This window comes from Ascaphus truei, chromosome 20 (assembly GCF_040206685.1).
Source record: "Ascaphus truei isolate aAscTru1 chromosome 20, aAscTru1.hap1, whole genome shotgun sequence".
Taxonomy (NCBI): domain Eukaryota; kingdom Metazoa; phylum Chordata; class Amphibia; order Anura; family Ascaphidae; genus Ascaphus; species Ascaphus truei.
In genome coordinates this window covers 7,534,376-7,599,739 of record NC_134502.1, presented here as the reverse complement: position 1 = coordinate 7,599,739, position 65,364 = coordinate 7,534,376, and the positions used below count along the sequence as shown (strand labels likewise).

Below are 65,364 nucleotides of genomic sequence, written 5' to 3'. Positions count from 1 at the left end.
ATCATGCATGTGGTTCCATGGTGTAATGGTTAGCACTCTGGACTTTGAATCCAGCGATCCGTGTTCAAATCTCGGTGGAACCTCTCTATATAAATGGATGCATTTTTGGTCAACTTTTTTTGTATTTTTAAAAGCAAAAAAATGTCTGAAAGAAGATGTGTAGAAGGAAAGCTGGAGTGCACAATGTGGGGTGTGTAGTCACAACCCTGATATGAATAGTCTCACTCTGGATTGACTTAGCTAGCCAGACTGATAAATTCCTCAGCTAATTCTTATATTTCTCTCTCTCTCTCTCTCTCTCTCTCTCTCTCTCTCTCTCTCTCTCTCTCTCTCTCTCTCTCTCTCTCTCTCTCTCTCTCTCTCTCTCTCTCTCTCTCTCTCTCTCTCTCTCTCTCTCTCTCTCTCTCTCTCTCTCTCTCTCTCTCTCTCTCTCTCTCTCTCTCTCTCTCTCTCTCTCTCTCTCTCTCTCTCTCTCGTAGATGTCATTAGCTTCTTAGCACCAACTTTACCATTCTGAGCAGTTATATTCAAGAACAGTGTATGGCAAGTGATCAGCGCAGTGTGCGGGAGAGGGAGAGGGAGAGGGAAATAGGACTTTCCAAGTTTTTTCTTCGGAATTTCGGAAATTCTCAACACACAGTTTGGATACATCACCACTTGAATATGAAAACATAGCTGCATACGGTATAAGGTTTTCTATAAAGCTCACATTATTCTATCCTAATCAATAAAAATTGCACTGTCACTGTAAATGTTTTGCCTACTTGGATTTTTAAATCAGATTCACAATGCGCAAGCAACGTTTTAAAAAAGCGATATTAGAGGTCCCTCGAAAACCCTCCTTTTCCCTTTTTCACTTGATGTCAAAGTTTCTTTTATGGGGAAAAATAATGATGCTATTATTTCCATTATTGCGCATGCGTCAAGTCGCGTAATGAGAATTAAAGCAGCAGTTCAAGCAATATCTACAGTACATGTGCGTCTGTACGATGAGAACAAACATCTGATAGGCTCTCGCTCTTGAGCCCCGCCCTCTTCCTAGCTGTCCACCAATTTAATCTACTGTAGTAACTGCTCAGTCAATCATATTGCAGGACTAAGTTTTCAATAATTGTGCAAGAATTGAATTAAATATAATAGCCCCGAGCAAAGCGATTGATTACAGGAGAACTGACCGATCTGCAGCTTACTGTAGCTAATCACTTGTTTGTGTGCATATGGTATTGATGCACATAATGTATTGTTTTAAAAAAAAAACAATATATCTTTTTTAAACGGCAGCATGAACTGCATCTTTAAACTTAATTCTGTATTCTACATTATATTTACCTTCATTATAAACATTGCCAAATGTGTGGAGATGAGCCACTGCCACTCCTTTAGTCTGCATTATAGTTGACAGGTGATAGCTGATCTGCTACACCTGTAGTTGACAGCTGATGAAGCTGGAAATCTTTTTGGTACACGCAAGCTTTCTGGTACCTGTACTGGAAATTTTGCAGGTATTCCGGCGGGACAGGTAGCAAGGATTGCCGTTCACAAGGTTTTCACTGATTGTCGAACCTTTATTGTAAGGTGCTGGTGCCAGTGCTGGTGCTTTTACCGGCGCTGGCACATTGCTGGATTAGGAATGACGAATCATATATGGATTAAACCCGACCTTTCTCATTTTCAAGTTGCCATGATCAAACATGCTGTACAAATCTGGGACCACACCCCAATACTCTCTTGTATCTCCGGCAGGAGGGGCAATGCAAAAAAAAGACTGATCGTTACTTAAGGTTTTTCTTATCGAATGCTTCCACCAACGAATGTCAGGTGACAATTTGTAAAAATCGTAGTTCGAAATTAAATATTCATATATTTCTGCTACAGTCGCCATGTTATCTGCTGCAGCATTAATTGCAGAAAATATTAAAAATGCATAACGACAGTCATTTTTTTTTTGATACATGTACGGTGTACACATGGTGTCCAGTTCAGTCCAGTCCAGTCAGAAATTGTGCACGGATACTGTAGGAATGTAGAAAAAAGCACACAGCTTTGGATTTTATTAGGAAGTGCCTAAATTTGATAACGTCTTCAAGGTCGAATCACAATTTACCACTGTTGTAGACTTTGGTTTTTATCTGGTTTTGAAACACCTGCAAATTGACACAGTAGCACAGAACTGTACACATTAAAATTAATTAAATTCTGCCACCTGGGGGATACGCGAAGTATTGCACCCAAAGAAATCCGAAACCATTCAATTAAAACAGATCAAGCGCGATAAACAACGGGTGCTTGGCGGCGTTGATTTAAAGTTTTATTTTTTTTCATACAGGATTGATACCACAGGGCAGCGGGGACCCATGAAGACCACCTAAGGACCCCCAGAGGCCATCGGGTACCACCCGAAGACCCACAGATGCCCACGGGTACAAACTGAGGACCACGGGTGACAACTCGGGGACTACCTGTATACCCACGGCGCCTAGCGGGTGTGACGGTGAGGGGGTACCCAGGCCAATAATAAACGTATTATGCCCGGCTGGGTGCCCCTGAGCCATATTGGGTAGTTTGAATTGTCAGCTCTGCAAGCCAGTTATGGCATGTGCACTGTATTTTAATAAAGATATATGTGTGTTTTACTGTTTCAGGAGTGAAAACCACACAGGAAGATTCACAGGGGGATTAACAAGGAGATTCACAGGGCATGAGTTTTCAGGGATGATTTTATGGTAAAATTTTGTCATGGTGTGTTTGGGTAGAAGGTGGCCATAATTACTGGTTACCCCGAAACATGTACCAAGGAATCCTACCAGATTCCTGGAGACATGAAGACACAGACCACCGGACAAAATTCTCCCTAGGAAGCAATTAGCAGCTCACCGCCAGATCTCCCTGCTTCAGCACAGACCAGAACAGTAAGGCAGGGGGAAATCACATTCCAGGGTCCCCCGGTATATGCCCAAACCCCCAGAACCCAGTGTAGGGGGTCAGAGTCTCTCCCACCAGGTATAAGGTGGCGAGAGTAAAAATGTTATTAAGTTTATCGCTTAAATAATAAAAGTTTGCTAACTTAACTGTTAACTGTTTGCTGTTTGCGGTTAACTGTTTGCTAACTTTTGTTATCAAGCTCCAAGCGCTCTGAAACTTGCTGTGCACATATTTCAGGGAGAAACTTTTAAAACATAGCATTTTATAAAAATTGATGAATGAAAGTCCCCATCAAATAGTGTATTAAACCTGATAGGAATATCTGGAGACAGGGAAACAGGGGACAGGGAAACACTCATATATTGTAGCACCCAACTTAGTATGCATATAGTGACTCACTGTAAATGAGCTGAGAATGTGCAGCTCCGGAATTCTAAGGCATCCCATTGGCTTGATACCACAGTGTCTGTAGAAGTCCGGAGTTGAAAGGGCTCATTGTCCCTAAGGTGTTAGGTGGGGAGGGGTTCCTCAAGTACCCCCATCCTAGTGTAAAGTCAGGGAAGTTTGGCAAATAGTGGCCAGCCCAGATTTACTGTCGCCAGGTAGAGGGGCCAGGTCTCATATGCTAAGAAGCAAAGATGCTACATTTGCGCATGCTCTTAGCAGAATGAGAAGCCCCCTCTGCTAGTTTTGTGAAGTATAGGCAACTCCGGGATAGGTGGGAAAAGTTATTCCCATGGAGAGATTGGCTACACTTGTTTGGTATAGGGTTCTGATCCCTATAAGAATTCCTGCAGCCCATAGGGAATCATATTCACCTTAAGATTCATCAAAGACTTCGTAAGATACCAAGATTCCAAGTGCCATTACCATGGTGGCAGAATGAAGGAGGCAGCTCCATCCGAGTACACAGCGGTTGTGACTTGCACTGCTGACCGAGGACAGTTCCAAGCCGTTTCGTGAGTAACTCCCGCTCCTGGGAAATTACTCCTAAAGACTTTATTTTTCAACATTTTCGTTCTGGAAACAAATTATTTTGTTTGCCCCCATCCCAGTAAGTGTATTTTGACTGTAATTGTGGAATATTGTGTGTATATCTTTTCATGGAAAAAATTACAATTTATTTTACCACTTATCTTTTCTCAATCATATGATCCCGGTTTAAATGTGTTAAGATAATAAATAATAAATAATGGTTTTGGGGGGGGGGGGGGGGAGGGGTCGGGTATTGGTGCTTACTAAATATTTTTTCATTTAAATTGTATTGCTAATGTAGGTGAGCAAGGGGTCTCCAGAGCAGAACCGCATTGGTTTCATGTCCGGGGACCACCTTGTTCCCGAGATACAGGCCCCAGTACGGTGTGCCGGTATCCCTCTGATTTGTTTACATCCCACATGGATTTTAACATGGCAGGGATACTAGCACCCCATATCGAGGCCTGTAACTTGGGAAGTAGGGGGTCCCCAAGGCTGAAATCAACTTTGTTAAACTCAGGAGACCCCCTGCTCACGCACATGAATAAAAATTAAATGTATGCTGCTTCATTACCTTAGCAGCTACCGCTAAGGTTAGGATTTTTTATTGAGGGGTGTTTGATACTAGTGTGAGGGAGCAGGGGGTCTCCTGAGTTGAACAAAGTTGATATGAGCCTCGGGGACCCACTACTTCCCGAGATAAAGACCCTGTTATGGGGTGCAGGTATCCCCTCTGCTTTGTTTACATTTAATGGTCACGTGACCCACAGTATTTTAACATGGGGATACCGGCATCCCATAATGGGGCCGGTATCTCAGGAAGTAAGGGGGTCCCCGGACCTGAAATCAATGCGGTTCAGCTCCGGAAACCCCCCCGCTACATTACTGTAATGTTCGAATTTAATAAAATCCCCGCAATCGCCTGTGAGAGGCGCGCAGTTAGAGTGACTGATTCAGCCTATCTCTTACTGCATGTCTATTACAGACAGGCAGACCCCGGTAGGACTCACACAGCAGGGACCCCTGCTGTGTTAATCTGATGGGCCATTAGTCTGCCCCGGCAAATCTAGTGAGGATCACAGGCATATCTCGAAATTCCATTTCAAGATTTGATCGAATAACGGCCGCTGCATCTGTATATATATGTATATATATATATATACAGTGTTCGACAAACCTATACATTTGCACGCCCCGGGCGAGTGGATTTAACATCGTGGCGAGCTCCTATTGGCCCAAGCAGCACACGTGTTTGTTTTTTTTTATTTTCCCTACTCGCGCTGAAAAAAAAAAACCTCCCCCTACCTGACTGCTGATTGGTGCGCGCTCCCAGGCTTTGTGGGCGCATGGCCAGGCTCTATACGAGCCCGCGCATCACGCTCGACCATGGCGATCTTGCTGGAAGTAAGTACTCCTTTTGCAGCCTCCCACGCTCCCTCTGCTGCCTCTTGCATGACTATTGCACTCCCTCTGCTGAATCCCGCACGCCTATCGCACTCCCTCTGCTGCCTGCCATGATGTTCCTGTCCCCCCCTCTGCCCGCACGGGACGGGAGGTGATAGCGGGGGTGTTTCTTCTCCGGTCCCCGTGGCTGGCTGCAGTTTTTCCCCGTCCCCCCACCTCGCTGCCCCCGCTGGATGGGAGGTGGTAGCGGGGGTGTTCCTTCCCCCCCGGTCCCTGTGTCGAGACGGCGGGGAGATGAGAGTGGGGATGTCCCCTCAGGTCCCTGCTTCCCCCTGTGTCAGCCCGCGGGAGATGGGAGCGGGGATGTCCCCCCAGGTCCCTGATTTCCCCCGGTCCCCGTGTCAACCCGTGGGGCGGGAGATGGGAGCGGGGATGCCCCCTCAGGTCCCCGCTTCCCCCCCGATCCCGTGTCAGACCGTGGGGCGGGAGATGGGAGCGGGGATGTCCCCTCAGGTCCTCTCTTCCTCCCGGTTCCCGTGTCAGCCCGCGGGGCAGGAGATGGGTGCGGGGATGTCCCCCCAGGTCCCCGCTTCCCCCCGGTACCGCGGAGCGGGAGATGGGCGCGGGTTGTGGGGAGCATGGTGGTGGTGGTGCTGGTCGCTGCCTTTCCTCTCTCATCTCCCCCCCCTGTGTGTGTAGAGAGAGAGAGAGTGTGTGTGTGTATATGGGAGAAAGTGTGTGTGTATATGGGAGAATGTGTGTGTGTGCGTGTGTGTATATGGGAGAATGTGTGTGTGTGTGTGTGTGTGTGTGTGTGTGTGTGTGTATATGGGAGAATGTGTGTGTGTATATATATGGGAGAATGTGTGTGTATATATGGGAGAATGTGTGTGTATACAGCAGCGGCAGCTCTTATTCGAGCAAATGCCGCTGGCTGAATGAGGCTGGGAAGCGGGTAGCCGCGGCGCGTGGCGGCGCACTGTGACGTCACGGTCACAAGCGCGCCCGGCTTCCCCGGCTTCCCCAGGCTTCCCCGACACCCCTGGAGTTCAAATCTAGGTAAGCGGGGGTGCGGGGAAGCAGAGGGGCAGAGTAGAAGCCGGGTTCGGGGTGTCTTTGGGGGGGTAATTGCGCGCGATGTGGAGGGGGGGTGCGTGGGGGAAACGCGGCGGCGCGCGTTTCTGACTGGCGGCAGCTGGGGTAGATCCCGGCATGCCGCCGGCATTTACTTTAATAAAGTATGTCGCTACTGTATATGGGAGAATGTGTGTGTGTGTATATATGGGAGAATGTGTGTGTGTGTGTGTGTATATATGGGAGAATGTGTGTTTGTATATGGGAGAATGTGTGTGTGTGTGTGTGTGTGTGTATGGGAGAATGTGTGTGTGTGGGAGAATATGTATGTGTGTATATATGGGAGAGTGTGTGTGTGTGTGTATGGGAGAATGTGTGTGTGTGTGTGTATATGGGAGAATGTGTATGTGTGTATGGGAGTATATGTGTGACACCAGAGGTACCCCCCCAATCAGTCACCCCCTCCCCAACCAGTAGCCCAGTCAGTCACCCCCCAATCAGTCAGTCACCCCTGCCCCAGTCAGTCACCCAGTCAGTCACCCCCCCCAGTCAGTCAGTCACCCCCTCCAGTCAGTCACCCCCCCCCCCAGTCAGACACGCCATCTCCCCTCTCTCTTGTCTCTCCCACCTCCCCTCTATCTGGTCTCCTCTGTCTCCCCTCTCTGGTCTCCCCCATCTCCCCTGTATCTGGTCTCCCCATCTCCCTTCTCTCTGGTCTCCCCGTCTCCCCTCTCTCTGGTCTCCCTGGTCTCCGGTCTCTCTCTCCCCTCTCTCTTTCTCTCCCGTCTCCCCATCTCTCTTTTTCTCTCCCCTCTCTCTGTCTCTTTATCTCTCCCCCTCTCTGTCTCTGTCTCTCTCCCCTCTCCCCTCTCTCTCTGTCCCCCCCCCTCTCTCTCTCCCCCCTCTTTCTCTCCCCCTCTCTCTCCCCCCCCCCTCTCTCTCTCTCTCCCCTCTCCCCTCTCTGTCTCTTCCCTCTCTGTCTCTCCCCTCTCTGTATCTGGATATCTTATTTACCCTATATATCTTAACTATCCTATACTGCACCAAAATAACCTATACTGCTTTCTTCCAGATCTGACTCTCAAGCTTCAGATGGGAGACATCGGAATCCCCCCTAGCCCAGAAGACAGGTAGAGAACACCTTCCCTCCAACATATAACATTGCGGGAATGAGGTACCTGGACATTGAGGGACTGCGGATCAGGTAAGATCCCAGGTGGGATTGCTGCTTTAGATATTGTGAAGTGGGGGCTGTAACGCCTGTATGCCCACAGACCTGGCCAGTCCCCAGTACTGAGGTGGGTAGGGTTAAAACACACACCCACAGCAGTGAGGGAGTGCCTGGAGTGTGGTAGTGCTTTGCCGGGCCTGTAGAAAGATGGTTAAAGTATACTTGCAACACCTTGGGATATACAGTAGAGTTTGGATAGTGATGTCCGTGTGCCAGAGTCTAGGGCAATAGAGAGCAGGATAGTGATGTCCGTAAGCCAGAGTCCAGGGATAACAGAAGTCAGCAAGGTCGTGTCCGTAAGCAGGGTTCAAGGGCAGGAGAGAGCAGGGTAATCCGGTACAAAGCAGAGGTAAAGCCAGGGAAATCCAAGGGTAAGCAGGAGCAGGAACAAATGCTGAAAGACACAGGAGAGCCAAGCAAAGGACTGCACACACAGAGGTTACAAGAAGCTATGCAGAGCAATGAGCTAGAGGACAGACAGGGGTTATAAAGGAGGGAACACCAATGGGAGAGAGAGGAGGAGCAGAGGGTGAAGTGAAAGGCAGCAGGGATAGGTGAGAAGGAGAGAGGGAGGAGACAGGTGAACCAGAGAGGGAGATAGCTTGTACAGCATGGGAGGCGGAGCCAGAGGTCTGGGAAGGCTTACAAGGGGAGCGTGTGCGCGCGCCCTCTGTAAGGTTAGAGTGCGAGCGCACAGGCTGTGTCAGGAGGCGTGTGGAGCGCCGCACCGCGGGGGCACTCACCGAGGGCGGGGAGAGAACCGGAGGTGAGTTTGCAGGAGGTAAGGGGACCAAAGCGGGAGCAGAGGGAGGCCGTGAGCGGGGAGTACTGCTGAGGGAGTCGGGAGTTTGAGAAGACGCGCGCCCTGCGAGGAACGCGCGCAGACGGTGGGAGAGCATCAGGGGATGCCGCAGAGGGACGGATGCTGCAGGAAGAAGGGAGAACAGAATGGGGAAGCAAGGAAGGGATATCAGAGGCAGGGGGAAGCGCAGCGCCAGAGACACATGGAGGGGAAGGAATCCCCTGAACAGTCACAGTATCCCCCCCTTGAGGATCGATCTCTGGGTGATCCAGCCATGGTTTCTGGGGAAATTTCTGATGGAATTGCCGGAGGAGTTTGGGGGCATGGATGTGACGTGACAGAACCCATGACCGCTCTTCTGGACCATACCACTTCAATGGATGAGAAATTGAAGGTTATTTCTGGACCAACGGGAGTCGATTAAGTAGTGAATTTCATACTCTTGCTGTCCAAGAGTGGTCACCGGGTTGTTTTTTTGGGAAGGGTCCGGGAAGTGAGAGCTCTGGATGAAAGGTTTGATTAAGGATACCAGTAATGAAAAGTTCAGTCCGCGCTCTGTTGTGACTGGCGGTTTTATTACCCACCATCAGTACACACTCAAGTGTACCGTTCCTGCTTTTTTCCGATCGTTTTTATGCTATCAAAAACGGACAGGCATCCTAAGGACACCTATTGAAGGCCCCGGTTCCTGCACATGTGTGCTACACTCTGCACCACGCTACCACACGTGGAGGACAGGAGAGGAAACAGAGACAGCCCCAGCGCGCAGGTCTGATCTCTCAGAACTGAGATTACCCTTCATATTTCCTATGTGATGCCCTACTCCTGTGATAGACACCAGATCGGGGATTATTAAAGAAATTTTATATGTAAGTTACTAATTTTATTATTTGTTGCTAATACAATATCTATCTCTCATCTTGGTGCGCTTTTGTGTTTTTTCTTGTTTTGTTGATTAAGGATACATGGAATACAGAAGGAATCCTCATGGTGGAAGGCAGTGCTAACCGGTAGGCGACCGTATTGATCCTTTCTACTATTTTGAAAGGGCCCAAAAATCTCAGGGACAACTTTGGAGACGGAGTCTTGAGCCTAATATTCTTTGAGGACAACCACACTCGGTCTCTGGGTTTGAACAAAGGACCTGGTTGGCGGCGTCGATCTGCCTTAGTTTTTTGTCTTGAGACGGCAGTTTGTAGAGTCTTAAGGATCCTCCTCCAAGAATTCTGAAGGGTAGTAACATGAGAGTCCGCTGCGGGAATGCCAGAAGGGGGGGAGGAGAGGGGAAGACTGCTAGGTTGAAAACCGAAATTGATGAAAAAAGGAGACTCTTGTGTAGACTCGTTCTTAAGAGAGTTGATAGCAAATTTGGCCCACGGTAACAGGTCCACCCAGTTGTCTTGAGACTCGGAGATGAAACATCTGAGATACTGCTCTAAGGTCTGATACATCCTTTCAGTCTGACCATTGGTCTGAGGGTGATATCCAGAAGAAAAAAGAAGGGAGATCCCAAGTCTCTGGGAAAATGCACGCCAGAACTTAGAGATGACTTGAGAACCTCTGTCAGAAACAATAGAAATGGGAACGCAGAGTAATCTGAAAATTTTCTTGGAAAAAATATTGGACAAGGTAGCAGAATTAGGAAGACCCTTGAGGGGAATAAAGTGTGAGTTTAGAAAATCTGTCTACTAAAACCAGAATGGTATTCATTCCCTTAGAATTGGGAAGTTCGACAATGAAGTCCATAGAGATGTGTTTCCAAGGTTGCTCCGGGATAGGAAGAGGCATGAGAAAGCCCGAAGGTTTGTGATGGGCAGATTTACTCTGGGCACATACTGGACAAGCACTAGTGAAATAAAAAATGTCTGTGTTCATTTTAGGCCACCAAAATGTCCGTTTAATAAGATCCGCTGTCCTCTTGAAGCCTGGATGACTGGCCGATCTAGAAGAATGTCCCCAAAGTAAGATCTTGTGGCGAAATCGCAAAATCGTGGAGCTGCGTTTAAGCGTCCCTCTGGTACCCTGAACCTGCTGGGAATGTGAACCTGGGCATTGTTGATTTAATCTAACAAATCAAAATTATTGGCAGAGATTATGCACTTGGCAGGAAGAATAGGTTCTGTGGACTCATTGGATTCGTTCTCCGTGGCGAACTGGCGAGAGAGAGCGTCCGCTTTGATATTTTTGGTACCTGGCATATACGAAATGATATAGTTGAAACGGGGGAAAAAAAGAGACCAACGGGCCTGACGGGATCCTAATCGTCGGGCCCCCTTGATATACAGCAAATTTTTGTGGTCGGTGAGGATGGCAATAGGTTCCTTGGTGCCTTCTAAAAGATGCCTCCACTCCTGAAGAGCCATTTTAATGGCCAACAGCTCACGATTCCCAACATCATAATTACTCTCGGCAGACAAGAATTTCCGAGAAAAAAAACCACAGGGGTGGAGTTTTTCTTGGGGGGAGGACTTCTGAGAAAGAACTGCACTGGCTCCCACATCCGAGGTGTCTACTTCCAATGTGAAGGGAAAAGAGGTATCAGGATGACGTAGGATGGGTGCGGATACGAAGGCTTTTTTGAGAAATTCAAATGCGTCAACAGCTTCAGAGGACCAAGACGTGGGGTCGGCACCTTTTTTGGTCAAAGCAGTGATGGGAAGAGCAATAGAAGAAACATTTCAGATGAATTTCCTGTAATAATGGGCAAAACCAAGAAAACGCTGAACGGCTTTGAGGGAATTTGGCAGCGGCCAGTCGAGAATAGACTACAACTTCTCTGGATCCATAGAAAAACCTTGGTTAGAGATAATATAGCCTAAAAAGGCAGTAGACATCTGGTGGAACAAACATTTCTCCATCTTGGCAAATAGGCGGTTAGCACGGAGCCTAAAAAGCACCAGTTTGGTATGGTGAATGTGTTCATCTAAAAAATGAGAATGTCATCCAAGTATACGATAACAAATGTTCCCGGAAGATGTCGTTCATGAACTCTTGGAAGACGACAGGAGCATTGCATAAACCAAAGGGCATTATTAGATACTCATAATGTCCAGATCGCGTATTAAACGCGGTTTTCCACTCGTCCCCCTCCCTTATGGAAATGAGGTTATAGGCCCCTCTTAAATCGAGCTTGGAGAAGATAGAGGCTCCTTGGAGACGATCGAAAAGTTCAGAGATTAAGGGGAGGGGGTACCGATTCTTTACCGTGATTTTGTTGAGTCCGCGAAAGTCAATACAGGGTCTTAGCGATCCATCCTTCTTCTTCACGAAGAAGAAGCCTGCCCCAGCGGGGGAGGTAGAATTGCGGATGAATCCTTTCTCCATATTTTCTTGGATGTAAGACGTCATAGCCTCAGTTTCTGGAACGGACAAAGGGTAAGATTTCGACTTTGAGAGGATGGTTCCTGGAATTAAATCGATAGGACAATCGTATGGACGATGGGGAGGCAGAACTTCAGCCTGTACTTTGTTGAACACATCCAGGAACTCATGATACACGGTCGGAAGCATCAAGAGATTGGAAGGAACGGAATCCAAACTGGCGTGCACCGCAACAGGAGGAGACGTAGAGACTGACTCAACGGAGGAAGGCCACTGGATAGGTAAGGTGCCAGTCTAATCAATGCGCGGATTGTGGAGTTGCAGCCAAGGCAATCCTAAAATAAGGTGAACGGTGGGAGAATGGAAGATATAATAAACAATTACCTCCTTATGACCGTCAGCCAAGGTCAAAGTGAGAGGAATGGACTCCCATATGATTAATGCTGGCTGGAGTGGGTGACCATCAATAGCCTCGAGACCAATGGGTGCTTTCCTCTTGGGAATTTGGTTCTCAGAGGTGAAGGTATGATCCAGGAAGTTACCGCCAGATCCAGAGTCAATGAAAGCTTTTAGTTCCAGAAGGAGGTCAGGGCCCTCCAGCAAAGCAGGAAACATGAACTTCTTTGGGAGATCCTCAGGGAGAGAGGGGCAAGAAGAGACAGTACCCAGTAGAAGCCCCTCTCCCTTTACTGGGTGTTCCCGTTTCCCGGCTTCAGGGAAAAGTTCTGGATGCGATGTTCCGAAGAACCACAGTAGAAACAGAGTCCCTTTTGACAGCGTCGCATTCTCTCCACGGACCGAAGTTGTTGGCTACTGATCTGCATCGGCTCTGGGACGTTCAATGCCAGGGGAGGCGAAGAGGGCGACCTGTGAGAGACAACAGGGGAAGAAAGAGAACGGGAACAATGTCTCTCATGCCATCGTTCCTGGGTGCGTTGGTCCATTTGTATACTGAGCGTAATCAGTTCCTCCAGGGAGGAAGGCCGGGCATGAGTACCAAGATTATCCTTCAAGATGTCAGAGAGAGCGCCTCATCATTCCATTGAGTCTCCGTGGTGAGGGTACGGAACTCGATCGTGTACTTGGCAGCAGATCTTCAAGCCTGTGATATATGAAAGAGAGAGAAGGCGGCCGTCTCCCGTCATGCGGTAGTTTCACACACTTGCTGGAATTAATGCCTAAATTTAGGGTAGTCTTGGGTTAATTCAGTCTTATGTTCCCAGAGGGGAGAAGCCCAAGCGAGGGCGTCGCCGGTGAGCAAGGCATAAATGTAAGCCACCTTAGAGCGGCCGGTAGGAAACTGAGAGGGGGGCATTTCGAATTGCACCTCACATTGGTTTAGAAATTCGCGGCAAGTGAGGGGGTCCCCATCATACCGGTTGGGAGGTGGAACACGGGGTCCAGCATTACCATAAGTCATAGCAACAGAGGGTGACGGAGCCACTGGAGTTTCCCTGGATAGAGAGGTTAGCAAGTTGCTGGGAAACAGTGATCAGCTGGTTGCTCAAAAATTGTAAATGTTCCAAAGAAACACCTTGACCCACCTCAGGGGGTCTGCATTTGTTGGGCTCTGCATAATGTAATGCCTGTTTGCCCGCAGACCTGGCCAGTCCCCAGTACTGAGGTGGGTAGGGTTAAAACACCGACCTACAGCAGTTAGGGCGTGCCCGGAGTGTGGTAGTGCTTTGCCGGGCCTGTAGAAAGATGGTTAAAGTATACTTGCAATGCCTTGGGATATAGAGTTCGGATAGTGATGTCCGTGTGCCAGAGTCTAGGGCAATAGAGAGCAGGATAGTGATGTCCGTAAGCCAGAGTCCAGGGATAACAGAAGTCAGCAAGGTCGTGTCCGTAAGCAGGATTCAAGGGCAGGAGAGAGCAGGGTAATCCGGTACAAAGCAGAGGTCAAGCCAGGGAAATCCAAGGATAAGCAGGAGCAGGAACAAACGCTGAAAGACACAGGAGAGCCAAGCATAGGACTGCACACACAGAGGTTACAAGAAGCTATGCAGAGCAATGAGCTAGAGGACAGACAGGGGTTATAAAGGAGGGAACACCAATGGGAGAGAGAGGAGGAGCAGAGGGTGAAGTCAGAGGCAGCAGGGATAGGTGAGAAGGAGAGAGGGAGGAGACAGGTGAACCAGAGAGGGAGATAGCTTGTACAGCATGGGAGGCGGAGCCAGAGGTCTGGGAAGGCTTACAAGAGGAGCGTGTGCGCGCGCCCTCTGAAAGGTTAGAGTGCGCATGCACAGGCTGTGTCAAGAGGTGCGCGGAGCACAGCGCCACGGGGGCACCCGCCGAGGGCGGGTAGAGAACCGGAGATGAGTTTGCAGGAGGTAAGGGGACCGGAGCAGGAGCAGAGGGAGACCGTGCACGGGGAGTACTGCGGAGGGAGTTTGAGAAGACGCGCGCACCCTGCGGGGAACGCGCGCAGACGCTGGGAGAGCGTCAGGGGATGCCGCAGAGGGACGGATGCGGGAGGAAGAAGGGAGAACAGAACGGGGAAGCAAGGAAGGGATATCAGAGGCAGAGGGAAGCGCAGCGCCAGAGACACATGGAGGGGAATGAATCCCCTGAACCGTCACAGGGGCATCCAGACACTGGATAAAGGGTGCAGGAAATTAGTCATTCACATCTGGCTTTTTTTTGGAAATCCGACATTTACACACACACACGCGTAACCAGGACGAATTGTAGTATAAATTGTAGTATAATGTAATACAATAAATAAACTTACGTCAAAAACGAGTGTTGTTCTTACTAGGAATTTATTCAATTTATTTTTTAAATTATTTTTAAAGCGGGCCTGGGGGCGGGACTAGGGCGGTACAAGGGTGGGGTTGGGGTTGGGGTTGGGGGTGGGGTTGGGGGCAGGACTAGTTGGCGAGTATATTTTTTTGTTCAGCGAGTAGATTTTTGTGTGATTTGTCGACCACTGTGTGTGTGTGTATATATATATATATATATATATATATATATATATATATATATATAAATATATATATATATATATTTTAACACACACATATTCCCAGGTAGCTCAAACTCCTACATCCACCACATCATGAATATATATTTATGCCAAAATGAGTGCTACTGAGCGTGGCAAATGTATACAACAAAAGACAGGGGTGCCCAATGCTACATAAATTATATATATATATATTCTTTATATGCTATATGCTAACGGTGGATGTTTTTTGTCACCTTCTATATATATATATATAACAAAAAAAGAGACAGAGACAGTGCAACCCCATAGCACAATATGCGATTTATTAAGATAGGGAAGGTGTGAACAAGGAAATAAAGCGCACTTACAAAGTACTGTATAAGATAAAAATCAACGGTTGTGCATAATTATCACTGCCAGAATGAAGAACTGCATCCACAGATCTTTAGTTGGAAAGCGCACGTCCCGGAATGAAGCGTGTCCTGGAGCAGATGAATTGCTTCACTGCTCCCAGCCCAAACAGTACACGCGGCACGATCCGGCCACGACCGTGTCACAAATCAGTGACGTAGTGTCTGGTGCCTAGTACTTCCTTATGCGTTTCGTTGCAGTCTGCGACTTCTTCAGAGGATTTCTTTACCTGTGTCAGAGCTCAGCGACTCAAATATCCTCACGTTGCCAAGCGGGACCTAATTACCCAATCAAAATGCCTGACAACCATACACCAATGGCCACTAGCAACTTGCATGGCCAACGGGAGTACTACCCAGTACTTAGTCTGACATCAGGTGTACTGTATATACTAATAGATAATCATTAACTCATGCCTGTAACAGCTTATTAGTCACAATATATCCTACTGCACAATGCAAATATAATACTATATAATACATATCAAAATTCCTAAACTAAAACATGATCTGGGGAAAAAGAGGGGAGGGAATTGGGGAAATGGAAACACGAATACACTGGTGAGCAGGAGATGCCTGGCAACATGTAGTTAACTGAGCTTTAGAAGGAGCTTTAGAAGGAGTACAGGCTTACCCCGCATTAACGTACGCAATGGGACCGGAGCATGTATGTAAAGCGAAAATGTACTTAAAGTGAAGCACTACCTTTTTTGCACTTATCGATGCATGTACTGTACTGCAATCATCATATACGCGCATAATTGATGTAAATAACGCACAGCTTCTGTACAGTTAGGGAGTCGGTATTGCTGTTCAGAATGTGCTGACAGGCGCATGCGCGAGCTGCCGTTTGCCTATTGGGCGATATGTCCTTACTCGCGAGTGTACTTAAAGTGAGTGTCCTTAAACCAGGGTATGCCTGTACATTGTTTTAGACACAATACACAATGTAAAAGGATCTTAGATTTATCATAATTGTTAATATATAAATTAATTTAAAATAAATAAAAACGATATCTTGTGTATAGATTAATTGATCTAAATACCTATATAGATCTGTATTGAAGTTAAAAGGTTAACATTTGATAAAAATATGATAAAAAATGATAAATAATCCAGGGATCTTGGAAAATGAGAAAGCGAAGAAAGATACAACTAATGTACCACTGTATACTAACCATGGACTCTTAGACTATCGTGCTGGTATATATGTATATATATATATATATATATATATATATATATATATATATATATATATATATATATATATATATATACACACATATATACACTTAATGCACAGCATGCCTATCTAACTAGCTCCTATCCATGTAATGGATGGGTTTTATGGGGCAATAGGAGCAGTTATTGTGAGACGTTATATGGGGATACTGTATATGAGGAGTTATAGGGAGAGGTTATATGGAGTAATAGGAAGAGTTATAGGGAGCAGTAAATGAAGTAATAGGAGGAATTATAGGGAGCGGTTTTACAGAGCAATAGGAGGAGGTATAGGGAGCAGTTATATCAAGTGATAGGAGGAGTTGTAGAGAGCTGTTCTATCGGAAATCATATGAAATATTGGGAAATATTATATGGAGAAATAAGAGGAGTTATAGCAAGGAGTTACATGGATGATGTGGATAGATGGGAAGGGCATTTAACAAGGTTGCTCCATAATACAAACAAAAACATATTTTCTGCAACAACTTGAAAAACATTTTTTCTTTTTACATTTTATTTACTTAGGATAAATAGTGAGATCAATAATTATACATGAAACAAAATCTCAATATAAACATTTATAGATAAATGTAATTTTTTTAACTCTGACCTTTGTCTTTCCCCATGAGACGTTCTCTCGAGTTCATGTTGGGTCTGAACAATATGATGAAACATTTTGGCAGAAACATGCAGACCACTAGAGCCCAGCTGGAGGACAGGATGGCGAAGATCTCCATGGCCACGGTGTACTTGCCACGTGCACTGAGGGAGGCCGGGATATAGGACACCCAGACGCTGAGGAAGGCCAGCATGCTGAAGGTGATGAACTTGGCCTCGTTAAAGTTGTTAGGAAGCTGCCTGACCAGAAAGGCAAGGAAGAAGCTGATGGTGGCTAGGAGACCAAGATATCCCAGCATGCACCAGAATGCTATGGGAGAGCCCTCGTTACACTCAAAAATTATGATCCCTGGTTGAGTTTGAAAGTTGTGTTCTGGGAATGGAGGGGAGCTTGACAGCCACGTGAGGCACAAGCATAGCTGAATAAGGACACTCAGTCCGATCACAAAGTGGGACACCTGTGTCCCTGTTAACTTCCTTAGGCTGCTTCCCGGCTTTGTGGCCTTGAAAGCAATGACAACAGTGATTGTTTTGGCAAGGACACAGGAGACACAGAGGGCAAAGACCATACCGAATGCCACCTGCCGAAGAAGACACTTCACAGCTTGGGGGTAACCTATGAAAGCCAAAGAGCAGAGGAAGCAGAGTGACAGGGACACCAGAAGAAGACAACTTAGAGAGTAGTTGTTGGCTCGGATAATGGGAGTGGTTTTGTAGTTACTGAAAAGTCCCAAGAGGGCAACTGGGATCATGGAAGAAAAGACACTAGTGATTACCAAAGCAGCACCCAGGGGCTCTTCATAAGAAAGAAACTCAATGGTTTTTGGGAGGCATCTGTCCTGTTGGACATTGGGCAACTGGTCCCACGGACATCGAAGACAGTCAATGGAGTCTGAAAGAGACCAATACATATATCTTGGCTTGTGGAGCACACATAGCTTGTAATTTATGAAAGGAGATACGGTATAGGGAAAAGTTATCAGAGCAGTTCAGGAAAGTTTTTTTTTCTAACAATTATAGGATTAGTTAGAAGAGGAAGGAATGGTTATAAGATCAGTTAGGGGATACTTAGAGGGCTTAAAGGGAGAAGGTTTATGAAAATGTAGAGGAAGAGTTAAAGGCAATAGGAATGTAATACAGTAATAATCCCACACCAAAGAAAAGCAAACAATAAACGAAAGGAGTCTGTGACCAAACATCAAACAATTTGTGATGCAGTGGAATACTTCCAGAGACTGAAAGAAGAGGTTTGAGTCTTTAGTTTCTCCCCGAGTGGGTGAGTATGTGAATTTAGAGCCGGTTACAGAATCATGATATAAAACTTGTAAAATACTTCACTATGGTGACTTACAGTAAATATTTGGACAGAAAGGAGACCCTAGAAGGTTTAATTTTATTAAAATCATATTGAACTCTACAAGGTAGAAACAGGAAGTCCCCAGGTTGCCTTTCTGATTATGTCACTTGTGGTATAGGAAGTTGCAAGTGTAAAATACCTCAATGAGATTTCCCCAAATCTTTAGTTCTTCCCAGAAAGGGTAAAATACAATGGAACTGAATGATCAAGCAGCAGAGTTACTTATAACAATGGGGACACATTGCTGCCAAAGACATTCAGTCTGACACAAGACTGCCATGTTATATTCCTGCTATTTTCATACACCCTCTTCTGCCGTCAACACATGGTCCCTGTCACATGGATCATGTTCTTAATATTGGTTTAGTTACCAGATCCTCCAAATGTTTGTGTCCCATAACCTATAATTTGTTGCTTAAAACACACAACAAAATCTGTTAAATAGGTACATCTGGTCTTCCTGGATCTAAAAACATGCAGTATGCTGCTGAAGAAGAGGGTAGAGTATGAGCTGCCTTTAATGAAAGGGAGTTCCATTAGTAGCAATGAGTGAGAAAGGACGTAGGGAGTGAGAGTGATGGTTTGGTTGGGTTGGGGTCATAAATGGTTCAAAAAAACATTCTTGTGGTTCCACAAAGTTATTGAGATGTTTCTGTTGAAAATGAATGATCAACACAAGATTTATCTACTTGATGGTTCATTGAAAACATGGACCACGGTTTGAAGTGACATTAGAAACCATGCTCACTCACCTGTGTGGTTGGAGATCTCTCCTTGGGGACAAGGGACACAGTGGAAGCAGCAGGCAGGTTTCTCTCTTATAGCTGCCTTCCTGAATCCAGGAGAACAGCTCTGACTGCAGATGGAGAGGGGGACCTGGAGAGAGATGGGAGATAGAGACACAGAAACTGATCTTATAGTCACCTGCATATACAGTACAGAGATAGGATTGAATAGACATAGAAACTGAACTATCTCTCACCTGTATATACGGTGCATATATGCAGAAAAAATAGTGAATAGGCCCACAGACCAAATTCTCACTCACCTGTATATACAGAGAGAGAAGAGAGACTAAGCTATCTATCCCTGTATATACTGTATATACAAGGAGAGGAGAGACTGAGCTATCTACCTTCTGCATATACAGAGAGGAGATACTGAGCTATCAATCTATAATTTGTATATACAGAGATAGAGGAGAGCCTGAGCTATCTATCACCTGTATATACAGAGAGAGGAGAGGCTGAGCTATCTATCACCTGTATATTCAGAGAGAGAAGAGACTGAGCTATCTATCACCTGTATATACAGAGAGAGGAGAGGCTGAGCTATCTATCACCTGTATATTCAGAGAGAGAAGAGACTGAGCTATCCATCACCTGTATATACAGAGAGAGATAGAGAGGAGTCACTGAGCTAGCTTGAGCTAGCTATCACCTGTATACACTACCGACACACTTAATCCGAGCAGGGCTAGTTCCGCAAGCCGGGGGATGCCCCGGCTTGCTAGCCCCACTCCCTCGGCGTGCCGCGCGTCACCGATGCGCGGTCACGCGTCATCGGGTGCCAGCGTCCCCTGCACGCGCGTCCAGGGCTCCCCGAGGGAGCCCTGGTGTCCCGCGATGTGGGGGACGGTGGCAGGGGGTTCCGGGGGACCCGGCGGACCCGGCAGCGGGAGGGAGAGCGCCCCGATCGGAGGGCGCTCTTCCGCTGCTTCGGCGCGCGCCCGGCACCCTCCGGCGTGCGCCAGGTTACTGCTGCGGCCGAGAACGGGCAAATGCTCGAATAAACTCGGCCGCAGCAGTATACAGAGAGAGAAGAGACTAAGCATGTTTAGTGCAGCGTTCAGCATGTACCTGTGTATCCCCCATTGCCCACTTGATGGCGGTAGTGTCCACCATGAATGTGTGTCCTGGCCCGGCACTAGCATCGTAACTCCCGACCTTTACGTGCTGTATGGTTCCCTGTGAACTCATTTGCCAGTTCACGATGTCGTACAGAGCTGGGATGTCCCCGTTAGAGTCGAAATACACATCTCTGTAATCTTTAGTCCGGAAATGGACAGACTTCATAGAGTGCAGAACCTAAGAGGAAGTTAATTGGATCAGAGGAGCCTCCTTGAGATGGAATAAAAAGGCACCTTGATAAAATGCTCACGCACGAAACGCATAGGTGCATTTCAACTTGACTCTTTGTGAGCTTGCAAAACATGTATATACATTTTCGAGTTGCCCTGGATACTTTGTTTTTTTCTCTTTTATTGGCTGTGCTCTGTATTTATCTACTACTCTTGGATTTCCTATATCACGGATTGCATGCCCCAGATTTGCCGGACTGTCCTGTGACCTAGCTGACAGGTAATAGGCCATAGGCCCTCATATTACTCTGTTACAGCATTTATAACCTTATTATATACCTGCCTGTGAATTACATTGTGTGTCCTACATTGTGGTTGTCAGGTGGACACCACTAGACACATCTCTCTCTGGTAACACTGTATATGGAATCTGTCACTCTGGACATTCATTACAGAATCTGGAACTTTATGGACTTATGTACCCACATTTCCAATAGTCAAATGTGATTATTGAGCACCCTTTCTTACAAAAATCATCTTACAAACATGATTCCTATAAATTAATATTGTTCCCGTAGTGCGGGATTCTCTGATGTAATATATGGACATCTAGGGTTGCTACAGTAGATGTTCCTTATATACATGATTGCCCGTTATTTAATTTACTTGTCCTGTTGTCCCCGATAGGTCTGTCAGGACGCATAATTGCCTGGTATTTTAGCGTGTTGACTTGAAATGCCTGAACGATTGTATTTAAATCAACATGCTACACTTATGGTTTACCCCCGCTACAGCTTATGTGTTTGAGTTTGGGAAATGGTGCTAAAAGGGGCATATAGCTTAGTACATGGTGGACAGATAGAACCCCTATAGAAAGCACTCTGATCCTTATAGGATCAGATATAGGATCAGAGTGCTTTCTATAGGGGTTCTATCTGTCCACCATGTACTAATTTAAATCAACATGACAGATTTCTACGGGAGTGTAATAGTTCCCTTAAATAGCGGTCTCATTAAAATAATACATTTTAGGACTATGACACCCACCACACTTTCATACTGGATTTCGGAGTCTCATATTATAAAAAATTAAAAGTGGACATCCTTTGGGCATCGTGTGTAAAGGGTTCTTCTAAGTTAGTAGGGTCTGTGTGAATGAGACAACACAATGAAAGGCTAACCAAGAACATACAACAAGCGCTTGACCTAAATTGTCTAAACCAATAAGGTGACACATGCCTAAAGCACAAACAAACTTATCTAAAGTGAATAAACTATATAAAGGGAATATAACATATATGGAAGAATTCCTTAATATAGACAAAATCTAATAGGAATGGCTGCCAAGGGGAACCTCACAAACTAGTTCTGTCAGGGAACGTGTTACAATACAATCAGCAAAAGAAAATGCAGTCCCCGGCGCATTATAATATTAAAGATACTAAAAGTACCAATGTTGCTGTCCGTAAAGATATCAAATGGAAAAAAGTCCCAATAGTTCAATCGAATGGTGAAGTCCTGAGATATCTTTTCCAATGGTTGTCCTCAGGATAGTCTGTTGATACATGTGGTGTATACAAGCTGAATGTCTACCACTCTACCATTCCCAACCTGGTTCAGGAGTACTCAGCCGGGCCAAATGCCTTTTTTAATGGTGTGGGGACCCCTTCACTGTCACAGTCTCCCCATTTTTCCAATATATTGCTGCCCACAGAGACATTCGAGCAGATAAACAGAGACATTGGTTTAAAAATGTATGAATGACTCAATGTCATAGGATTAACCAGTGACGTTGCATCTGAATTTTTTGCACCCAGTGCATTTAGTACAAATATAATACCCCTTTAGGTCTTTCAGACACATAACCTCTTTATGTTTGGAGACACTGATAGGGCAACTAGGTACTAATGCTAGCTTCAGATTTTTTTTATATTTCGTGAGGGATGCTGTGAGTTATGTTTAAACAAATAGAGGTGATTAGCCAATCCCTGTACCTCCATTTATTAAGAGAGGTATTAGTGCTTCTATATATAATAATATGTTTCCCAACATTTGCATTATAGTAACTCTTTTGGTGCCTTAATGGTATTAACACAATTGATATTTTTTTATACTGTGCATTTCATCCCGTTGCTATACAAGTGAAGGGGTTAATGGACTTTTCAAAGGTATAAAAAGCAACTATGAACGACAGGCTCCAAATCCCCTGAGGAAGTGACAATCTGCGTCACGAAACGCATAGGGAGGAACCTGATCGCGTTGCCTGTCAGTGTGGAGTTGACTTGGACTAAGCAGTGACGTCATCAGGGAAGGCGTCGGATAACTCGGGGCCACGAGGACAGAAGGAGAGAGGAGAGATGCCAACCTAGCACCGCTGAATTCCGAGTTTCTGCTTCATGCTGCGGACGGCAACTTTGCAACCACCGAAAAAAACATAACACAATTGCAAAATCATCTGGTGTATCGTACAGTGGCAGCCGCTTCTATCCTAATGCGGCCGAATCGGCGCAACTTTGATAACCGCGGGCAGATGCATTTTTTTCCCTCAGAATATGTTCCGGTATTTGCACGGTCAATTAGGGTATTTTCGCGGTCGTTTAGGGGTCTATGCACTAAACAGGGGAATCAGGTCGAAAAAAAATCAGGTCTTTTTCCTGTCTGGGATTGATGCCGTAGGTCTCCGGAGCTGATACCATTAATACCAGCACCGGAGCCCCCCGGCATGCATCCGAGGTAGGAAAATGCATTTAAAGACCACTTCATTACCTTAGCGGCTAACCGCTAAGGCAATGAAGGGGTTAACCAGCCGTGACAGGTTTATTGTGGGTAGAGGGGGTGGGTGAAGGGGGTATTTGGCCCTTGGTGGTTGTTTAGGGCTTGCGGGGGGGTTGCGGGTGGACTTAACCCCTTCATTACCTTAGCGGTTAATACCGCTACGGTCATGAAGGGGTTAAGCCCTCTCGCTACCCACCCGCAAGCCCTAAACAACCACCGTTGGGGCTAATACCCCCTTCTCCCACCCCCGCTAACCACAATAAAAAAAATACACACACAACAGCCCCACACTAAATAAATAAATAAATAAATAAATAAATATTTAAATATGTATAATAAAAGAATTTCGGTAGCCACATAACGGTATCATCTATTTATTTTTTTATTTAATATATATATATATATATATATATATATATATATATATATATATATGTTGCTTTATGCTTTACTGTGGAGGGTTTTTGTCACTTTTTTACCCACCATAACCTTAATAATTATATGTATATATATATATATATATATATATATATATTTATATATATATATATATATATATATATATATATATATCTACACATGTATTACAGAAACAACCCCTATGCCCCCCTAACATACACATATATGCACATCAATGATACTATAGGCCGGCGGTGGCCCTCGGGTGTTGCCCGCAGGCCTGCAGTACCAATTCTGTGCCCCCCCAAATTATTGTCAAAATACATACATACTTATAAAGAAATACCTCCCCCCCCTAACACATACAGTATAGTAATGGGCACAATTACTATTATCCACAAATGGATAATAGTGAATTTGCCCATTTTAAATACATAAAGAACAATAAATACATTAAATACATATTACACTCACCCTTGTCCGGCTGCCACAACGAAGGCCATCCTCATCTTCAGCACCATCGTTCATGCCCCCTCCGATGCTGCAAAACATGAACAAGAATAAAAACAGCCAATGTAATGTCCCTTAACCCCTTAATCACCATAGCGGTTATTAACCGCTACAGTCATTAAGGGGTTAACCCACCCTCACACACCACTCGGGATGCCTACAGACCCTCCCCCACTAACCCCCTACCCTGTGAGGGCTTACCATCCTCACCCAATACCCAGTCGGGAGGTCTACCCACATACCCTTGGGGCCAATACCCCCTCCCCCCACCCCCAGTACCCACAATAAAAACAATACAGTGCCCCACAATAAACATCATTATATTTATTAAATACATAACCCACCCCCTGTGCCCCCCCCATAAATACATGATTTATTCTTTTACATAAAGGGTTCATACCCCATGCCCACGTGAGTCCCGCGTGGGCCTGATGGGTCACCTGATAGACCTACAGGTTACCAGCAACATGTGTCACACAGGTTCTGGAGGCCTGTTGGTGGGTCCCGCCAGGCGCCATGGCCCACCAGGTGGTCTCCGCGGGTCACCGTGGGCCACAATTGGGTCCCCACGGTAGGCCCGCGGATGTCTGGGGGCCCCGGGTCAGACCCACAGGTGTCTGAGGGGCCTCGGGTGGTTCACACGGGGGTCTGGGGACCCACGGGTGGTCCCTACGGGTCCTGGGTGCCCCCACAGATGTGTTGGCACCGGTTCTTCCTCGCAGGTGTCCCCCGTGGACCACGCAGCCTGGTACCCGTGAGAAGCCCGAGGAGACCTCAGGTGGTCTCCAGAGGTCTCTCGCAGACCAAAGGAACAAATCCTGTATGTTAAAAAAATAAACCTGACCTATACATTAAATACATAAATCTCCCCTCCCCCCCTGACCCACAACACATACAGTACAATAATGTGCAAAATAACTATTATCCAGATAGGGATAATAGATTATCTGCCCATTATTAAACACATTAAGTACATAATAAAATAACTAAAGTTCTACTGGCCTCATCAATAAGAAGCCCCCATCGCCAGCAAAATACTTGCCCTCCGTTGCCAACAAAATACATAGCCAATACATTGCAATTATATTCTGAGATCAATTAACCCCTTAATCACCTTATCGGATAATAACCGCAAAGGTAATTAAGGGGTTAAGCCTTCCTGGCCCGATACCCATCCTTCACCCATTCATTTATTCACTGGCTTCATCATGCAACTATATACTGTATATATTTATACACATGATGAACCAATATACAAATAAATGTGTAAGGGTTAACAAAAACATGCTCTAATAAAAATACCACTTCTCCATATCAGCCACAGTCAAGTAAAATCCTATTTCCAAAACAAATCAAATCTCATCTTCCAATCTAAAGCATCAAATGCCAATCAAAACATTGAATTTACATTGTGTACATGATGCATACAATCTATGCACCAAGTACACCCTGCAAATCAATGTGAACAATAAAATATTCCAAACAAAATACCATTAAATCCAAACAAGTATACTATTAAAACCAAGCAAGTCACCATAAATCAATTAGCATTCATTAATCACATCCAAAAACAATGTAAATACCATCCATAACAATTGCACAATTAACTATTTCAATCGTTAAACAGAACACGTTACCATCAGCCAAAATATAAATACCAAAAAGAATACAATATACAAAAGCAAGCCTCACCATGACCTAAAGTACACCATAGCACAAGACCAACAATTACATCTGTCTAATTAGAAAATAAATTACACACACATTTATGCATAGCAGCAAAGCCAAAATCATTTTAAACACAGCAATACAAGCATTTCCTACCAAACCATTTCTTACCCTGTATGTATATATCGATCTACACATACATACATACATACAGTGGCAAGAAAGGATCTTTAAAAAAAAATCACATGTAAAAAAATCATAAAAACATGTACAAGTTAAAAAAAAATACATTTCTTTTGTTCACTTACCATTACTTGACCCACTCACCGACACCCGTTGAACAGCTTACTCTCGAACCAATCCACGCACAGGAACCCATAAAATAATAAACCATAAAATAATAAACCATAAAATAATTAATCAAAACAATCCAGGGGTCTTCTATTTGTAATCCATCTTCATCTGTATTCTTCTTTCTTGTATCTTCCGCTCTCTTCCGGGGTCTTCTTCTCTTCTTCGGCCACGCCCTGGTCTTCTTTTTCTTCCGGAGGTCCTTCCTCCTCTGCGTCTGCCTTCAAAATGAGACAACATAGGCTTTTATAGGCCTATGACGTCACATTTTCGTCATATGGTTCAGGCTTTTATAGGCCTGTGACGTCATAGGCCTATTAAAGCCTATGTCATCTCATTTTGAAGGCAGACGCCGAGGAGGAAGGACCTCCGGAAGAAAAAGAAGACCAGGGCATGGCCGAAGAAGAGAAGAAGACCCCGGAAGAGAGCGGAGGATACAAGAAAGAAGAATACAGATGAAGATGGATTACAAATAGAAGACCCCTGGATTGTTTTGGTTTATTATTTTAAGGTTTATTATTTTATGGTTTATTATTTTATGGGTTCCTGTGCGTGGATTGGTTCGAGAGTAAGCTGTTTAACGGAAGTCGGTGAGTGGGTCAAGTAATGGTAATTGAACAAAAGAAATATTTTTTTTTAACTTGTACGTTTTTATGATTTTTTTACATGTGATTTTTTTTTTAAAGATCCTTTCTTGCCACTCTATGTATGTATGTATGTCTAGATCGATATATACATACAGGGTAAGAAATCGTTTGGTAGGAAATGCTTGTATTGATGTGTTTAAAATGATTTTGGCTATGCTGCTATGCATAAATGTGTGTTTAATGTACAGCTTAACCCTGTTATAGTGTGGTCCTCGGGAGCCACCCGCGACCATCGCGTTATAAACGGGGTCGCGAAAAAAAATGGCCGCCGAAAAAAAGTTTTTTTTTTTTTTTTTTTGTGGTGGTACCGCATCTGCCAGAGGGGGAAAGCTGAGAACTCTCCCAATGTTCCCAGGCCCGGTGGGGCAGCGGCAACAGCACCCAGCACTTACCCGGCATCCTGCAGCTCTTCTCCCAGTCTCTGCTTCCGTCTTGCGAGAGCAAGCTCCCTTAAAGAGACAGTGTGTCTCTCTGTGTGTGTATATTTGACTGTGTGAGACTGTGTGTGTGTGTCAGTGTGTCAGTGTGTGTGTGTGCAGTGTGCTGTGAGTGTATGCAATGTGCTGTGAGTGTATGCAGTGTGCTGTGAGTGTGTGTGTGTGTGTGCAGTGTACTGTGAGTGTGTGCAGTGTGCTGTGAGTGTGTGCAGTGTGCTTTGTGCGCAGTGTGTGCAGTGTGCAGTGTGCTGTGAGTGTGTGCAGTGTGCTGTGAGTGTATGCAGTGTGTTGTGAGTGTATGCAATGTGCAGTGAGTGTGTGCAGTGTGTGTGCAAAAAAAAAATTAAAATTATTATTATTTTTTTTAAATTCGGGGTCCACGCTCAAACCGCGTTATAAGCGGTTCCGCGTTATAGTGGATCGTGCTATCACGGGGTTGAGTTGTATTTTCTAATTAGATAGATGTAATTTTTGGTCTTGTATGTTGTACTTTAGGTCATGGTGAGGCTTGCTTTTGTATATTGTATTCTTTTTGGTACTTATATTTTGGCTGATGGTAACTTGTTCTGTTTAATGATTGAAATAGTTAATTGTGTAATTGTTATGGATGGTATTTAAATTTTTTTGGATGTGATTAGTGAATGCTAATTGATTTATGGCGACTTGCTTGGTTTTAATAGTATACTTGTTTGGATTTAATGGTATTTTGTTTGGAATATTTTATTGTTAACGTTGATTTGCAGGGTGTACTTGGTGCATAGCTTGTATGCATCATATACACAATGTAAATTCAATGTTTTGATTGGCATTTGATGCTTAAGATTGGAAGAGGAGATTTGATTTGTTTCGGAAATAGGATTTTACTTGACTGTGGCTGATATGGAGAAGTGGTATTTTTATTAGAGCATGTTTTTGTTAACCCTTACACATTTATTGGTATAATGGTTCATCATGTGTATATATATACAGTATATAGTTGCATGATGAAGCCACTGTATAAATTAATGGGTGAAGGGTGGGTATCGGGCCAAGGAGGCTTACCCCTTAATTATCTTTGCGGTTTTTATCCGATAAGGCGATTAAGGGGTTAATTGATCTCAGAATGTAATTGCAATGTATTGGCAATGTATTTTGATGGCAAAGGAGGACAAGAATTTTGCTGGCAATGGGGGCTTCTTATTGATGAAGTCAGTAGAACTTTAGTTATTTTATTATGTACTTAATGTGTTTAATAATGGGCAGATAATCTATTATCCCTATCTGGATAATAGTTATTTTACACATTATTGTACTGTATGTGTTGTGGGTCGGGGGGAGGGGGGGTTGATGTATTTAATGTATAGGTCAGGTTTATTTTTTTACATACAGGGTTGGATCCTTTGGTCTGCGAGAGACCTCTGGAGACCACCTGAGGTATCCTCGGGCCTCTCACGGGTACCAGGCTGCGTGGTCCACAGGGGACACCTGCAGGGAAGAACCGGTGGCCACACATCTGTTGGGCACCGCGGACCTGTAGGGACCACCCGTGGGTCCCCAGACCCCCATGGGAACCACCCGAGGCCCCTCAGACACCTGTGAGTCTGACCCGGGGCCCCCCTACTGTGGGGACCCAATTGTGGCCCACGGTGACCCGCGGAGACCCCTGGTGGGCCATGGAGCCTGGCGGGACCCACCAACAGGCCTCCAGAACCTGTGTGAAACATGTTACTGGTAACCTGTAGGTCTGTGAGGTGCCCCGTCAGGCCCACCGGGGACTCACAGGGTTCATACCCCAGGCCCAAGTATGTAAAAGAATAAATCATGTATTTATGGGGGGGCACAGGGGGTGGGTTATGTATTTAATATATAGAATGATGTTTATTGTGGGGCTGTGTATTATTTTTATTGTGGGTACTGGGGGTGGGGGGAGGGGGTATTGGCCCCAAGGGTATGTGGGTAGGCCTCCCGACTGGGTATTGGGTGAGGGTGGTTAGGCCTCACCGGGTGGTGGGGTAGTGGGGGAGGGTATGTAGGCCTCCCGAGAAGTGGGTGAGAGTGGGTTAACCCTTTAATGCCTGTAGCGGTTAATAACCGCTATGGTGATTAAGGTGTTAGGGGACATTACATTGGCTGTTTTTATTCTTGTTCATGTTTTGCAGCATTGGAGGGGGCATGGACGGTGAAGAAGATGAGGATGGCCTTCATCGTGGCAGATGGACAAGGGTGAGTGCATTATGTATTTATTGTATTTATTGTTCTTTATGTATTTTAAATGGGCAAATTCACTATTATCCATATGTGGATAATAGTAATTTTGCACATTACTATACTGTATCTGGTAAGGGTTGTGTATTTATGTGTTGTAATTTTTTTGAGATGCACTGAATTGGTACTGCAGGGCTGCGGGAAACACCCGAGGGCCACCGCCTGCCTATAGTATCATTGATGTGCATAAATGTGTATGTTAAGGGGGTATAGGGGTTGTTGCTGTAATATATATATATATATATATATATATATATATATATATATATATATATATATATATATATATATATATATATATAGGACAAAACAGACAAGAAAGTAGCGCCAAAAAGTGTGATACTCACAAAATTATATGATTGTGCTAATATATAACTAATGATCACAAAAATGACTAGCTAAAACAACCAATGAAGAAAATAATATAAAACACAATAATATTACATATAGAATAGAACCAGTCCCAATGAAAAGTCCAAAGGATATTTAAAATAAAGTCCAGTGGCAGGGGAACTTCAGGCAGCTCTCAAACGGATGAACCACATCCAGTGGAACCTGTAGAAAAGAAAAGAGGAGAGAGCGCTCGCCCCATAGCATAAAACTGTGACAATTTATTGGGGGGGGGGGAGAGGGAGAGGGATAAGAATCGCACTCACAAGATTTCAAATAAAAATGCACGATTGTGAATTATATCACCACCAAGCTGGAGAATCACCGCTATTGATGGATAGTGTCCACCGGAAAGATGATACTCTGTGTATGTTGTTCTTCAGAAGCATGTACCATCTGTTGTAGCCTTTCCGTGGGTTTCCTGCTACTCGGTTTGGTGTTTCACTCAATGCAGAGGAACAGAAGGTCTTTACACACATCCAGCGCGACCCGACCTGATCGCGCACGTCCATATTGATGTAGTATCGTGACGTAGTAACGTAGTGACGTCCCTGACGCGTTTCGTCGCAACGGCGACTTTCTCAAAGGGGGATGGATTCCGAGTTCAAGTGGAGGGATATAAAAACCCTATTGTTGCTTAGCAACCCTCATAGTTAAGTCCTAATAGGTCCAATCAAATAATTAGTTCCTCATTAGGATTGACAATGAATTAACCATGAAGCTACTAGAGTAACATATTAATGTATAAACATCAGACAAACATAAACATGGAAATCCTATAAATGATAACAGAAAACAAGAAGCTGTAATATAAATGAACTTATCAGATTCTACCAGCTATGCCAATCTCTTTATGGGATACTGGGAAGAAACATCCGTGTGGCAATACGCGGAGCTCGGAGTGGGTCTCGTGTACTATGGTCATTTCATCGATGATATTATTATTATTTGGGAAGGTGAGGAGGCAGTTCTTTCAAAAATTTTGAGTTCTTTTGATGTGAATCAACTGGGTTTAAAATTTCCTTTTGAGATTAGTCCTGTGTCCATCGTTTTTCTCGACCTTTGTCTTACCTCAGATTTAGACTTAAATATTGTTACCTCCACTCATTTTAAACAAGTATCGGTTAATAATTACGTACATTCATCAAGCAATCACCATACACAATGGCTCAACAATATTCCTTATAGGGCAGTTCCATCGCCTTAAAAGGAATTGTAGTAGAGAGTGTGAGTTTTTGCATCAATCTAATGTATTGAGTGATAAGTTTATTTCCAAAGGATATGATGCTAAACTCATCACTGACTCATTTAACAAAGTTCAAGCTTTGGACAGATCACAATTTTAAAATGTGACCCTCATTTGGGGTCTATTCTTCCAGACAGGATTCCCATCACCTATAGGAAGGCCAGGAACATTAAAAGTATTGTTGCTCCAAGTAAACTCAGGTCAACTGGTGCATCCACCACTGCCGCCTCTGTGGCCCCTAGTGGGAATCACAGATGCGGCAGGGGTCGATGTATCACTTGCAAACACCTCAGTATTAAATCCAGTTTTGTCTCCTTTCCTAGAGGTACCTTGCATCAAATAAGGGGCCACATAAATTGTTTATGTACTTTTGTAGTTTATGTGCTACAATGTGGCTGTGACCTACAATACTTGGGTCGTACGACACGCCCTTTGAGCACTCGCTTCCTGGAGCATAGGAGAAACATAGTAAATGGTATCAATTCCCATAGTGTATCCAGACATTTCAAACTGGTGCACAGCGGGGATCCCAAAACCCTTACCATTATGGGTCTTGAATATGTTTCTCCTCTTGCTCTGGGAGGCGATCGCTTTAAGATTCTTTGTCGTCAGGAGACTTTCTGGATCCACCAGTTAGGCACATTGTCTCCTGGTGGCCTTAATGAGTGTCTTGACACAAGTACTTTGGTGTAGTTCCTTCTTCCGACAATCTCCCTGCTACTAGCACCCATCTAGATAATATTCCTTTTGTGTGTTTTTTTTCTCCTGCCTTCTATTGAGATTATATATTCATAACAGATTATCTCTTTTATCTAAGTGTTATGTGTCTATTATACCAAACATATCCATATGTAATCATCTATAATTATATTGGTTATACTATTGGGATATACCTATATTCATATAGGTTTCTGAGTCTTTCTAATAATTATTGAAATAATAATTATTGTTATTATAGATTATGATTGTTCTAAAAGATTCACTTATAGATTTGATATAATTCAACACTTGTATGCCTTATTATGATTTTAAATATATTGATTTTTATTGATTTATAATAATATTTGTATGGTCTTGATACAATATAGAATTCTTTTTATAAGTATTTATAGTTTTTAATAGGTAACATTGTTGTAGAATCTGATAAATTCATTTATATTACAGATTCCTGTTTTCTGTTATCATTTATAGGATTTCCATGTTTATGTTTGTCTGATGTTTATACAGTAATATGTTACTCTAGTAGCTTCATGGTTAATTCATTGTCAATACTAATGAGGAACTAATTATTTGATTGGACCTATGAGGACTTAACTATGAGGGTTGCTAAGCAACAATAGGGTTTTTATATCCCTCCGCTTGAACTCTGAATCCATCCCCCTTTGAGAAAGTCGAACGTTGCGACGAAACGCGTCAGGGACGTTACTACGTTACTACGTCACGACACTACGTCAATACGTAAGTGCGCGATCTGGTCGGGTCGCGCTGGATGTGTGTAAAGACTTTCTGTTCCTCTGCATTGAGTGAAACACCAAACCGTGTAGAAGGAAACCCACGGAAAGGCTACAACAGATGGTACATGCTTCTGAAGAACAACCTATACAGAGTATCATCTTTCCGGTGGACACTATCCATGAATAGCGGTGATTCTCCAGCTTGGTGGTGATATAATTCACAATCGTGCATTTTTATTTGAAATCTTGTGAGTGCGATTCTTATCCCTCTCCCATCCCCCCCCAATAAATTGTCACAGTTTTATGCTATTGGGCGTGCGCTCTCTCCTCTTTTCTTTCCTCTCATATATATATACATATATATATATATACACATATATTTATTTATTTATATATTTATTTATTTATTTATTTATTTATTTATTTAGTGTGGGGCTGTTGTGTTTGTATTTTTTTTATTGTGGGTAGCGGGGGTGGGTGAAGGGGGTATTATCCCCAATGGTGGTTGTTTAGGGCTTGCGGGTTGGTAGCGGGAGGTCTTAACCCCTTCATGACCGTAGCGGTATTAACCGCTAAGGTAATGAAGGGGTTACGTCCACCCGCAACCCCCCCGCAATCCCTAAACAGCCACCAAGGGCCAAATACCCCCTTCACCCACCCCCGCTATCCACAATAAACCTGGCACGGCTGGTTAAACCCTTCATTACCTTAGCGGTTAGCCGCTAAGGTAATGAAGTGACCTTTAAATGCATTTTTCCTGCCTCGGATGCATGCTGGGGGGCTCCGGTGCTGGTATTAATGGTATCAGCTCCGGAGACCTCCGGTATCAATCCCAGGCAGGAAAAAGGCCAGAATTTTTTCTAAGTATCTTTCCGCCGCTTACCGCGTGACCCCCGTAATATTGAATATACTGTATGCGGTATGAATGCGGTATGAACGCGATATGAACGCCGAATGAACGGGGTGAATTGTGGTGAAGTGCGTGGCATTCGGAAAAAATCACCAAAAAATTTGGAGATGTTGGAGAATAAAAGGGACCGTGGCTGTATGTGGACTTACCTAACAAAGTGTGTTGGAGGCGGCTGAAGCACCACGTGGTGTTCATGGATCCAGAAGAGAAGTCGCTGGTTAAAGCATAGCTTGTATCCACCAAATGTATCAACAGACTCTCCTGAGGACAACCATTGGAAAAGATATCTCAGGACTTCACCATTCGACTGAACTATTGGGACTTTTTTCCATTAGATATCTTTAAGGGCACCAACATTGGTACTATTAGTTTCTTTAATATTATATTGCGCCGGGGACTGAATTTACTTTTGCCGAATGAGACAGCTGCTGACCTTGTTAGCTTATTGGTATCCACTGTCTTTTGTGAGACACCTTTTTATCCCAAAGAGAGAAATGCAGCTGATGTTATTAACTTATAGGAATGCCCTGCCTCTTATCCTATTAGAGAGAGGAGAAGCTGATCCTATTAATATCTCGAAGTTAGATTGTATGTAACAAACATGTAAGAGAAGATGGGTGAAGATACCTCCCATGTTTGGAAAGCCATAGTTTCCGTGCATCTCCCAAGCAATTCAGGGCAGCCTTCTTGCTTATGAGTTAGGGCATCCTGCAGAGCCCAGGCCAATGCATAAACTGCAATGTAGATGCTGTAGGTCAGCCCCAGAACAGTGATACCACTGAATGTGCTCCCAAGAGACTCTTGACCCATACAGAGCCTCGTGCCATTGGGCAACATTGTCCCCTGTCTCTCCCAGTAGCAGCTAAAAATCTGCTCCCAAAACTCAATCATGAAGATGTCATCTGGAGTCTTTCTTGGGTGTCCAGCATTGAGGAACTCTCTGAACCCGGGAATGTGCCCGCTGTGTAGTGCAAAGCCAATGGTGCCCCTTAGGATGCCCCAGTATCGCTCCTTGGAGACCAGGGATGATGTTGACCATGACTCACTTGCCACCCAGCTCTTCCCTGTGACGTTGCACCTCAAGAGCTCTTCTACAACAGGGAGAAAATTTAAGTCACTTGAAAAGACAACCACAACATTGGCATTTGACTCTGCGATGACCCTTGAGAGGTGGGGGGCGTTACGGTCGGGTTGGCTGGTAAGTATGAAATCAATGAAGGCCACACAGGCCCCAACTCTCAGTATCTCTGTCTTTATGGCCAAGATGCCCTCCTGCCCATAGTCATTGTCTTCGGCCACCAGCCCCACCCATGTCCATTTGAAGTAAGACACCAGCTGTGCAAGCCCTCGGGACTGGAAGACGTCGCTGGGGACAGTCCGGAAAAAGGAAGGGAACTGTGAATGGTCGCTCAGCAGGGAGCTGGTTGAGAAGTAGCTGATCTGAAAAGAGATTAAGAGGATATGAAGTTGGAGTGAGGAACCAGGCACCTATAGGCTGGTTATATGGATACAAAGCCTGTCACCTTTAGTGCTGGCAGAGTGGATACAATGACTTGTAACTCTAGGACTTTCAGAGAGGGGATACACATCCTGGCATCTCTAAAGTAGGCACAGGGATTTAGATCCAGGTACATCTAGGGCTGGCACAGTGATACAAATACAGAGCCTGGCACATCTATGGCCGAGAACAGATTGACAGCTTGCACATCTAGGGTAGGCAGAGGGGAGACAGAGCTTGGCACCTCTATGACTGACAAAGGGGATACATAGTCTGGCACCTCTATAGCAGACACAGGACTACAAATCCTTGCATCTCTAGGGCTAATACAGGGGTAAACTGTCTGACACCACTAGAGCTGGCACAGGGGAAACAGAGCCTTGCAACTCTAGGGCTGACAGAGGATATCCAGAGCCTGGTCTCTCTAGGGCTGTCACACGGGATAAACAGCTAGACACCTCTAGGGTTATTATGGGGTCTACACAGCCTGGCACATAATATCCAGAACCTGTAACCACTAGGGCTTGTACAGTAAAAGAGCCTGGCGCCTCTTAGACGTGTACAGCTGATACAGAACCTGGCACATTTAGGGCTAGTAAATGGGATAAATAACTTGGGGGGGGGGGGGGTTGTGGAATACAGTGTCTGGCACCTCTAGGACTGTTATAAAAATTACAGCATGGCCCATCTATGGCTAGTACAAGAGATATAGAGCCTGGAGTCTCCGGAGCTGATAAACTTTCAAACAAGCTACGGAGATCCCCGGCTTCAATCCTATGTAATAAAAATACATTTACAGGCAGATTCATTAGCTTATCAGCTAACCAATAAGGCAATCAAGCGGTGAACTACCAGTGCCGGTTTATTGTGGGTAGTGGTGATGGGTGAAGGTTGTATTTGGCCCATTGTTGGTGTTAAGGCCTTGCAAGGGTGTTGCGGGAGGAGTTAACCCCTTCATTACCTTAGCGGTTACTACCTCTAAGGTAATGGAGGGGATAACCACCCCCGTCTACCCACCCAGAAGGCATAGACACCTACCACGGGCCAAATACCACCTTCACCCACCCCCGCTACCCAAAATAAACATTCAAACACATTAACCAATACACTCATTCATTGCCAGTGTGGTTACCTATGCCCTTTATGGAGCAAAGATAACCCTAATGTGAATTAATGTGAACCCCTCTACCCCCAACAACCATAACATTACAGTACAGTATTGGGAAAAATTACTATTATCCAGATAATAGCTGATTTGCCCATTAAAAATAAAACATTATCCAGCCAGCACAAAGTAAATAAAAATTCTACTTACCCCTACCAGTATGAAGGCCATCCTCATCTTCCTCTCTGTCCATGCCCTCCGTGGGCAGCACCAGTACAATACAAATACAAACTAATGGCCCCTAATCCCTTAATCACTTTAGCGGTTAGTAACTGCTATAGTGATTAAGGGGTTAACCCCCTCTCCTGCTACCCACCCGGGAGGCCTAACAACCCTCTCTGGGGCAACTACCCCCACCCTCTACCCATTTATTGGCACAGGGGTACATCTTGCCCATTTAATATGGGAATGATTAGTCACTATGGCAGTCAATGGGTGTGATGGGAGGGCTAACCAGGCAATACAATAAAGGTTAAGCCCTCTGGTTACTCCTGAAACCATGGGGTCCCTGGCAGCTAAATAGCACCATAATATACACAGGGTGAGGGAGTTGTTGTTTTGCAGACAAGTAGGTGAACAGCAGCCCATTCGTGGATTGACAATGGTAGGTAGAATGATGGTGGTGGTTGTAGGTACAGGTGCAACTTGGATCTTTGCAAGGATGGGAGAAAAAGGGGACTAAAAGCGCAATATGTAAAAACAACTTGAATACAACATGCACAAATAAAATAATCCCTCTGAATGCACACTCACATTTTTATGTCTCATTCAGGACACAAAATGGTATCTTTTAGTAGAGGGCTGTCTCTCTCTCCAACATAGGATTCCGGTAAATGTCTCTGCTTCTTTGGTTCGCCCAAACAAACATTCCCTGGGAAACTTATTTTCAAACAAGGCTAAAACTAAACCTGGTGGAAATATAGATGAACAATAGCGCTCATGCAAACAATGATAATATAAAACCTGTGATATATAGTCCAAAAAGGTAGTCCTGGAGCTGCCCAAAGAAGTGGATCTGGTATCTCCTACCCAGATTTGGTAACGTAGGGGAAAAACACCTCCTGTAGCGCTGAGGCAAGGTTGGATAAGGATGTAGACAAGGTTCTTTTCTGGATGGATTCCCTCAAGAAAAAAAGAAGAAAAAACAAGCATACACACTACAATAGTGCATTATCCAGGGACAAAAAGGATATATAAAGAGAGCACTTTAATACATATTAAAAAAACACATTTTAAAATACAATGAATTGCACTAAAAAGCTATCTGTGCCTCTGCATTAGAACCTGAAGTCTTGAAACTTGCTCCGCTTTGGTAAAATTGGAAACCTACTCACCAAAGGTGACTAGGACATAAGCATTGGTATAATGGTCTTGTCAGCTGTGGAATTCAAGCGGTGACGTCACAGGAAGAGTCGTTCTACTCACGAGATGTAAGAAGTAAGCAGGCAATGAAAGTCGGTCGTGGAATGGAACGGTTTCTCCTTCCGGTCACACTATGGAGCGTTTCTTATGTACCCTCCTGTGTTCCCCGCGTCTCTGGGGTAGAAGCTCCATCACTGGGGGGCGGACCTTATGGTTGAGTACTCCTTCCGTCTCCGACTTGCGTCTGCCGCGTCACTCTCGTCACTCCGTCAATAAAAGCTCCAAACTTCCCTACCCGTTTCGTGCGCTTGCGCACACTTTCTCAGGGGATAATAAATGGGGTTAACACATCCAATGAAAAAACCTGTTAAAAAAGACATTTACAAACATTCAATATATTACTTACCATTAGAAGCGGTGGCCCTCCGACTCCCGGGGAAACAGGAAGCTCACGTACCTTGAAGGCCTCCAACAGCATCCGATGCCATCCGCCATGAAGATCTGGATCAGATACTCAAATCTTCTTTTTTCTTTCTTTAATCACCTTCTTCTATCTTCATCTGTCACCATTTCTTGATGTTCTTTATCTTCTATCTTCATCTGTCAATCCAAAAAGCCCCATGGTAGATCCCAACCAATGTTGTCTCATCGTCTTCTTGGGCTCAAATGAGCCACTCTCTGCAGCAGAAATGTATCGTCAGAGGCTCGATGCAATAGATATAAAAGGAAATTTATCAAATAGTGGCGCTCTAAATATTCAGAATGTGCAAGGTGATAAAATTATAAATTTAAAATAAAGTGATACTTATGCAAACATATAAGAAGATGCAGCTGTAACCCGGTGCAGGATTGCTCGGTCAATCCTCGTGATGAGCAGAAGAAAGTGGGTCTCCGGGAAGCGCAATATATGTGAAGACAAAAAATATATTGATAGTGCAATATTGTTTGTGTTATAGTCAGAATATGATGATTTGTCTCTCAAATAAATACTCACAAACGTGAGAGAAAAGAAGGCACGTAAAGGTATCTTTTGGATGCTACAGGTGTCCCAAAGCGATCAGAAGATCCAGAAATCAGTATTTCCCCCCGGTACATGGGCTCCCAAGGACCTTGGCAGCTGCAGCACCTCCCACAGGGCCCGCTGATTCCAAAGCAAAACCTGTCCACCTTCTGCCTAACTGGAAGCAGCCATGACAGGGAGACACTGAGAAGAGGCAGATAAACTACAATTCCCGGCAACTCTTCTGGCACTACGGATGCCTACTAGGGACAAGCGAAACATTGGTCCCAATTGGACCAATGTTTCGCTTGTCCCTAGTAGGCATCCGTAGTTAGGGAGAAGGTGGACAGGTTTTGCAAGAATTCCCTCACTTGACCCCAACAGGGTCCGACCAGTAATGGCGGCGAGAAAGGGTCACGCCGGCGAGGAGGGTCCTATCATTGACCGTAATGGCGGAGTAAGCCACGCTGCTTTGAAACGGCTAAGTCAGAATGAGCAGAAACGGAGTCAGGGTAATCGCGCAATTGGCGTGGGAACTAGGGCCTCGGTCAAGTTCACAGCAAATTCAAATTAATTTTGCCCATAGATGTTAGGAACCTGGCACTGTATACTGTAGAAGATACATAATGTAATGTAAATGATACTGTACATGTAGAATAAATGCATAGTTTTATTTTTTCGGGTTTATTACACAGTATACTGTACGGCCGGAAAACATCAGCATACAGTACTGTTTCAGGTACAGTATTCTATCCTAATCAATAACAAGGGCAAAAAAACTGTAGACGTGGGGTTTTAAATCCGATTCAGCAATGTGCAGGCATTGTCACACAACGCGATATTATCCATCGAAATCCCCCCATTAGCCGTTTTCTTTTCTGAGGAAAAACAAAAAGAAAAGTTTTAATGTACAGTAATGGTCAGCCCCCTAAAGAAGTACCCAGCCAGCCCCACCAATAATTTTCTCCTGTTCACATGCGCATGCGCCTAGCGTTCCACCAATTGTTCAGTATCTGCAGTACAGTACTGTAGAAGCCGCTCAGACAATGATATTGCTTACAGGAGAATCGCTTGACTTTGGAATCGCACCGATATTTATACAGTATTGTCAAAATAAAAAAAACACAGAAAATAATACGGCAACAATACTCACCATAGTATTTCCCATTCAGCTGGCGCCGGCGCCGGTCCACTGCCAGTACAGCTTTCTTGATCATCCACGTCGATAGTTTGCAGCGGGACTAGTCCACCTTTAGTCAGTGGTTGAGGCTGGAAATTGCTTAGGTACATGCAAGCTTCATCAAAACTGCACGCGAAATCCGACTCAGCTTCAGGCTCAGGGTTGTCACTGACAGTGGGACCGTCATTGGAAGCCGGTCACGGTGCATTGCTTGGCAGCGACTGTCGTTTCTTAGTTGGTTTTAACACGACCCTTCGCCTTTTGCCGCCTTCATGATCATAGATACCGGAAAAATCCGGTGATACACACCAATACCCTCCAACAAATTGTGGCTCAATATGATGAAAACAGGGATTGCTACATAACCTTTTCCTTATTGCACGCTTCCACGTATGAGGAGTTGGCGAAAATTTGTAAAAGTCATAATTTTCGATAAAATACTGATAAATTTGAACAACTGTTGCCATCTTATCTTCTGTTGCATTAATGCCTAGTCACTTGATAAAGACCATAAGGTCGATACGTTGTGTGGCACAATAAATCTTTCTTATTCAGAAATCCGTGAAGCGCTGGATCCCTTCTTTTCCTCAGTGTACTTTGGAGTTTATGGCAGGTACTTCCTTGAACCAGCAGCACCGGTAAATTGTATGCATCTTTCTCTTTTTTGTGGAGTGCAGCCTTAACTCCTCTTACAGTGTTGCATTAATCGCGACACATATCAAATACGCGTAACTTCTGTCGGGTTTTTGGAAAGCGGGCTGCACTTGAACAATCATGGCGGGCGGGTCTCTGGAGAATAGTGTACTGTAACTGAAACTGGTCTTTGTCTTTCTTTAATATGAAAAGCCTAAATTGATACATTTTTGCAACCTCTTCCTTCAGTCTCAAGGCCAAGTTACAATAGCACACTGTGGTACAGTATCTTTTTTAAACGAAACACCTGCAAGCCGACACATTACTGAAGCGCATGCGCATTACAATTCATGAATATCTGCCATCTGGCGGACACGCGAAGCATTGCAGCCTATTATATCTGAACCATTATCAATAAACGCATCAACCGCGCATCAGCCCGGCATGACCCGTGGCTGGGAATGCAAAATGAACGCGGCATGCGCCAGGTGAACAGCGTCGTATTCCAGGAACAAGCCAGGGAAAAAACGGTGCTTTGTTATAATAAAAGCTGCCGCAGCAGTATATGCGGTCCTTTTGGGACTGAATGCAGGTTTCAATTGGTAGTATATGTTGTCATTTACATGTATGGTGTCATATGGTGTTTTCCAGTATCTCTATTGCCAGTTCAATTTATGGTTATTCCAGAATTTCATTGAAAGACTAAATGTTTGATTCTATAAATATTTGATCAGAGATATTCGTGGGAGTTTGAATGATCCTTGGCCAATCTAGGTGTTTTTGTAATATGTATTTTCTATGATGCATTATTTGTAATATGTAATTTGCACATGTGTTTATGTTATGTAATGTTTGTATTTTTTTGGTTTGTTTGGTCATGTTAGGTAAGTGTAGTGAGCCTTGTGACAATTATGATACTCATGACATGTAGACTGTATCGCTTTAAATGGTAATTAACCTTTATTGATGAGGGTATATTAGAAAGTCATGTGTAATCAGTATGTAGCCCCTGAGGAAGTAGATTAATTTCTACGAAACGCGTAGGGCGGATGACAAGGTCACCCTGAGGATCGCATTGAGCAATTGTTTGAGCTGTTAGTCTAGTGCTTTCAGTGTTTATTGTTAGCTTCCGGCATCTAGACAACAGCCCCTATCCCTTTAACAGTACGGGCACACTCGCGCGTGGGCGCGTGTTGATTGCCTGTGAGAAAGGAGGAGGAAGGAAGGGGAACCAGCCACACTTGCTGTTGGACTGTGAACCCCAGAGAGACTGCCTCCATCACTGGCACGTTCCTTGTGCACCACAGAAGGGATTTTGGGCGAGAGTACCGGCGGAGCAGAGTGCATACTCTGCCAGGACATTCCCCTGCTCCGAGAGGACACTTTTATATCACCGCTTGTTATCACCCTGCTTGTGGTAAGTAGGGTTTTGATTTTACCATCTCCGGATGACCAGCTGCCCTCCATTGCTCCAAATGCTGTTTTTATAACATAGTTCATTTTTTAATAAATTCATTTTTAGTTTGTCACTGGGAATCTCACTGTTATATGTTATATAGTGGTATACTGAGTTACCCAGCAGTTATACGCTATGATTTGTGTTTGTTTATTCTTCTCTCGTTTCATGGCCTGTCAAGCACTCGTGCAGATTCTTTGAAGATCACAGAACTTTTCATTTGAACATTTGGCGCCAGGTTTAATTTTTTCACGTTGTATTCTGTTTGTACTAGCAGTAGGTACTAGGCAGCCTATCTTTATTTAAAGGTTATTTTTCACTATTGTTATACTTAGTTGGTGTTTAAACTTTAGCGCTTTAGTCACATTTTTCTTTTTTCGATTGTAGTATTTTATGAATGAACTCTGAATTACTATAAGGATGTCTCAGCCAATCTGGAGATCAGATTCTAAGGGCCTCATTCAGTAAGTGTCGATAAGGCACTTATCGACCACTTATCGGCAAAAATGGCTACTCATATTCAGTAAGCCTCTATAAGTGGGCGATAACGGCCTGTATCGCCGAAAAATCTTATGGACAAAATCAAATAGCCGACTGAGCGGCGATAAGCCACTTATCGACAATTATCAGAATGATCATAAACGCGCAATTCTAGTAGCCGTGATTCGCCTATCGCCACCTATCCATGGGCCCCCAGGTGGTCCCTGCGGGCCACCGTTGGCCACAAAGGGGTCCATGGTGGGCCCTGCGAGTATCTGGGGTGTCCCCGGGTCAACCCCACAGGTTCTGAGGCCCTCTGGTGGTTCCCACGGGGGTCTGGGGGTCCTCAGGTGATCCCTGCGGGTCCGCGGGGCCCCCTAAGCTGTAAGGCCCCCGGTTCTTCCCTGCAGGTGTCCCCCGTGGGTTCGCAGGTGGTACCCGTGGGCATCCGGGGGGCCCTCAGGTTGTCTCCATAGGTCCCCGCAGACCTAAGTTACCAACTCTGTATGTCAACAGATAAACATGGCCTACATTTCAATCAATCCCCTCCCCCTCCACCCAAACACATACAGTAATGGGCAAAATAACTATTATCCAGATATGGATAATAGATTATTTGCCCATTATTAAACACAACATTAACCAGCATAAATAAAGTAAATAAATACAGTTCTACTTACCACACCAGCAGGTCCCTCTGTCCTCCGTTGCCAGAATGCATACATAATAAAGACATTCTAATGGCCCCTAACCCCTTAATCACCTTAGTGGTTAATAACTGCTTTAGTAATTAAGGGGTTAACCCACCCTGCCCCGCTACCCACCCAGGAGGTCTAACCACCCACCCCGGACTGACTGTACCCATTGAGTAGTATAGTGGTTGATCATACCCATATAATAATAAAAATATTATGGGCATGATAAGCCTCTATAGCACTCAATGGGCACCCGAATCATAGTACATTAATACACCAAACACACAATAATAAAACATTACAAAAAAACACTTCAATAAATAAAAACAGTAGCCAGCTAATCCAATGAATACAAGCTAAAACAACATCAACAATAAATTAATTAAACCATTAACCAATCAAAGCAATTCATTAATCAAACTCAGAATTCTTTCAAACATGTAACCAATCAAACTAATTAATTACTAAACCAACTCAAAAATAATTCTAACAGTAACCAATCAAAACAATTAATGAATACAACATTAATGAATTAATTGAAACATTAAACTACAAAGAAATAAAATAAAAACATATCATAAACAACCATTAAACGCATTAGCCAACACAATACATCCTTCATTAGATAAGATTACAAACATAAGGGCTCAACGGCCTAAGGTTACTGTTATTTTACCAAGGTTAACCCCGCTAACCCCATTACCAGTAATAGCACTATCTAGATTACAATCGGGATTCAAGGTTCATGGTCATTAAGGTCACTGTTAGTGGCACTGAGATGATGTCACTATCATTTTATGTTGCAGTTCACAAAATATGCTTTGCTTTTTCCTTTTTGAAAAGTGCCGGGGGAGATACTCCCCTTCGAGCATGTGTCCCCTTCATCGGTCCCCAAATATGAGGGACCGATTCCAAGACCCAGGGTGGGATATCTTCAACACAGGAGACTGGCCCATCTTTAAAATGGAGTCAGAAGACCCACCCTTTAGGCACAGGAGCTACTCTCGGGGGCTCCCGAGATACGCCCTTGTTTTTTGTTTATCCCTTTTTACAATTTTATTATTATTTTCTTTTTCCCGTTTTAGCCCTCTTGTCGCTTCCCCTGTCTTGTCTACCTTTCCCTGCCCTCTCCCTTTCCCCTCCCTCTCCAGGGAGCATGGATTCCACCCAGAGCGTCTAACCGATACGATAGTTTGGGACACATCCGCCAGAAACCTCAGATATAATTTCACAAGTAAGTATGCAGATCACTATATATATCATTCCCTGCTTCGTAATACATGGCGTTAACATTAATCTCTCACAATGTGAAGGGCTTTAATAGCCCAATCAAAAGAAAGATTGCCTTTACAGATTACAAAAGAAAACAAGCGGATGTGCTATTTCTACAAGAAACACACTTTAGTAATAATAGCTCCCCCAGGTTCCTAGATAGGGGCTTCTCCCAATTTTATACAGCATCAGCATCGGTCAAGAAACGTGGGGTAGCCATCGTATTTAACAACTCAATCCCATTTATTCTCCAGACAATCAAAAAAGATGTAGATGGTCATTATATCATTTTAACAGGGACCATACATGAGCAGCCTATTACGTTGGCCTCCCTCTACGCGCCCTGTACACAGGATGCGTCCTTTTTTGACAGATTTTTCCGCCTGCTAAACTCAGCAGCTAAGGGATACACTATAATAGCAGGAGATTTTAACATCACAATGCAATCCTCAATAGACAGATCAGGGGGAAATGACTCCGATAATAAAAAAGCTCAAAATTCCCTGCACAATGCCCTGAAAGATAATCAATTAGTAGACATATGGAGGGAGCTCCACCCTACGACAAGGGACTACACTTTCTATTCCCACCCACACACCTCATATAGCAGAATCGATTATCTCTTCGTTTCGTGCCACCTGGTCCCTAAGGTCAATCATACAAAGATCCATGATATTTCATGGTCTGACCATGCACCAATTGAGCTCAGGTGCAACAATATTCAGACCAATAGACCAGGCGCAAACTGGAAACTTAATGAATCCATTCTTAAAATACCCGAAACCTGCGAAACGATAGGTCAAGAAATAACTCAATTCTTTGAGATAAACACAGGCTCTGTGGAATCCCATATGACTTTATGGGAGGCTCATAAAGCAACGCTAAGGGGCATAATAATTAATCTCACTGCTAAAAGAAAACGAGTGAGGGATTCCAAAATTCGGACGCTCCAATCCAAATTGAATTCCCTTTCATCGAGTCATAAGACCAATCCCGATCCACTTACGACACAGGAACTTAAAGATACAAAAATTGAATTGAATATGTTATTGACTTCCCGGGCGGATAACTCCCTATGTTGGTCTAAGAGGAAGTTTTATGAAAAAGCTAACAGGCCGGATACGATGCTGGCACGCGCACTGAAAGATAGGCAATCTAAGTTTAATATCCAAGCTATACGCTTACAATCGGGTGTACTTACGGCCAATCCTAAAAAAATAGTGGAAGAATTCGGTTCATTTTATGGCTCCCTATACGACGGTAAGAAGGTGGCACACAATAACAACACGAGCAGCGCACTAAGAGATTTCTTAGCCAGCTCAAAACTGGAGAGATTGACAGAGCTAGACAGAGAAGCTATGGGCGCTGACTTCACATTGGAAGAAGTGTCGCAGGCCATCAAGGAGCTTAAGCCATCAAAGGCACCAGGCCCTGATGGCTTTTCGGGGCTTTATTATAAGAAATTTTCCGAATCACTTGCTCCGAGGCTGCTCCAAATGTTTAATGCTATCTTAGCAGGAGCCCCTATTCCTGGGGACATGCTGCGGGCGTCTATATCACTTATACATAAACCTGGCAAGGATCCGCTAAATTGTAAAAGCTATAGGCCAATATCTCTAATTAATACCGATATCAAAATATATGCGAAATTATTGGCCAACCGATTAAGTCACATCCTACCCAGACTAATACACCCAGATCAGGTCGGTTTTGTTAAGGGGAGGCAGGCAGCGGATAACACCCGACGATTTATTGATCTGTTGGAATTGGCTAACAAAAATAACACACAAAGCATGCTATTAAGTCTGGATGCAGAAAAAGCTTTTGATAGGATAGACTGGCCATACTTAAAAGAGACGCTCGCGGCATTTGGCTTCGGAAATCGGGTGAGTAGAGCGATTATGTCACTATACTCAGGCCCAACCGCCAGGGTCATACATCAGGGCTTCCCCTCGGTCCCATTTCAAATCCAGAGTGGCACAAGACAGGGATGCCCTTTATCTCCGCTCCTGTTCGCCCTATGTATTGAACCCCTCGCGGCACGAGTTCGAGATAGCCCGGATATCTCAGGGTTAAACGTTTACTCCCAATCACATAAAGCGGCCCTCTATGCTGATGATATCCTATTAATTATCTCCAAACCCCTTACGTCATTACCTAACCTGTTTGACCTACTAGATAAATTCTCCAAGGTCTCAGGTTTCAAGATTAACCAATTCAAATCTGAAGCTCTGAATATCAACCTCCCTAGACATACAGAGAAATTACTGAAACTAAATTTCAATTTTAACTGGCAAAAGAACTCGATAAAATATTTGGGGACCTATATCACCAAAGATGCAAAAAGCATCTATAAAGCAAATTATCCCAAACTGATCTGGACTCTAAAACAAGACCTAATCAGATGGTCTTCCAAGAAGATTTCTTGGATCGGAAGGATTCACAGCGTTAAGATGAATCTACTTCCCCGTATCCTATACCTCTTCCAGACACTACCTGTGCCACTCAAACTGAAGGACATACTCTCACTTCAGTCTGGAATATCTAATTTTATCTGGGGAGGTAAAAAACCGAGAGTAAATAAGTTATCTATGAAGAGACCTATTTTAGCGGGTGGCCTAGCGGTACCCTGCCTGTTGTCATATTTTAAAGCGGCTCAATTATGCCAGGTCATACAATGGCATTCCGACCCCAAATTAAAAAGATGGGTTGAGCTCGAACATGCGGCTTGCTCCCCTTTAGAGCTTAACAATTTGATTTGGCTACCTAAAACATCAAGGAAAAACACTATTTTACCGCTCACCTCAATAGCTAACTCCTTATCTGTTTGGGAAGCATCAAGATTAAAAAACTCACTTACTTCAGCAAATTCCCTGATGTCACCCATTTGGAATAATCCTAGCTTTGCACAGGGTCTTATTGGTCATAATCACTCAATTTGGAAACAAAAAGGCTATACTAGACTCAAAGATCTGGAGGGCCATGATCTAAAAATTAAATCTTTTGACCATATCAGACTAGAAAAAGACATCCCCCACACTGAATTCCATAAATACCTCCAGCTCAGATCATTTTATAATAAATTTGCCCCATACCCCCCATTGGCGAATTTTGAAAAGCTCTGTCGGGCAGAAACCGACACTAAGGGACTCATATCTACGATATACAGAGAGGTAATCGAGCCTGCAATCTCAAAGCACCAATCACCTACATTCCGTACCCAATGGGAAAGAGACCTAGGGGAGACCTTGGACGACGAAGAGTGGAAGGCTATATTCCTAGGAGCCGCAAAAAGTTCTATATGCACCACACTGAAGGAGAACGCATATAAAGTTCTTATGAGATGGTACCTCACCCCACTCAAATTATCTAAGTTTATACCAGGGTCCTCCCCATTGTGCCCTAAACAATGTGGAGGAACAGCTGACCTGTTACATATGCTGTGGTCTTGCCCGCTGATATACCCGCTATGGGAAAAGATCAGAAATTGGATCCAGAGAGTTTTCGATCTCACTATTCCCCCAGACCCGTGGCTGTTTCTCATGAACAGACCCCTAAAGAACCTATCAAAATCACACAATAAACTAATTGCACATTTTGCTCTAGCTACGCGGTGCGAGATCGCAGCACTATGGAAACGCCCCGATATTCCAATTATCCCAAAGATTCGGAATCGTATTTGGTTTATCTGCCAGATGGAAAAGTTAACGAGCTTAGTTAATGACACTGGTGACAATTATCTAAAAGTTTGGGCCCCCTGGCTTGCCCAAACAGACATCCCTGGGGTAGAGCGTAACACAATTTGGCTATAATAGTAATAAATGCGTTCTCCTTTGGGGGCATGAGAACCAACCCCACACCTAGAACCTCATACTCCTTACGCCCAATCACTTATTCTACAGAAAAGCCTCACTAGTTGATACATAGTCCTCACGCTGTCCTGGTGTTCCCCAGATGTATTCTTATTCTTGTCCTTGGATACACCTTCCCCCTCTCCTCCCCCCCACCCCCCACCCCCCACCCCTTGGTTTTTTTTTTTTTTTTTGTTTATATATTATTATTTACCCCAGTACCTTACACATGACGATTCCCACTCACGTGGTTAAGTAGGGCTCGAAAAACTACGTGAGTTTATTATGCTTTTGTTATTGTATATGATATGCTAAATATGCACCTGATGTCTTTTTTTTATGTATATCATGCATTTATGTATAATAAAATACAAGTTATAAAAAAAAAAAAAAAAAAAGAAAAACAATCGCCAACATTTTATTTCAATCAAGATGAAAAATACCAAACAATTACATCAACATAATAAACTAAAAATTGCACACAAAAAAAGCAGCAATACAAAGCCAGAAATGCCCCCCAAATATTGTCCTAATAATATTTTGATCTGTACTCTAAAGTGGTACAGATTAATAGATTATCAGTCAATATTCAAAAATTAAAATAAACACACCCAAGGTAAAAACCTCTAAAAAAAGACATTTACAAACATGCAATATATTACTTACCATTAGAAGCGCTTGTCCTCCGACTCCCGGGGAAACAGGAAGCTCACATACCGCGAAGGCCACAAACAGCATCCGATGCCATCCGCCATGAAGATCCGGATCACGTACCCAAATCTTCTTTCTTCTTTCTTTAATCACCTTCTTCTATCTTCATCTGTCACCATTTCTTGATCTTCTTTATCTTCTATCTTCATCTGTCAATCGCTAAAACCCCATGGTAGATCCCAACCGATGTTGTCTCGTCGTCTACCCACTACCCACAATAAAAATAATACACCGCCCCACAATAAAAATTACTGTATTTTTTAAACAATACATAACCCACCCACCCCCTGTGCCCCCCCATAAAACATGATTTATTATTTGACATACAGGCTTAATACCCCAGGCCCACGAGAGTCCCCGGGGGTCCTAACGGGTGTCCACAGGCCCCACAGTGCACCAGTACCCAGGGTCTGGAGGCCACTTGGTGGTCCCCGCCAGGCAGGGCCGCCAACAGAAATCATGGGGCACAGGACAAATGAAAGGAACAAGCCCCCCCCGCCCCCATAGCGCACCCCCCCGAACCCATAGCGCACCTACCACGAAAAAATATTTTTTAGCGCGCAACTTTTACTTAACTGTTTTCTTATTGTGATACAGAAAAAAACATTACAATGCAACCTTTTTATTTTTATATTTTCAACAAAAGATAGGTGACTGCCTGCCTGGGTGACTAGGTGGGTGAGTAAGTGACTGTGTGGGTGAGTGAGTGAGTGGGTGGGTGGGTGAGTGAGTGAGTGACTGGGTGAGTGAGTGACTGGGTGAGTAACTGGGTGGGTGAGTGAGTGACTGTGCAGGTGAGTGACTTGGTGGGTGGGTGAGTGATTGGGTGGGTGAGTGAATGACTGGGTGAGTGACTGGGTGGGTGAGTGAGTGACTGGGCAGGTGAGTGAGTGACTGGGTGGGTGAGTGAGTGACTGGGTGAGTGAGTGACTGGGTAAGTGAGTGGGTGGGTGGGTGAGTGACTATGTGGGTGAGAGAGTGAGTGGGTGGGTGACAGTGACTGGGTGGGTGACTGGGCGACAATGTTGGTTGGTTGAGAGACTTACCTTTACTGGTGGGTGCTGCTTCCTTGCCGCCAGATGCTTCCCCCGCCTTCCCCCGACATCCCCAGCAGCTGCCAGGGGCAGTAGGGGAGCGCAGGAGGTGGGTGGCTTGGGAGGTGAGGTGTGCTGGGGTAGGAGGCGCAAGGGGAAGCTGGGTTGGCGCTTCCCCCTCCATATCAATTTGGGACCGGGCTGGGTTGCGCGGGGCTGGTGTTGGCGCTTCCCCCTCCATCCCAAGTGGGGAGCGGAGGGGTTTGGGACCGGAAGGGCTGGTGTTGGCGCTTCCCCCTCCATTCCACGTGGGGAGCAGAGGGGCTGGGGAGCAGAGGGGCTGGGGAGCAGAGGGGATGGGAAGCAGAGGGGCTGGTGTTGGCGCTTCCCCATCCGTCTCACGTGGGGAGCAGGGCGGCTGTGTTTCTGGGGGGAACAGGCACTGGGCCCACAGGCAGCGGGCCTACGACAACCTGTATACCCTGCGCATGCATGCCAGGACCACGGGAATCGCCGCCATTTTGTTCAATTAAGAAAAAAATGTAATTAACTGGTTCCCGGCCAAGCAGGGTGCCTGGCCGGCTGAGCCCCCCTGACTCATGGGGCTCAGGCCGCCAGTATCCTTTGTCCCCCCCTGTTGGCGGCCCTGCCACCAGGCACCGTGGGCCTCCAGGTGGTCCCTGCGGTTCACCGTGGGCCCCAAATGGGGTCCACATGTGGGCCCGCGGGTTTCTGGGGGTCCCTGGGTCAGCCCCACAGGTTTCTAAGGCCCTTGGATGGTTCCCATGGGGGTCTGGGGCACTCGGGTGGTCCCTGCAGGTCTGCAGGGCCCCCGCAGCTGTGGGGCACCCGGTTCTTCCCCGCAGGTGTCTCCTGTGTGTGGGTCGGACCCGTGAGCATCCGGGGGTCCTCAGGTGATCTCCAGAGGTTCCCACAAACCTAAGGTACCAACCCTGTATGTCAAAAAATAAAACATGCCCCTACATCTAAATAAATCAATACCCCCCCCCCACACCACCACCACCACCACCAACACATGCAGTACAGATATGAATAATAGATTATTAGTCCATTATTAAACACATTAACTAGCATAATAAAATAAATACAGTTCTACTTACCTCAGCAATATGAAGCACCTCCACCAGCAAAGTCCTTCTGTCCTCCGTTGCCACAAGAATACATTGCAAATAAATTCTGGTATAACCCAACCCCTTAATCACCTTATCGGTTAATTAAGTAATTACCGCAAAAGTAATTAAGGGGTTAAGCCACCCTGCCCCGATACCCACCCATCACCCATTTATTTGTACAGTGGCTTCATCATGCCTATATATATATATTGTGACATAGTCCAAAGATGTTATGCAGCTTTCTGCCCCGTTTTAGGTCAGAAACTGCAGGAATTGTGCAAAATGATCCATTCCACAGCTTCACATTAACTCAGGCTGGTGGATGGAAAATCCAGACCACAGATTACAATGTGTCTAGTTCTCCCTCACCTGCTCTCCTAATCACTAGCACAGGTATTTAGAGCAGAGAGGTTTGCATTTCAGTCTCTCTTCTTAGAGCCTGGGGGCTGGGGGTGTCGCTGCTCCCCTGCATCCAGTTCGGGGTGGACGGCCACTTCAAGTAACACAGTACCAGAGTATTTGCCCGGACACTTGGGACCGAGTTCCCACCACGAACAGATAAGACAAACACATGTTTATTGCCGTATCAAAAGACTGTATGCTTTATCTAGTGACTCTAAATGAGAGGGTATTGTTTTAAACTGGGGAACCAGGTTGGCCCAGCAGCAGTTAGAAAGGCTGATTCTGCTGTGTAGTTAGATCCCTGAATGGGATAGGATTTTGTTTATTTGATTTGGTTTGGTTCTTAAAAATGACACTGTGTGAAATGCTATAACACTGATATGAGTAAACCGCTGAAGGTTAATGTCTGAGTGCCTCCTGCCTGCACATGTTAAAGCTGCAGTCCCTTATTTGGATGAAAATAAAGCAGGCAGAAGCCTGAGTTAAGCAACGTAATACTTTGCATGATCCTGTTTGTTGTATAATTAACCCTAGAAGACTGTGTCGGGAAGAACCCAGACAGACGTCAGAGCTACAAAATGTCACAATATACTGTATACTAGCTGATATACACAGCATTGCCCGGGATTTAGTTTTCCCGCTCCCCCTCTCTCTCCGCTCCCCCCCTATCTCTTCTCCCCACCCTTCACAGCTTTATTCCTCCCTACCCCCCACGTTCACATGTCCAATTCCCCCCTTTCACATCTCTGCCCCCCCCCCCCCTTCACAGCTCAATTTCCCCCCTTCACAGCTCTGATTTCACCCTCTCAGTCATGGCTCGGTTCCCCCCTTCACATGTCCAATTCCCACCCCCTTCAGAGCTCGGCGGTGGCGGGTGACTGGGGGGTCGGGCAGGAGGGTTGGGACTCCCCCCCTTCACAGCTAGGTGGTGGCGTCTCTCTATGGGTTGTAATCCCCCATTCAGAGCTCAGCAGTGGTGGCTCACTGGGGGGGTGAGCGAGAGGGTAATGATTCCCCCCCCTTTAGAGCTCACCGGCGGCGGCTCACTGGGGGGGCATGAGGGTTGTGATTCCCCCCCTTCAGAGCAGTTCAGTGGTGGCTCACAGGGGGGGCGGGAGGGTTGTGTAGCGGTGGCTCACTGCGGGTACAGGCGGGGGGGTTAGTGAGGGGAGGCAGCGGGGCGCTGCGGTTATCTCTGCGGCGGCTGACTTTCGGTGTGGTGTGTGACGGGGTTGGGTGGTGGCAGCTGACTTACTGTGGGGCGGGCTGTCCGCCGCGGTGGCGGGTGGGAGCAGGGCCGCCAACAGAAATCATGGGGCCCCGGACAAATGAATGGAGCAGGGCAACCCCCGAACCCATAGCGCACCAACCACGAAAAAATATTTTTTAGCTCGCAACTTTTACTGAACTGTTCCTTTATTGTGATACAGAAAAAACCATTACAATGCAACCTATTTATTTTTATATTTTGAACAAAAGACAGGTGACTGCATGCCTGGGTGACTGAGTGGGTGACAGTGACTTGACAGTGACTGTGGGGGTGGGTGACAGTGACTGGGTGGGTGGATGACTGTGACTGGGTGGGTTTGGTGGGTGACTGAGTGAGTGGGTGGGTGACTGAGTGGGTGACTGAGTGGGTGGGTGATTGAGTGGGTGACTGAGTGACTAAGTGGGTGGGTGACTGAGTGACTGAGTGGGTGGTTGACTGAGTAACTGAGTGGGTGGGTGACTGAGTGATTGGGTGAGTGACTGAGTGGGTGAGTGACTGAGTGGGTGGGTGACTGAGTGACTGAGAGGGTGAGTGACTGGGTGGGTGAGTGACTGAATGGGTGAGAGACTGGGTGGGTGACTGAGAAGGTGGGTGACTGAGTTGGTGGGTGGGTGACTGGGTGACTGACTGAGTGGGTGGGTGACTGAGTGACTGGGTGGGTGACTGAGTGGGTGGGTGACTGGGTGGGTGGGTGACTGATTGGGTGGGTGACTGAGTGACAGTGTTAGTGACTGTGTGGGTGGGTTAGTGGGTGGGTGTGTTAGTGACTGGGTGGCTTGGTTAGTAACTGGGTGTGTGGGTGGGTTAGTGACTGGGTGTGTTGGTGGTTGGGTTAGTGACTGGTGGGTTGGTGGGTGGTTATTGACTGGGTGGGTGGTTATTGACTGGGTGGTTGGATGGGTCAGTGACTGGGTGGGAGGGTGGTTGGGTTAGTGACTTTAGTGACTGGGTGAGTGGGTTAGTGACTTGGGTTAGTGATTGGGTTTTAGTGATTTTAAAGACATTAGTGACTAGGTGGGTGTGTGTGTGACTCAGTGGGTTTTTGTTAGTGACTGGGTGGGTTAGTGACTGGGTGGGTGACTTTTAGTGACTGGATGGGTGGGTTAGTGACTTTAGTGACTATAATGACTGAGTTGGGTTAGTGACTGTGTGGGCTAGTGACTGGGTGGGTGACTGAGAGGGTGGGTGACTGAGTGGGTGGGTGACTGAGTGACTGAGTGGGTGGGTGACTGAGTGACTGAGTGGTTGGGTGACTGAGTAACTGAGTGGGTGACTGAGTGACTAAGTGGGTGGGTGACTGAGTGACTGAGTGACTGGGTGGGTGAGTGACTGGGTGGGTGACTGAGTGGGTGGGTAACTGAGTGGGTGGGTGACTGAGTGACTGATTGGGTGGGTGACTGAGTGACTGGTTGGGTGTTTTAGTGACTGTGTGGGTGAGTTAGTGGGTGGGTGGGTGTGTTAGTGACTGGGTGGCTGGGTTTGTGACTGGGTGGGTTGGTGGGTGGGTTAGTGACTTTCAGTGACTGGGTGGGAGAGTGGGTGGGTGGTTGGGTTAGTGACTTTAGTGACTTGGGTTAGTGATTGGGTTTTAGTGACTTTAAAGACATTAGTGACTAGGTGGGTGGGTGTGTGACTAAGTGGGTTTTTGTTAGTGACTGGGTAGGTTAGTGACTGGGTGGGTGACTTTTAGTGACTGGATGGGTGGGTTAGTTACTTTAGTGACTATAATGACTGGGTTGGGTTAGTGACTGTGTGGGTTTAGTGACTGGGTTGGCTTAGTGGCTTTTAGTGGCTTGGGTTAGTGACTTTTAGTGACTGGGTGGATTAGTGACTGGATTTTAGTGACTGGGTGGGTTAGTGGGAGGGAGTTAGTGACTGGGTGGTTGGGGTGGGTTAGTGACTAGATGGGTGGGTTAGTGACTGGGAGGGTGAGTGGATTAGTGCCTGGGTTGGTGGGTTAGTGACTTTAGTAACTGGGTGGGTGGGTTACTGACTGGGTGGGTGGTCTACTGACTGGGTGAGACAGTGACTGGGTGGGTGGGAGACAGTGACTGGGTGGGTGGGTGACAGTGACTGGGTGGGTGATAGTGATTGGGTGGGAGGCAGTGACTGGGTGGGAGACAGTGACTGGGTGGGTGGGAGACAGTGACTGGGTGGGTGGGAGACAGTGACTGAGTGGGTGGGAGACACTGACTGGGTGAGTGGGAGACAGTGACTGGGTGAGTGGGAGACACTGACTGGGTGAGCGGGAGAAACTGACTGGGTTGGTGGGAGACAGTGACTGGGTGACAGTGACTGGGTGGGTGGGTGACAGTGACTGGGTGACAGTGACTGGGTTGGTGGGAGACAGTGACTGGGTGACAGTGACTGGGTGGGTGACAGTGACTGGGTGGGTGATAGTGACTGGGTGAGTGATAGTGATTGGGTGGGAGACAGTGACTGGGTAGGTGGGAGACAGTGACTGGGTGGGTGGGAGACACTGACTGGGTGAGTGGGAGACAGTGACTGGGTGAGTGGGAGACACTGACTGGGTGAGCGGGAGAAACTGACTGGGTTGGTGGGAGACAGTGACTGGGTGACAGTGACTGGGTGAGTGGGTGACAGTGACTGGGTGGGTGACAGTGACTGGGTGACAGTGACTGGGTGACAGTGACTGGGAGACAGTGACGGGGTGACAGTGACTTGGTAAGCGTGACTGGGTAACAGTGACTGGGTAACAGTGAGTAGGTGGGTGATAGTGACTGGGTGGGTGGGAGACTGACTGGGTGAGAGTGACTGGGTGACAGTGGGTGGGTGGGTGAATGATGGTGGGTGGGTGAATGACGGTGGGTGAATGACAGTGGGTGGGTGGGTGAATGACAGTGGGTGGGTGAATGACAGTGGGTGGGTGGGTGGGTGAATGACAGTGGGTAGGTGAATGACAGTGGGTGGGTGAATGATGGTTGGTGGGTCAATGTTGACTGTGGGTGGGTGGGTGAATGACGGTGGGTGGGTGAATGGGAGAGAGTGACTGGGTGGCAGTGACTGGGTGGGTGGGAGACAGTAACTGGGTGGGTGGGAGACAGTGACTTGGTGACTGGGAGACAGTGACTGGGTGGGTGGGAGATACTGACTGGTGGGTGGGAGACACTGACTGGGTGGTTGGGAGACACTGACTTTGTGACTGGGAGACAGTGGGTGGGTGGGTGAATGACAGTAACTGGGTGGGAGATACTGACTGGGTGAGACAGTGACTGGGTGGGAGACAGTGACTGGGTGGGTGGGAGACAGTGACTGGGTGGGAGACAGTGATTGGGTGGGTGACAGTGACGTGGGGAGCCTGGGGGTGGACGCGGGAGGGTGGAGGGTGTGAGGCGGCGGGGCGGCTGAATGTGACGCGCAGTGAGGCTCAGGACGTGGCGTGTGGCTCTCGCACGGTGTGAGGAGGCTGTGAGGGTGAGGGCGTGTGTTAGCCATGTTTCTGATGTCACTCCACCCCGCAGACCAATCACAGCATGAGCCGCCGCCAAGCACGTGAGGCACCACAACCAATGAGCAACCGCACAAACGCACACACAAACAAACTTTTATACAGTACACACGCACATGCACGCACACACTTTAAGTTATGGTGGGTGAAAAAGACGACAGAAAACCTCCACCGTTAGCATATAGCCAATAACGAATATCACTTGTGAGCACATTAACATGGCTTAGACAGGTCTGCAACCCAACCTTTTAACCATTATCACCTCGCATACAGTGCTCCCACTGCAGCAAGGGATTCTGGGAAATGACATGCAAATGAGCACACAATGTGTCACCTTTTTCCTGTAATATCCATTCACATGGAGCCAATTTAAGCTAATGTACTGTATAGTTATTCACACAGCTTTTAAACACAGCATACACATGAATGCAAGGATATACATGCACAAATAAAAATATCACATCTCCAAATGAAAACATCACAGCCAAATTAAAAAAAAAATAGCACATTGCAAAAGAAAATAAATCTCATCTCCCAAGAAAACACAGCACATATCCAAATCAATATATAACAAATGGCAATAAAACATTGAATTTTACAATGTGTACATCATGCAAATAATCTGTTCATCATGTACACTATGCCAAGCAATGCTCAAAATCAAATAAACTATTCCAAACAAGATAGAATTCCATCCAAACAATCATTAAATAAAAACAAAGCAAGTAAACAAATAAATTACCATCAATCAATTAATCCAATGTCAAATCAATTACAATCTAATTCCACATTAGGCATTTTAGCCTGTCCCTCCTTTCTCCTCCTGCACCCACTTCCTCCTCTCTCTCCTCATGCACCCACTGCCTTCTCTCTTTCCTCATGCACCCACTGCCTTCTCTCTCTCCTTCGGCCCCCTTCCTCCCCTCTCTCCTCCTTTACCCAGGCCTCCTCTCTCCTCCTGCACCCCCTTCCTCCTCTCTCTCCTCCTGCACCTCCTGCTTCCCCTCTCTCCTCCTGCACCCTTCCTCCTCTCTCTCTCCTCCTGCATCTCCTGCCTCCTCTCTCTACTTCTGCACACCTCCTCCTCTCTCTCCCCCTGCCTCTTCTCTCTCCTCCTGCACTCCCTGCTCCTCTCTCTCCTCCTGCACCCCTGCTCATCTCTATCCTCCTTCACCCCCTGCCTTGTCTCTCTCCTCCTGCACCCCTTGTCTCCTCCCTCTCTCCCCCTGCACACCTACTCCTCTCTCCTCCAGCACCTCCTGCACCTCTCTCTCTCTCTCCTCCTGGACCTCCTGCTCCTCTCTCTCTTCAACTGCACCCCCTGCCTCTTCTCTGTCCTTCTGCATACCCCACATCCTCTCTCTCCCCCTGCCCCACCTGCCTCCTCTCTCTCCTCATGCACCCGTGCATCCTCTCTCTCTCCTCATGAACACCCTGCCTTCTCTCTCTCCCCCTGCACCCCCTGCTTCTATCTCACCCTACACCCCCTGATTCTCTCTCCCCCTGCACCCACCGCCCCTCTCCCCCTGCACCCCTTTTCTCCTCTCAACCCCTGCACCTCTCTTCCCCTGATTCTCTTTCCCTCATGCACCCCTTGCCTCCTTTCTCTCTCCTCATGCAATCCATGCCAACTTTCTCTCCTCCTGCACCACCTGATCCTCTCATGTCTCCTGCACCCCTTTTCTCATCTCTCCTTCTCCTGCGCCCCCTGCTCATCTCTCCCCTCCAGCACCCCTGCCTTCTATCTCACCTCCTTCTCCCCCTGCCTTGTCTCTGTCCTCCTGCACCCCTGCTCCTCTCTCTCACTCCTCCTGCACCCCATGCTCTTCTCTCTCCTCTTGCACCCCTTGTCTCCTCTCTGTCCTCCTTACTCCTTTCTCTCTCCTCCTGCACCTCATGCTCTTCTCTCTCCACATGCACCTCCAGCCTACTCTCTCCTCATCCGCCCTCTGCCTCTTCTCTCTCTCCTCATGCACACCTGACTCCTCCCTCTCTCTCCTCCGGCACCCCCTGCTGCTCTCTCTCCTTATTCCTCCCTGGCCTCGTCTCTCTCTCTCCTCCTGCACCATCTGCCTCCTCTCTCTCCCTCAAGTACCCACTACTCCTCTGGCTCTGTGTTCCTCCTGTGTTCTCCATTGGTAATTCACCCTGTGTTCCCCTGATATGAGATGTGGGATAGGTGACAGAGAGGGCACTGACAAAGGAAGGAGAGGAGAGAAAGACAGATACATTCTGAGTTCCTCCACTCGTTCCTCTGAACGTCTCTGTAGAAAATCTCACACTTTTGCAGACTTCCTTCACTACAAATGTATGCTGTCCTGTTTCAACTCTGCCCTTTCTCAGGCTTGACAAACCTACTTTTCTTCAATAATCAACACACACAAGTCTAACCCATGCCAACTCTTCTCTGTCTGACGCTCTACTCGAACCACCCTCAGATGCTTCTTCTTCCTCGATCTCACCTCAGGGCTTTGCTGACTATTTTAAGGAAAAGGTGGAATCCATACATCCCCTCTATTTCCTCCTCCAATCCTACACCTCTTCCTAACTCTCCTCCTGCCTTCCTTGACTATTTTTCTGCTGTCTCAGAGGATGTGTCACTGCTTATCTCTTCTTCTCTCTCTACCACTTGCCCGCTTGACACCATTCCTCCCCATTTCCTAAAACCTCTTACTCCTACTATAATCCCTATGCTCACACACATTTTTAACTCCTCCCTCTACTCTGGTACCTTTCCCTGCTCCTTCAAACATACAACAGTTATATAATAACTCAGAAACAGCTAACTTGACCCTACTTGTCTTTCTAATTATCGACCTGTCTCCCTTATGCCTTTTTCCTCTAAACTCCTTGAACGTCTTGTATTCTCTCACTTGCTCCACTTTCTCAACACCTGTTCTCTCCTAAACCCTCTACAATCTGACTTTTTCACTGATCACTTGACTGAAACAGCCCTCACTAAAATAACTACAGGCATACCCCGCATTAACGTACGCAATGGGACCAGAGTATGTATGTAAAGCGAAAATGTACTTAAAGTGAAGCACTACCTTTTCCCACTTATCGATGCATGTACTGTAAGGCAATCGTCCTATACGTGCATAACTGATGTAAATAACGCATTTGTAACAGGCTCTATAGTCTCCCCGCTTGTGCAGAGCTTCGGTACAGGTAGGGAGCCGGTATTGCTGTTCAGGACGTGATGACAGGCGCATGCGTGAGCTGCTGTTTGCCTATTGGGCAATATGTACTTACTCGCGAGTGTACTTAAAGTGAGTGTACTTAAAGCGGGGTATGCCTGTAATGACCTCCACGCTGCCAAAGACAGAGGTCATTACACTCTGCTCATATTACTCGAACTCTCTGCAGCATTTGACAACGTGGGCCACCCTCTTCTCCTTCACATTCTCCACACTCTTGGTATTCGTAACCAAGCTGTATCCTGGATCTCTTCTTACTTCTCCCATCGTACTTTCAGTGTCTCTTCTGGTAACACCTCCTCCTCCTCCTCTATTGATCTCTCTGTGGGGGTACCCATGGGCTCTGTCCTAGGACCTCTTCTCTTTTCTCTTTACACACTGTCTCTAGGTGACCTAATCACATCTCTTGGGTTTAAATATCACCGCTATGCTGACGACACACAAATTTACTTTTTAACCCCTGACCTTACACTTGCTGTACAGGCTAAAAATTCTGAATGGTTCTCTGCGATATCATCCTGGATGGCTCTCGGCCGACTTAAACTTAACATGGCAAAATAGAGCTCCTCATACTTCCTCCCAAACCTGGCCCTACTACCTCCTTCCATATTACTGTTAGAAGTACTATCATTAACCCAATAACGCAAGCACACTGCCTAGGGGTCACACTCGACTCCTCTTTGATAGGCTGGGATTACATTTGCAGCAGGTTAGGAACAGCTGATGAGGATTCTCTCATTGTTTGTGCCCGCATGGCATGCGTGTGCGGGTAGTGCGCGACGTGCGTCGCCCGCGTTACTAAGGGGCTCATCACAGGGGTGGAGCCTGGAGTCAATACCTGCTGGTTTCTCTCTCCATGGTGTGCGGCGCTTGCGCGTTGGTGATACCTGGCTCACGTCAGTCGCGAGGCCGCGTGATGCCACACGAAGGCTGGGCCAAAACCCGACCCTGACAGCAATATTACAAAGATACGCCCTTTCCTCTGTTGCTCGACTGCTAAAACTCTGACTCAGGCCCTCATTCTCTCCCGTCTTGATTACTGTAACCTCCTGCTGTCCGGCCATCCTGCCTCTCACCTGTCTCCCCTACAATCTATCCTAAACGCTGCTGCCAGAATCACTCTACTCTTTCCTAGATCTGTCTCAGCATCTCCCCTCATGAAATCCCTCTCCTGGCTTCCGATCAAATCCCGCATCTCACACTCCATTCTTCTCCTCACTTTTAAAGCTTTACACTCTTCTGCCCCTCCTTACATCTCAGCCCTAATTTCTCGTTATGCACCATCCAGACTCTAGCGTTCCTCTCAAGGATGTCTTCTTTCTACCCCCTTTGTATCTAAAGCCCTCTTCTGCCTTAAACCTTTCTCACTGACTACCCCACACCTCTGGAATGCCCTTCCCCTCAGTACCCGACTAGCACCCTCTCTATCCACCTTTAAGACCCTCCTAAAACACATTTGCTTAAAGAAGCATATGAGTAGCACCGTGGCTAACACTATACACAGGATATATAAAGCTTGGCCCCCTGCAGATGCACTTACCAGAACTCCCTCCTACTGTCTCTTCCAACCTACCAATTAGATTGTAAGCTCTTCGGAGCAGGGACTCCTCTTCCGAAATGTTACTTTTATGTCTGAAGCACTTATTTCCATGATCTGTTATTTGTATTATTTGTTATTTATATGGTTGTCACATGTATTACTACTGTGAAGTGGTATGTACATTAATGGTGCTATATAAATAATGACATACATACATACATACATACATACATACATACAGATAGACAGAGACATGACCAGGGCTTACAAATGGAAAATAGACTATACAGTACCTATATTTCCTGGAAAGATTTGTACCCATGAAGAAGAGAGTTGTGAGATTTTGAGAGCTCTGTACTCAGGAAAAAGTAACATCAGATGTTTTAAAAATACAATGCTCATATGCCCTCTTAATTCAAAACTGTCTATTTTCAAAACACACTCTGTGCTCTTACCTGCGGGTATCTGTACAGTCCCAATATGTGGGCCATTAATATGGAGCGTGTCGATGCAGAATCCCCAATGACACCTGCTAGAGGTGGCCCTTTGTGACACTGGTAATTGGGGACGCTTCTTTGTCCTCCCGACAGCATCCGAAGTGTCCCCTCTGCCACCCGTCTCATGGCAACGCAGGAGTCAAGTATCTGGAAGCCCAGAGTGATGTTGGGGAGGAGGTCAGGGTTTGAGTTAATCTCCTCTATAGCAAATATCATCGCTCGCATGTTCTGATATCTCTGGGATTCAAACCTAGAGCGAGAGGAGGACATGCCACAAACTGTGTGTTAGTGTCACACACACACACACACACACACACACACACACACACACACACACACACGCACGCACACACACACACACACACACACACACACAGTTTATTATGTCCCATACTCACAGACACACATGCTCAGTGTCACACACACACACACGCACGCACGCACGCACACACACACACACACACACGCACACACGGGGTCAGTCTATCAATTTTCCATACATACACAGACACACAAAGAATAGACCCATCACCCTGTCATGGTCACACACTCACACACAGTGTCCCTTGAGCCTGTCAGTGTCACACACACACACACACACACACACACACACACACACACACACAGTTTATTATGTCCCATACTCTCACACACACACACACACACACACGCACGCACGCACGCACGCACGCACACACACACACACACACACAGTTTATTATGTCCCATACTCACAGACACACATGCTCAGTGTCACACACACACACACACACGCACGCACGCACGCACGCACACACACACACACACACGCACACACGGGGTCAGTCTATCAATTTTCCATACATACACAGACACACAAAGAATAGACCCATCACCCTGTCATGGTCACACACTCACACACAGTGTCCCTTGAGCCTGTCAGTGTCACACACACACACACACACACGCATGCACGCACGCACGCACGCACGCACACACACACACACACACACACAGTTTATTATGTCCCATACTCACAGACACACATGATCAGTGTCACACACACACACACACACACACGCGCACACACGGGGTCAGTCTATCAATTTTCCATACATACACAGACACACAAAGAATAGACCCATCACCCTGTCATGGTCACACACTCACACACAGTGTCCCTTGAGCCTGTCAGTGTCACACACACACACACACACACACACACACACACACACACACACACACACACACACACACACACACACACACACACACACACACACACACACACACACACACACACGGAGAGAAGCTCCCTAAGTGTGTCAGTGTCACACACACAGGGAGAAAAGCTCCCTCAGTGTGTCAGTGTCACAAACACACACACGAGAGGGGCTCCCTCAGTCTGTCAGTGTCACACACACAGGGAGAGGGGCTCCCTCAGTCTGTCAGTGTCACACACACTGGGAGAGGGGATCCCTCAGTCTGTCAGTGTCACACACACAGGGAGAGAGGCTCCATCAGTCTGTCAGTGTCACACACACAGGGAGAGGGGCTCCCTCAGTCTGTCAGTGTCACACACACAGGGAGAGGGGCTCCCAGTCTGTCAGTGTCACACACAGAGGGAGAGAGGCTCCCTCAGTCTGTCAGTGTCACACACACAGGGAGAGGGGCTCCCTCAGTCTGTCAGTGTCACACACACAGGGAGAGGGGCTCCCTCAGACAGTCAGTGTCACACACACAGGGAGAGGGGCTCCCAGTCTGTCAGTGTCACACACACAGGGAGAGGGGCTCCCTTAGTCTGTCAGTGTCACACACACAGGGAGAGGGGCTCCCTCAGTCTGTCAGTGTCACACACACAGGGAGAGGGGCTCCCAGTCTGTCAGTGTCACACACACAGGACAGAGGCTCCCTTAGTCTGTTAGTGTCACACACACATAGGATGAATGGCTCCCTCAGTCTGTCAGTGTTATACATGAGAGAGGCTCCCTCAGTCTGTCAGTATCACACACACAGGAGAGGGGCTCCCTAAGTCTGTCAGTGTCACACACACAGGGAGAGGGGCTCCCTAAGTCTGTCAGTGTCACACACACAGGGAGAGGGGCTCCCTCAGTCTGTCAGTGTCACACACACAGGGAGAGGGGCTCCCTCAGTCTGTCAGTATCACACACACTGGGAGAGGGGCTCCCTAAGTCTGTCAGTGTCACACACACAGGGAGAGGGGCTCCCTCAGTCTGTCAGTGTCACACACACAGGGAGAGGGGCTCCCTCAGTCTGTCAGTATCACACACACTGGGAGAGGGGCTCCCTAAGTCTGTCAGTGTCACACACACAGGGAGAGAAGTTCCCTCAGTCTATCAGTGTCACACACACAGGGAGAGAGTTTCCCTCAGTCTGTCAGTATCACACACACAGGAGAGGGGCTCCCTCAGTCTTTCAATGTCACACACACACACACACACACACACACACACACACACACACACACACACACACACACACACACACACACACACACACACACGATAAGGGCTCCCTCACTATGTCAGTGTCACACAAAGAGAGAGTTGTGCTTTTCTGTCAGTGTCACACTTGTACACAGTAGTCACTGATAGTAACAAAGATTGTAACATTCAAATAAAACTTACGTCTGACATTTAAGATCTGCAGGTTTGCTTGTGAAAAGGTTTTTGCTGTAGCTTGTGCCCACGTGAATCGGAAAAGTTCCCCCTATAATAACGTCTCCAGACAAGCTCAGATATTCATTAATGTTTCCACTAGGCAGATGGCAGCCTCTCCCTGACTCCCAGCACATACACACTTCCACAGCTAATGTGCATAAACCCCACAATATAACGAGGAGCAATCTTCCAATTCTGTATAAGCAACAGATCTGTCTGTGTCTGTGATTCATCTGTAACGCACAGGGAGAGGGGACCCTCAGTCTGTCACTGTCACACTCACAGGGAGAGGGGACTCTCAGTCAGTCAGTGTCACACACACAGGGAGAGGAGCTCCCTCAGTCTGTCAGTGTCACACACACAGGGAGAGGGACTGCTTCAGTCTGTAAGTGTCACACACACTGTGTCCCCTCAGTCTATCAGTGTCACACAGACAAGAGGTGGACTCCCTCAGTCAGTTTTTATAAGTTGTGTAGGTGTCCTGGGAATGCAGACGTTATTTACACCCTCTCTCCTTAATTATCTTACCAAGGAAATGACAGCACCCTGGGAATCAGTGCTAATTCCAAATATACATCTCGATTTCTTGCTCAAACATTTCCACAGGGGACGAATGACAGAAGTCCCGGTGTGATGGCCCTAGCAATGAGAGGATTCAATTTTATGTAGATATTAGAAAAAGTTCTAGCAATTATATGGGGCAATATACGGAAGTATAGGGACCAGTTTTGTGGGCAATAGGAGAAGTTTAAGGAGCAATTGGAGGAGTTATACCCTGTCACGAGAGACCTGGTACTTACACCTTTTTACCAGGATCATTCACTGAGCAGTCAGTGCTGATTCCAAATATATATATAATATATATATATATCTTTATTTTCATGCTCAACCATTCCCCCAGTAACAAATGACAGCAGTCTCGGTATGATGGATCTAGCAATGAGAGGAATCAATACATTCAATTTTGCATTTGCTGTGAGCATTTTGGAAACCCATTATATGCACAATGCTCCGGTCAAAATCCTGCCCTGAAAACGCTTGTGCGACTCACCGCTAGGATTCCCTGCTTCAGCACATACCAGAAAGTTAAATGGGGCATAGGGGTGTAAGTTATCCCCAGGACAGTAAAGGGGTCCCTAGTATACAGGGGGTGCCCAGTTAATGCCCTGATCACCCAGAACCTGGTATAGTGGTTCTGGGGCTGTTCCTGCTATACATAAGGCTGTGTCATGCTGCGCTCACCACAAACAGGACTAGACCGTGGGGCTGAGGTGGGGATGTATATAACCGTCGCCCTACAACCACAGAGCCGGGTCCGGAGTGCGTAGTCAGAGTCGTGATGCCGGGTCAGTTTAGGAGAGTTTGGGTATGTCGTGGTATTTGCCGTGGTCCCGGGTTGGAGAGAGAAAAATGGTCGGTATCCGTAAGCCATGGTCAGGGAGAGGAGAGAGCAG

At 46.0% G+C, this 65,364-nt stretch overlaps 1 protein-coding gene and 1 non-coding gene across 2 annotated transcripts; one reads left to right on the top strand and one right to left on the bottom strand.

The window, feature by feature from the left end:
- Positions 1 to 11: 11 nt before the first annotated feature.
- Positions 12 to 83, top strand: TRNAQ-UUG (transfer RNA glutamine (anticodon UUG)). The gene has a single exon. It is a non-coding gene; the product is annotated as a tRNA-Gln (tRNA).
- Positions 84 to 16,915: 16,832 nt separating this feature from the next.
- LOC142471471 (extracellular calcium-sensing receptor-like) lies at positions 16,916 to 61,466 on the bottom strand. The gene is made up of 7 exons (XM_075578268.1): positions 61,209 to 61,466; positions 34,030 to 34,842; positions 33,552 to 33,663; positions 31,445 to 31,485; positions 20,151 to 20,378; positions 19,044 to 19,167; positions 16,916 to 17,826 (listed from the first exon to the last, which is right to left on the bottom strand). Exons 1-7 carry the CDS (start codon positions 61,464 to 61,466, stop codon positions 16,916 to 16,918), a joined length of 2,487 nt encoding a protein of 828 aa, XP_075434383.1.
- Positions 61,467 to 65,364: the final 3,898 nt, after the last annotated feature.

Excerpts from the sequence above, each read along its gene's own strand:
- LOC142471471 (XM_075578268.1), bottom strand. The coding sequence starts at position 61,466 with ATGATATTTGCTATAGAGGAGATTAACTCAAACCCTGACCTCCTCCCC. Across the intron at positions 34,843-61,208 it reads GACTGTACAGATACCCGCAG|ATCAGCTACTTCTCAACCAG; the intron begins GTAAGAGCACAG and ends ATCTCTTTTCAG. Across the intron at positions 17,827-19,043 it reads AGAGATCTCCAACCACACAG|ACTCCATTGACTGTCTTCGA; the intron begins GTGAGTGAGCAT and ends GGTCTCTTTCAG.